General features: G+C 33.5%; 4 protein-coding genes across 4 annotated transcripts; all 4 read right to left on the bottom strand.

The window, feature by feature from the left end:
* Positions 1-19,789: 19,789 nt before the first annotated feature.
* LOC132611557 (uncharacterized) lies at positions 19,790-20,785 on the bottom strand. The gene has a single exon (XM_060325975.1). It carries the CDS (start codon positions 20,783-20,785, stop codon positions 19,790-19,792), a length of 996 nt encoding a protein of 331 aa, XP_060181958.1.
* Positions 20,786-27,537: 6,752 nt separating this feature from the next.
* LOC132611556 (cytosolic sulfotransferase 6-like) lies at positions 27,538-28,226 on the bottom strand. The gene is made up of 2 exons (XM_060325974.1): positions 28,212-28,226; positions 27,538-28,053 (listed from the first exon to the last, which is right to left on the bottom strand). Exons 1-2 carry the CDS (start codon positions 28,224-28,226, stop codon positions 27,538-27,540), a joined length of 531 nt encoding a protein of 176 aa, XP_060181957.1.
* Positions 28,227-29,650: 1,424 nt separating this feature from the next.
* On the bottom strand, positions 29,651-39,133 carry LOC132610301 (E3 ubiquitin-protein ligase PRT1-like). The gene is made up of 8 exons (XM_060324609.1): positions 38,905-39,133; positions 38,786-38,814; positions 38,518-38,697; positions 36,953-37,182; positions 36,000-36,063; positions 35,001-35,195; positions 31,815-31,927; positions 29,651-30,260 (listed from the first exon to the last, which is right to left on the bottom strand). Exons 1-8 carry the CDS (start codon positions 38,979-38,981, stop codon positions 29,889-29,891), a joined length of 1,260 nt encoding a protein of 419 aa, XP_060180592.1. The 5' UTR covers positions 38,982-39,133; the 3' UTR covers positions 29,651-29,888.
* Positions 39,134-42,555: 3,422 nt separating this feature from the next.
* Positions 42,556-52,455, bottom strand: LOC132609069 (E3 ubiquitin-protein ligase PRT1-like). The gene is made up of 7 exons (XM_060322901.1): positions 52,279-52,455; positions 52,142-52,170; positions 51,884-52,063; positions 50,679-50,972; positions 49,657-49,851; positions 43,632-43,744; positions 42,556-43,156 (listed from the first exon to the last, which is right to left on the bottom strand). Exons 1-7 carry the CDS (start codon positions 52,353-52,355, stop codon positions 42,785-42,787), a joined length of 1,260 nt encoding a protein of 419 aa, XP_060178884.1. The 5' UTR covers positions 52,356-52,455; the 3' UTR covers positions 42,556-42,784.
* Positions 52,456-64,704: the final 12,249 nt, after the last annotated feature.

Here is a 64,704-nt window from a genome sequence, read left to right as displayed (position 1 = left end):
TAAAATCCATAAATGACTCAACTGATATCACTTTGTCGACATCTCGACAAACATACCACAGGACACTGTCTGCAGAAGTCTCTAAGAAGTAAACTGAACATTATGAGTCAGGACATGGCCCTGACATACCCGTAATCATACATATCTATACATGACTCAGCACAGCTCCAGAATGAGGTGGAACTTGCCAATCCCAGTTGACGTCCAAGCATCCTAGCTATACACTTAACTTGCCAAACAATCTGGGGCTGCGGGCATGAACGCAGCGTCCCCAGGCAAAAGGACGTCAGTACGGACAATGTACTGAGTATGTAAGGTGGTAACAAATCATAATCATAATTTGATTTAGGAGAGAAGAAATCACAATCTAACTCAATACCTGCAGCCTTCGCTGGAAGAAACATAAATATATACACGAAGTCTCAAAACTATCTTTAAGTAAATAATGCAATCCAACACACATTCTTTAAGTAAATAATGCAATCTCACACACATGCCGCTTCCGACATGTTAACAAAATGGTCCCTTCAGACAGCCGCTTCCGGCTAGTATCACAATAGTCCCTTCGGACGGCCGCTTCCGGCATAATAATGATGGCCTCTTCGGGCAGCCGCTTCCGGCTTAATAATGATGGCCCCTTCGGGCAGCCGCTTCCGGCTTAATAATAATGATGGCCCCTTCGGGCAGCCGCTTCCGGCTTAATAATGATGCTATGGAATGTAAACATAAGTCGTAAATGAAATGAAGTAGTAAAACCTCGCACCCCCTTCGGAGTGGTTTTGAAAATCTAAATAGTAAAATCTCGCACCCCCTTCGGAGTGGTTTTGAAAGTCTAACTTTATGTTTCCTTTAGTATAAAATTAATTTCCTCGAAATCATTGTTGACACCCAATTTTGTCCCGCCTCTCCTCCGAAATACCTATTTACGCTTCTAATATTTTTGAAAAATTAAACAATATATATTTATACCTTACTATAATTATTATCTCCTTATTAATACCGGCATTTGCATTATCCTGTCATTATCTTTTATTACTGTTTCTACTACTACTATTATTATTATTATTATTATTATTATAATTCGCATTTATTTTTTATTTTATCATTTCAGCATTTTTTACCCTCATATGTGCAGACATCGCATTTGTTTTCACACCGTTAAATAATATTTTTCATTTGCTGTTGAACTTTTAAAAATATATATATATATATATTGCACGACTATTACCATGTCATATAATTTTATTATCCGAGCACTAATAATTATATATTTTATATTTTAGTCCGTATTAATTCAGTCCATAATTAAATCCTAAAAACTATTTTGGGCTAAAGCCTAATTTGTGAAACCAACCCAATTTTTGGACCAATCCACATTTTTAATACCCAGCCCAACATTTTCAGCCCAACTCAATTCACCCCAGCCCAAATCGATTAGCCCACGTTTATTTCCAGCCCACATCTTCAAACCACCAGCCCATTTTTATTTAAACCAGCCCATACCCATTACCCATCCGGATCGGCCCAACTTCCTCTTCAACAAAAGAAACCCTAGGTTTCTTTTCCCTCATTTCATCCGCCGCTTCCCCTCCCTGCTCCCTTCTCTGTTTTCCTCCCCCCTTTTTCGCCCATCTTCCCTCCACTACACCTCTGCCGCCCCACTTCACCTTGTCGCCCACCCCACGCGTCTGACACCCCCCACGCCACTGCCACCCCCACTCCTTCCTGTTCCCCACGCGTATTTTTTCTTCTATTTTCAACAAAAACCATATAAATAGTGGCGGTTTGAATCGATCTAGGGAGGATTTTTTGATTGTTGAAACCCCCCAAGAACCTGGAGGATTTTCTGGTTCATGAAATTACCCCAAGAACCGATTTTTTTTTTAGTCAGGAAATTCCCCAAAACCCGAGAGGTTTTCGATTCAAAAATCCCTCAAGGAAGCTGAGTTTCTTTTCGTTTCGCTGCACAAAATCCCCAAAATATTGAGCTTGTAGTAGTTGTGATAATCCAAAATATCGAGTCAAAATATTAGAATATTTGTTTTCCCGTTTTCGTCTGTCTTGTTTGTGGCTGGGAATTCAAGCATCGCAACCTCTGATTTAGTAGTCTTCGAGGTAGATATCGAAACCTTCGCCCCACTTCCCTGCACTCGAAGAAGGTAATTCTCTATTCTTTTTTTTATTTTTTTATTTTTTTTATTCGTTGTTTGCTCTGTGCTATTTGGTTTTGTCATTCTGGGATTAAAACATGTTAGTTTAGTTAATGGTTATTTAGGGTGATAGATGAGTCGGTTTGCATGTTTTCTGTGTTAATCTGTTGTATGTTTAGGTATGTTTATGTATGATAATTTAGTTTAGTTTGATTAAACATGTGAACAACTTTTCTGTAGTCAATTGATTTCAGTCTGGTAGCTCAGTAGTTGTTATGTATTCATTCATGATTGTTGCCGCAGTTGGTTTATTTTCAGTTTAGTAGCATAGTAGCCTTATGCATGTTCTTATTTAGTTGGTTTAGTTTCCAGGTTAGTAGTTAGCAGAATCTACCTATGTATGCCTTAATTTCAGCTATTTTAGTTTCATTAGCCTGCTCGTGTCCGTGTGCGGTTCATGTGGGTATGTTAAATGTTCATGCCTCTGTATAAATGAACATTTGTGCATCGTAGCATTTCTGTTCTCCTTTAATCTGGTTGATTGGGTATCTGAAAACCGCGACATCTTGTTATAACATTGTATGATGTATGAAAGAGTTTGAATGAGTTTCATTCAAGGAATCAAATAACGCTGGAAATCTAGCTCAATGGACCCTTTCTAAAATGACTGATTTTTAGTATTCTGAATGTCATGCATGTCTTTGTAGATCTTTTATTTCTGCCTAGGTTCATCAACAACTAGTATGCGTGCATACCTGTTTTCAGCCCTTTGTCTTTCCCCCTGATAAGAAATGTAACTATGATGGTTGAATATTTTGTTGGAAATCCTAAATGAATGGAGAATTTGATAATAGCTTGAGCATGTTCCACTTAAGAATAAGAAATACCTTTGCCTCGTGGTAATTCACTTATATATGGCTGAAACTGTCCATTTAAGAGTATGTATTTGTTTTCTTAGTTTTACATCTGCTCATCTAGTCTTCTGCAAGTTGTGCAATAGATGTGAATTGGAAATGATCTCAGCCTTAATGTGTTGCTACTAAGTCTCTCCAGAGGCATGTCAAGTGTTATCAATGTCCTTTAGTTTAGTGTATCTGTTTTAATTTTCCATATGTCGGGTTACCTTGTATGATCACCTCTAATTCAAAAATTAAGCATGCATGTTAATGGGTCTACTTCAACCATGTCAAAATATCTGGGAATTCCTTCTGATCATACTCGTAACTGTTCATTATGTTTGCTTGGTATATCTGTTCTGATGTGAAACATGCGAGGGGGCCCTGAATTTTGTTTCCTCTTTTCTTTGCGTTTTCGAATCTGATCCATGCCTGCTTATGTCGCTGTGTGATGTTGTGCCAGATCGTTTGAACTTAATAGTTTTCAGTTATGGTTCCTTGTTGCCTATGCGACAAAATTCTATACATGCCAAATATGGTGAATATCAAACTCGTGTGTCTCTATACTTCGTTATTCTGCTTCCACTTCAAAATCTATGTTCTGCAGTTTGCTCTAATTTGAAATTTGTTATATTATCATTAGGTTTAGTTGGATAGATGATCGCTGGGTTTAAAGTTATAAACTGTATTTAGCTGAAAAGACTTAAAACACACCTGATTTCTTTTCTCAAGTCATCTATGTCCTTTTATAGTTTCATTACACTAAAATTGCATATTGGTATTCTAGTCTCTAATATCTAAGTTCCTGCTTCAATTTACTTTGCTTCTCTGCAACTATTAGCGCCTAATCCTACTATATTCAACTTTTAGCCTCTGAATTTTCCCAAAAGCTTTACTTTTGATGTTGACCACATACTAATCCTTTTCCTTTCATTTTTTTTTTTTTTTGCATGACCATCGCATATGAGTCCTAGGGACTCGTTCTTCTTCCGCATTCGGCGTTGGGCTAAAAGCCCAACATGACTCCTCTCGTGTCCAGCCCCATAGCAGCCATTAAAATCGTTATTGGGCCGAAGCCCAACAACAGTCCTTGAACGTAGCATTAAAAAAAGTGGGCTGAGCCTACTTCCACTAGCAACACAATCAGCAGTCCGAAAGTGGGCTGAGCCCATTTTTGATATCATCTGCTCCCTTATTTCATTTTTTATGCATTTGATTTGTATTTGTGCAACTAACATTTTACTTGTTTGTTTCCTTAGCTAAATGAACCTTAGTAGATTAGTATAGAATTTAGTTTTAGTTAAAGGGTAGTTAATTTGAGAAAGACTAATTAATTCCATAAGCTTCATTTTTCTTTTATGTCAAAACTATTTATAGCATCTAACATTTATTTTATTTATTAATTCGCAAATAGCGTAATTATGTATTTTGAGTTAATGGAATCATATTTTATTCTTACTATTATATACATTTCAAAACGTCACTAATACACAGATATAAATTCAAATATATTTTATAAACATTGTTTTCAAGATTCATCCGATTATAGATATATATTTTTTAGCCAAGTATAGTTAATATAAAAGAAAGAAAACTCATACCCTTTGCATCACATTTTAAAAGAAAACAAGTCTAGGTATTTCTACATCACCATATTGATATAATACAAAGTTTGTATGAAGTTCACATTTTGCTAAAAGGCTATAGGCGAGTTGTTATATTTTTGCAAATCTTATTTTCGAGGACATTACTACATTTTCATTAAGGCTTAGCATGTACAAGTTTATTTTAAATAGTATTTAAAATCTTCCTTTTATGCAATACATCATATTTTCTACAATTATTATTTCAAATGACATCATTATACTTTCATTTAAAGTCTTAGCGACATTTATAAGTCCTATTTTAAAAATGGCATTCAAAGTTTTCTTTTATATTATAATTTCTGTAAATCTTATTAATATTATTTTCCTTTTAAAACTTTAGCAACATTTGTGAACCATTTTTTAAGCATTATATTACTCTTAGTTAATTAATCTAAGTTTGGCCGGATAACCGTAGTTAACGGATTCTGAAGGATGCCTAACCCCTTCCCTTTAGGATAATATAGAGCCCTTACCTGGAATCACATTGGTTAAGCAGACTATTAACGGAGGTTCAGTTTTAACTTTACCTTAGTTAACATTTAGGTGTCCTAATTCACCGTTAAATTAATTAGGTGGCGACTCCTTTAAAAACAAACAAAATAGGAATCACCAAAATGTTGTACTCCTAAATCAACCCGGTTAAAATGGGGTATAACAATCATTAATAAAACCATATACACAACTCAACTGGCACCTTATGGGTGTTCCCTTCGGAACAGAATAGGAGTACAATATCAATAAACCATCACAAGAAACATTTAGACCTTACTCGTCTAAGAATGGAATCATATGGAGAACATATAAAATGAATAGCACAAGAATCATGAATCACATTCGGAACCTATGAGTAGAGTTACCCCAAAGTTCATATCATTCATCACTTACATCTAAGACATGCCAAAAGAAAGAAGGGTTAGCCTTACATACCTTGTCGCTTCTCAAGTTAACCATAACTTAGGTCTCGGGTTTCACCAATCTACAAACAATACCAAATATGCCAATCATCAAATTAGGATACTCTTTCAAACAAATCCTTAGTTACTTAGAAATCTAACGATATTCGGGTGGCATCTTCCTTAAAAACTTAATAATCCTTATGATTCCAATTTATCCAAAATATCAATCACAATACCAATAACGATATCAACAAACACATATCCAAATAGAATCAAATCCATTCTTAAATCACCTCCAAAACAGCCCATATGATGACAACAACAATTTATCCGATTTCCGATATAATTTTCGTAATTCTTTCGTCTAGCAACGTAGATATGACCTCAAAATCCTGGGTCCGCCTCTGTATTAACTCTATTTGAAATCATTCCATTTTAATATTTATTCATCAGTTTCAATTATCTATCTTAATTTTAATCGACACGAAGTTTAAGAAAATAAAGAAAACTTTTGAATCTTGTGGTCTTAGCAAGATTACAGTGAATTCTATTAAACGTCGAACTTAATGTGAGCGCGTCAAGATGGCTAAGACTTAACGCCAGGTAGTTGGTATTATCCATGTAATTTTTTTCTTTTTGCTTTTTACTAAGTCTGCATTGGTTCCAAGAGATTATGGGTCTTTCGAGATAAATTTTATTTCATATGATTTTATATTTAACTCGTGCTCTTCTAAAAGTTTTTGTCATCGCAATTTCACACCTATAGAATGATTATTACAGGGCTAGCTTTTTTTGAGTTCACCACTGCACGACAGTCGCACAGCACAACTCAACCTACTCGCACACACAACATTTAGGGACTTAGAATTATTTCAAAACAGTAATGAACAAACATGCAACACAAATTTTTGGGTCAATACCCATCTTTATTAATCTATCAGATTTTCTTTTAAAGTCACATGAATTGGTACTGGGGTTATAAGCGTTGGATGTTCAAAGTTTAAGACTTTTGGGTCTTGTGGTCTTAAACTAAAGATATGTATCAGAATGTCTTTTGAATCTTATGGTCTTAAATATTTTTCATGTAGGATGTTGAGTGCAAAAAATTGCTAAATATATAAAGTGTCATTCCTTTCGAAACAGATTAAAACGGAAAGTAAAACAAACAAATTGAAACAAAGAGAGTAATAGTTTCAATTCTTTGACATTAAAAAAAAAAAAAAAAAAAATCTTATAAGCCGCACATTTATTTTCTGCTGACCTGTAAGTATTTAGCAAGATTAAAATGAATCCAATTAAACGTCGAATTTAATGCAAGCGCGTCAAGATGGCTAAAACTTTAAAGGTAACTTGTTCATATTATCATGTTTTTTTCTTCTTCCAAACCCCCCCCCCCCCCACCCACCCCTCTCCTTTTTCTAAGTCTACATTGATTCCAAGAGATTGTAGGTCTTTTGAGATAAATTTCTATTTCATGTGATTTTCTGTTTAACTCATCCTCTTCTAAAACCTTTTGTCATCATGATTTCACACATATACAATGATTATTATATGGGTGATTTTTTTCGAGTTCACTCCTGCACACAGTCGCACGACTCTGCCTACTCGCACACACAACGTTTAGGGACTTAGAATTATTTTAAAGCGGTAAAGAACAACCAAGCAACAAAGATTTATGAGTCAATACTTAATCTTTATTAATCTCTCAGATTATCTTCAAAGTCACACAAATTGGGACTAGAGTTGTAAGCGTTGGATCTTCAAAGTTTTAGACTTTTGGATCTTGTGGTCAACTAACAATGTGTACCAAAATGTCATTTAAATCTCGTGGTCTTAAATATTTTTCATGTTGGATGTTGGGTACAAAAATTTACCAAATATATAAAGTGATGTTCTTTTCGAAACAGACAAAAACGGAAAGTAAGACAAATTGACATTAAAAAAAAAATCTTTTTTCTTCTCATCGGAATTATTGTACATTTATTTTCAGCTGACCTGCAAGTCTTAGCAAGATTACAACGAATCCCATTAAACGTCAAACCTAAGGCAAGCGGATCAAGAGGGCTAAGACTTTATCGCCACCTACTTGGTATTACCTATATAATTTTTTTTATGTTTTCTTTTTACTATATCTACATTGGTTCCAAGATATTGTAGGTTTTTTGATATAAGTTTTATTTCATGTGATGTGTTTAACTCGTCCTCTGCCCCTTTCACTCAACCTTTCTTCGCTATGTGAATAAAGTCTTAGTCTGTATGGGCATTTTGACAGGTCCAATAAGTTGATAGTCGAAGGTTTAGACCAATCATAATTCATCACCATCTTGCCCTCCTCAAATTTATGACTGGCTATTATATAAGTATGGACCTGTGCCCTTCGAAGGGACTGGGCTCCCGAACAGTGCACGAGTTGTCTCGTACTACTCTTCCTAAAAACTTGAAGCCCTCTCTCTCTCCCTAAATAGAAAAAAAAAATCATTTACAAGATAAAAAAGAAAAAAGACTTTTCCAGAAAGCCTTTGCCTGCCTAGCAACTTTGACAAAAAAAACTTTTGTCGTCATGATTTCACACTGATACACCGATGTATTTGGATATTTAAATTGGATGAAACTTAAGCATTGAACGATATTTTTTCTATTTTATTTTATAGATGTACTACTTGCATCTTATATCGGATATGCTCATCATAACCTTAATTAATTTTTATGCTCACACATCTATCTTTAAAAATAACATTTATGCGATACTCATCCTATAGATTGATCATAAATGCCTAAAATATGCTCCCACATAACATTTTAGCTTTACGACTAATTTTTCCATCTTTGTAAGTAGCCTTCTAGAGCATGACCTCTGGTACTACTGCTTAATAAACAACCATATTCAACTTATATGTGTTATATTTATCATATTATTCATTTGAAATACCAAATCTAAATGCTAAATTATTGCATCTAGGTCCAGCAATCATGCATAACCTAACTCCACTTTACTCTTTTTTATGTTGGTTAAATTTTCAATGCATATATATTGTGTTACTTCTACTATTTCCTATAACTTATTTTTTCCTAAAGCGTTTCTCTAAAATTTAAACTTTTTGTTCACACTTTTATTAGTATTCTTATAAATAACTAGTTGGTATTATCTATATTTTTTTATCTTTTTCCTTTTTACTAACTCCACATTGGTTCTAAGAGATTGTAGGTATTTCGAGATAAATTTTATTTCATGTTATTTTTGTGTTGAACTCGTCCTCTTCTAAAATATTTTGTCATCGTGATTTCACACCGTAATTATCACAAGGGTAGTTTTTTCGAGTTCATCATTGCACGACAGTCGCACAAAACAGCACGACCCAGCCTACTCGCACACACAACGTTTAGGGAATTAAAATTATTTTGAAACAGTAATGAACAAACAAGCAACAAGACTTACGGGTCAATACCCAATCTTTATTAATCTCTCATATTATCTTCAAAGTCATACAAATTGGTACTAGGGTCGTAAGCGTTGGATCTTCAAAAACAAGAATTAGCGACAAAGCTAAACAACAAAATCAGCGGCTAATCTTAGCGACGAAGTTCATAGCTAATTCCAGTTTTTAGTTATAAGAAAAATTTCATACAGCTATCCAACTTTTACCACATGGCGAGTAAACTGTAATAGGGTCCAACAAGATATACACGACAGAAGAAGGCATCTATAAGACAAATACGACAACATTTTTTCTAAAACTTCAAATACGATAACATATACTTCTTCCGTTAACGATCAGCAATACATTTTGGGTCAACAAGATAACAATTATTCAATTGGAACCATACGACATCTCTAAGACAAATACGACAACATTTACTTCTTCAGATAATGATCATCAACACATTTTGGGTCAACAGGGTAATAATTATTCAATTGGAACCATACGACATCTTTAAGACAAATACGAAACCATTTACTTCTTCATATAACAATCAGCAATACATTTTGGGTCAACGAGGTTATAACTGATACACCGATGTATTTGGATATTTATATTGGATGTGACTTAACCATCAAATGGTATTTTTTCTATTTTAGTTTATAGATGTACTACTTGCACCTTATATCGGATATGCTCATCGTAACCTTAATTAATTTTTATGCTCACACATCTATCTCTAAAAATAACATTTATGCGATACTCATCCTATAGATGATCATAAATGCCTAATATATGCTCCCACATAACATTTTAGCTTTACGACTATTTTTTCATCTTTGTAAGTATCCTTCTAGAGCACGAGTTGTGATACTACTGCTTAATAAACAACCATATTGGACTTATATCTATTATATTTGTCATATTATTCTTCTAAAATACCGAATCTAAATGCTAAATCATTGCATCTAGGTCCCGCAATCATGCATAACCTAACTCCACTTTACTCTTTTTATGCTGGTTAAATTTTCAATGCATATATTTTGTGTTACTTCTACTATTTCCTATAACTCATTTTTTCCTAAAGCGGTTCTCTATAATTTAAACTTTTTGTTCACACTTTTATTAGTTTTTAATAAATAACTAGTAGGTATTATCTGTTTTTTTTTTAATCTTTTTCCTTTTTACTAACTCCACATTGGTTTCAAGAGATTGTAGGTATTTCGAGATAACTTTTATTTCATGTATTTTTATGTTCAACTCGTCCTCTTCTGAAATTTTTTGTCATCGTGATTTCACACCTATACAATAATTATCAAGGGTGATGTTTTCGAGTTCACCCCTGCACGACAGTCGCACAACACGGCACGACCCAACCTACACGCACACACAACATGTAGGGACTTAGAATTATTTAGAAGTAGTAATGAACATACAAGCAACATGACTTACGGGTCAATACCCAATCTTTATTAATCTCTCAGATTATCTTCAAAGTCACATGAATTGGTACTAGAGTTGTAAGCATTGGATCTTCAAAGTTTCAGACTTTTGATCATGTGGTCTTTAATTAAAGATCTATATGCATACTCAAGTCCAACGGGTTTTGCGCATGACTTCTGATCCACTCGCTATGATGTGTTAAATGAACCAATAAGACTTCAACACATATGCTACGCGTGTCTTATTTTTAAAAAAACAATTTAAGAAAAAAATTGAAAAGGAGCATTCATTTCTCCAAAACCAATCATTATAAAAAGATACAAACTAATATTGTAGGAACTTTAAGGGGGAAAAAGTGCATTACCCTGCCTATGGATAGCAAAAATGTACAAGTACATGCAAATTGCAAATGCAATGTTTCTTTGATCAAATTAACAAAAAGACTTTTAAAAATAATTATCCGCACCCAGTGTTGATAACAAACAAGTTAAATGTATGATATTGGTGTTTGCTTTTATCAGAAAAATACGAACTAAATAATTTATGTCTCGCCTGATCATTAGTTACTAAAAGGTTAAAAGTATATCTTCACTTACCAGAAAGAGATTCGCATTCATTTGATCATGATTCTTGAGGATGGAAAGGTAAACTAAACTGGACCCGCACATCCGCTCCTAATAATATCCATAAATGACTTGTTTTTGGTAATAGATGAACGTTAACATATGTATGCATCATAGACATTTGTACTCCAGCGCATATCTCCGTCTAAATTAGAAATAAGAGAAATGTTCCTTTTTAGTTGTTTAAATAGAAATATACTTTAGTAGCTAAGAAGATATTTGAATTGTCTTTTGTTTACTTGTTTATCTTATTTACAATGTTATATTTATTAAGAAACTAACAAAAGCGTGGACAAATAGTTTAAATTATAGATAAACACTTTAGAAGAAAATGAGTTATAGGATATAGTAGAAGTAACACAATAGGTGTGCATTGAAAATTTAACCAACAAAAAAAATAAAAAAATAAGTTAGGTTATGCATGATTGTGGGACCTAGATGCAATAATTTAGGGCCCGTTTGGCCATAAATACCAAAAACTTTTTCACTTTTTTTGGAACTTTTGAAGTTGGAGTTGGAGTTAGAGTTGTGTTTGGCCATAATTTTTAAAATTGTAGTTTTTGGTGAAATGTAGTGTAAAAAAGTGAAAAAAGTTGATTTTTTTAAAAAAACAAGTTTTTCTTGTTTTTAGTATTCCGGAATACAACTCCGAAAAAAAGTGAATAAATTTTATGGCCAAACGCTAAAAGTAAAAAAAGTGAAAAAAAAATCCGGAAAAAAGTGAATAATTTTTATGGCCAAACGTCCACTTAGTATTAGACTCAGTATTTCAGTGGAATAGTATGATGAATATAACACACAATTCAAATATGATTGTTTATTAAGCACATGTTATGCTCTAGAAGGATACTTGCAAAGGTGAAAAATATCATAAAGCTAAAATGTTATATGGGAGCATATTTTAAGTATCTATGATCATCTGTAGGATGAATGTCTCATAATTGTTATTTTTGAAGATAGATGTGTGAGCATAAAAATTAATTAAGGTTACGATGAGCATATCCGATATAAGGTGCAAGTAATACATCTATAAAACAAAATAGAAAAAATATCGTTCGATTGTTAAGTCACATACAATATAAATCTCCAAATACATCGGCGTATAGGTCTGAAGCGTGACGACAAAAGGTTCTTTGTCAAGGAACTAGGTCAAGTTCTTATGAAGATCCCTGCGAGACAACTAAGGTACAGTTCAGGAGCCGAGTCCCTGCGCAGGGGCTTAGGTCAGCACTTAAATTAATAGTCAGTCATAAATTAGAAGGGGCAAGATGGTGATGAATTACGACTGGTCTAAACCTTTGACTAGCGATTTATTGCGGCTTGCCAGAATATCCTTATAGAATAAAATTTATCTTAGAAAAACTACAATCTCTTGAAATCAATGTAAATATTGTTGGGAAGAAACAAGCAATAACCAAATTGTACGACGAGGTAACAGCGGAAGAAATACCCAAGTCGAAACTTCCCACACTATTTGAACCAAGAGAAGACAATAAACACTAGCACAAATGAAAATTCAGGTAGCAGCTATACCAACAATAAAATAGCAAAGCAAGCAAAAATAAATCGAATGGAAGAGACACCAAATTTACGTGGTAAAGCCCCTTCAAGGTGAAGAGGAAACATCCACGAGACCTCCGGCCCACAAAAGCTCCACTATAAACAACAAGAGTTACAACAATGTTCTCCAAATGGCTACAACAACAAAGCCAAACACGGAGGAACAATACATAAAAGATAGCACTAAAACTAGTAAAGAAAGGAGAGAGATCACCCCAAAAATGAGGTACTGTTCGTACTCGAAAACTAGAGCTACAGACCACAAAATCAGATCTCCACCGTTGAAATCGAAGAACCAGATGTTGAGAACTCCTAGTTCAAATTTCAGCACGATCCAACGGTTAACGAATAGGGAAACGTAATTTAAAGCCGACTGCTGTAGCAGAAAATTTGTGGACGAAAATATATTTTTTTCTCTCACGTTTTTCTCTCTATATGGATGCTATAAATTCACTCTTGTGTTCTCAAAATAAGACCTAAATTGATCCCATATATAGAGGAATTTTTGGGCAAAATTGGATTGGGTTTTATTAATCCAATTCTACACAGGAAAGGAAAACCCAAAAACCTAATTGGATTGAGTTTTATTAATCCAATTCCACATAGGAAGGGAAAACCCAAAAACCTAACAGATATATACAATAAAAGGGGGGGGGGGGGGGGGGGAATATAGATAGATAATACCAACTAGTTGGCGTTAAAGTCTTAGCCATCTTGACACGCTTGCATTAAGTTCGACGTTTAATGGGATTCATTGTAATCTTTCTAAAGACTTGCAGGTCAGCAGAAAATAAATGTGCAATAATTCCGATGAGAAGAAAAAAAATTTTTTTTAATGTCAAATAATCAAAATGATTACTCTCTTCATTTTAATTTATTTGTCTTACTTTCTGTTTTAATCTGTTTCGAAAAGAATCTCATTTTATATATTTAGTAAATTGTTGCACCTAACATCCAACATGAAATATTTAAGATTATAAGATTCAAATGACATTTTAGGAAGACATGATTCCTAATTATTCAGATGGTAGATGATAGATAATGAATTTTGCTTCTTGAAAATAAAAACACATTATAACTAATTATTACTATATAAAATTTACAAAGGTATCCTTAACTGTGGAAATAAAAATTTCAAATTTACGGTAAATCAAAAACCAGATATGAATTCATTCATATTCATATTACTATTATTTAAAGGAACACCTGACTAATTGTCACCATTAACTCGTGAGACGATATGAGTTGTAGCCGACATTTAAAGATTCGCAAAACAGTGAAACATTGGATTCCTTCTTTCACTGTCCACGTGGAAATGCATTTTCTAACATTTTTCTTTACTACAAAGTTTTTCATTTCTACGCGCCATCGTACGGAGTATCCACGCGCCTCTCCATTTCATAAGAAGCAATAATATGCATTTCACTCCCCCAAAGTTCTTTATTTTCTTTTCACCGCCCCTCTTCTTATTTTATTGTACTAGAAACAACAATAACATACTCAATGTAAACTCACAAATGGGTTCTGAAAAGGATAGAGTGTACACAAACCTTACCCTTACCTTGGAAGGTAGAATGGCTTTTCCGATAGACCCTCGGCTCAAGGAAGAAAATAGTATAAAATTAGTGTTAAAGCCACGGAAAAGAAGTTAGTGTTAAGCGTTTTAGTTATGCTATAAGCTATAATAGTATAAGTTTCTAACCCTTTACATGGAGTCAGAGGCGGATCCAGGATTTAAACTCTATAGGTTCAACTTTAAGATTCTTGGTGTAAACCTGTCGTATTTTAAAAGTTATGGGTTCATGTCTACTATTTATTGCAATTTTAATAAATTTTTACACATAAATTTATGATCCGCATCAAAAGTTGGAGATTCAATGAAACCCCCAGCTAGCAAGCTAGATCCGCCACTGCATAAAGTGTTATCTTTTGGCGAAGGAGTGAGCCTCCTTCTAACCCTCTAGCTCCGGTCCGTAAAGGTCATTCCACATGTAAATCTCTATGATTAGCATCAAACATATAATATAGTAAAAGCGATAATCGAAATGTTATCACACATTAATCCTATACTAAATGTGAACTAGATGGGAGTTTAAGTGTAGATTTACATTAAACGTGAACAAATAAATCCCAAAGGGGCAAGTAAAGTTGCAAATCTAACTAGGACATACGTTTAAATATTTGAACTATCAATAAATTGCTTCTACACAATCTTTTAGGGACCAAATATGAAAACTATTTTTTTAACAAAAATCACGACACATGCTTAAAATACTCTATTTGGAACATTATTGGACGAACCAAGTGCTTCTTTACAATATTTCAGTGGCCAAAGTGACAATATAAAAGATTTCTTTTGAATGCCAATCATATTAATTAACTAAATGAGAATCCAATGTTTCAACATACGTTGATATTAAAAATAAACCCTATCTAAATAATATTTATAACAATAAGATAGAAATATTTCCATATGTGTAGGGACTCAATGTGTCACTGTTAAGTCATTAAATAGAAGTGTAACTTTTGAAGAAACAAAAAGAGTATGAAAGAAGGCTGCAGTTCTATAAATGGCTTGATCTACTGAAGCAGAAATAGTCCCTTATTATATTATATGCTTGCTTCACAAGTCATTCTCCATATTTACCAATGTTCAGGATTTTCTGGATTCTCTGCCATTCATCAGTTTGTTTTTGCGGCAATTTTTTTTTTTTTTTAAAAGTGTTCCAGATTTAATATATGTTAGAAGTGTGGATGATCACGCGCTTCGCGTGGTATTTATTGAGATTAAGATTGACAAAAGCCGCTTATTTTGAGACAGCTCAGCCCGGATCATCATTTTTATCGTCAACAAAGAGAGCTGCTCGATAAAGGAAGTCAACTTTGGGAAAGCTGCTCGACAAAGGAAGTCAACTTTGAGAAAAAAAATTCCTTTGTCAATGTCAGGCTCTAGTCAACATAGTAAAAAAAAGACAACAGGGAGGTTTATCACCGCATCATTACAAAATTGGAGCTCGCTCGACTCGCAAATTAGTCCAACTAGTAATTCACTTCTGACCCCACACGTGTTTGATAACCTGACCGTAGTGATATGTTAATTGTGGCTACATTCGTAAGTAGTTTGGTCCATCTTTATTCCATTTCATATATGTTTGAGGATCCACATAGCCCTAGATTGATAAGGTAACTGTCTATATATATATATATATATATATATATATATATATATATATAAGGTAATATTAAATACATAAATAAAATATAACTTCCGTCTCATATTGTAGTTGTCAAGGTTACTAAAAGGCATAATACATAAACAAGTCCTCAAACTTGGCCTCAGCTGGCAAGTGTGCCCTCCAACTTTTGGTGTGCACAAGTAGACACCTCAACTTGTCTTTGTTAGTTGAACACTCCAACTTACAAAATGATCATCTAGACACCTCCAAACTTATGTGTCACGTCAGTGCAATGTTAGTGCCATATCATTGCCACGTCAGCATTTGTGTTTGTTTGTTCAATTTTATATAGTTGAGGTGCCTATTTGTGCACATCCAAAATTGGAGGGCATGCTTGCCAGATGAGGCCAAGTTTGAGGGTCTGTTTATGTATTATGCCTTACTAAAAAAATACTCGTCTCAAAATACTTGTCATTTACAAAACCTAGATAAAATTAACTATTTTTATCCCACTTTACCCTTAATATTAAGTGTTGAAAATAATTGATATTAATTAGAGTGCAATTTATTGGAGAGAGATAAGAGTAAGGTAGTATATATACACTTTTTATTTATGATTTATTAAGGGGCGTGCAAAAAAGAAATGTAACAACTAATATGAGACAAAGGGGGTAATATATAGTGATCGACACCGAGAAGAGTGATACAATGATAAAAAATATTCTTTCTTAATTAAAGATTTCGAGTTTGAGTCTTAAACGCTAAACCCCTTATAGTGAACTTTTTACAACGTGAATCTGAATTAAGCGGATCCGTGCATTGAATGGTTAAAAAATATATAGTAGTTCAAGTTTTCTTTAAAGTGGGACAGCGTCAGGACTGAGCTATAGCACAACGCCTAGGCGATGTGAAAGACCAAATAGCAAGCTACCTAAAGAGCCTCCCACTTAGAAAAATCAGAAAAGGCTCAAATATACCATCGAACTATCGAAAATGACTCATTTATGCCTCATCAATAGTTTGGCTCATTTATGCCATCGAACTATCGGAAATGGTTCATTTATGTCACTCATCAATAATTTGGATCATTTACGCCATCGCCCATTACCAAAATAACTCATCCAAGTCATTTTTTATTAACGCCGGTTTTATAATATCATATATGACATATAGTGAATCGATGACCCACTTATCATACAGTAACAAATAAACTATAGTAATAACACTACAAATGAGATTTCATGTTCAAAATGCATATATAGTTTTACGTCGGGGATAATACAAAGCATGTGGGTATTTAAACTGAACACCACCTTGTGACTATGTAACTTGAAATAAAAAGTTTGGCAAATTCAAATTTTTATATTTAGTTTATCAATTTTCCTTAAATATTGGTATTCTAGATTGATTGATGTATAAGGAATTCCAGCGCAAATTAAGATTCCTCAAATAAAAGGTTTAGCAAATATCATTTTTTTTTAGGTAATTAACTTTTTTTATTAATCACCTGAATATGAAATACAAAACAGCCAACAACCTCTGTCAGCTTAGTCTTAACAAACACCACATTCCTCCTATATCTACTTTACCATCCGCTGCTATCTACTACTCCCTAGTTACAATATAAAGTACTTAAATCATCCATGATTGAACTAGATATTTGGATCCACCAGGAGCTTTAATATTACACACGTTGGCCACATTCCTTGCAAGAACATCAGCTTCCTTTGCCTTCTGCTCAAATATCCTCTGGTTCCTTTCATGCCATATAGCATAGACTGTTTCTGCATAAACCATTTTGAAAATTTGGGCCCTTTGAGCCTTCCCTTTTGCCCTTTGAATCATCCACAGGATGATCTTCCCAGTTATTGCTGTTGAAACTATGCCTCTGCATCCAGTTTAAAATTTTAGTCCATAAGTGTTGCGTGAACTCACAATGCACAAACAAATGGTCCCTGGATTCTAGTGCGTTTTGACACATGACACAATCCGCATTCACATCGATTCCCCAGTTCATCAGCCTGTCTTTAGTGAGGAGTCTCTCTTGTAGTTGCAACCACATTATGAATATAGCTTTATTTCGTGCAGCATTTCCAAACATCATACATTTCCATGGCACCCTATCTCCATCACCAAGCATCTTCAAATAAATTTGTCTGATGAGTCCTGCATTATTGGTAGCCGTATATTGCGACTGCATCCAGAACTGCCTAGCTTCTAGAATCTTCCTCGTTATCCAGCTTGCCTGTTTTGGAACAACCATTGTATGAGGGTCCAAATCTTTGATATAAAATGCATGAATCCACTTGATCCACAGCCTGTCCTGCTTATGAGTGAGGTCCCAATACATCTTTGAGATAGCTGCTTTGTTCCAGATTTATAAGTTGATAATATTGAGACCCCCAACAGACTTTGGCGTGCACATTTTTTCCCAAGCCACTAATGCCCTCTTAGTAATTGTGTTAGTTCCCGACCATACATAACTTCTACAATATGCTTCTATGGTCTTCACTACCTTGCTAGGAAGTAGAAACATTTGTGACCAGTAAGATTGGACTCCAAACAGAACAGTTTGCACCAATTGAATCCTCCCTGCATATGAAAGGTTTTTTGCAGTCCATGAAGAGATTCTTTTTACTATCTTATCAATAAGAGGCTGCCACTGGAGAAACGTTAATATCTTAGTTGATAATGGGATCCCTAAATATTTGAAAGGCAGTTCACCTGTTACAAACCCAAGTTGCTGTAATATGCTCTCTTTAACAGTCTGCTTCACACCCCCAAAATAGACACAACTTTTGTCTAGATTTGCTTTCAACCCTGATGCTTCCGAAAACTGAGTAAAGTAGCTATTTAGAGCAATGAGAGAATTCAAGTCTCCTCTTGCAAACATCAACAGATCATCTGCAAAACTCAGATGAGTTATTCCTAGTTTAGCACACTTAGGATGAAATTTATATTTCTTGTCATGTTTCAGACCACATAAACAACTACTTAGGTACTCCATAGCTATAGCAAAAAGGTAGGGAGACATAGGATCTCCCTGCCTCAAACCTCTGGCTACATCAAACGGATTTGTGTATTCACCATTTATACCAATTGAGTAGCTAACTGTCTGCACACATTCCAGTACCCAGTTGGTAAATTTATCAGGGAACCTCAGGTACTCCATGACCTGTCTCAAGTAAATCCATTCCACACTATAATAGGCCTTTTGAAGATCAATTTTTAGCATGCACCTGGGAGACAATTGCTCCCTGCTATAAGCTTGCACTAATTCATGAGCTAGAATTATATTATCAGAGATTCTTCTCCCTGGGATAAATCCAGACTGAGCTTCACTTATGACACAAGCAATGACCTTCTGAATTCTTGCAGCTAACACCTTAGAGATTAGTTTGTAAAGCACTGTGCAACAGGCAATTGGCCTATATTCTTTCACATTTTTAGGGCAAGCAGTTTTAGATAGTAAGGTGACTGCAGTACCGTTAATTGGTTTATACATTTTACCTATGTAGAAGAATTCTTTCACAGCAGCAACCAAGTCACTTTTGATCACTGTAATGGCAGTTTTGAAGAAGGTGGAATTGTATCCATCTACTCCTGGGGCCTTGTCTGAGCCTATAGAATCGAGTCCTTCTATGATTTCTAATTCAGATATTTCTGCACAAAGAGCCAACTGTTGATCATGAGTTAAGACTGATCCTTGCTTCATGATATTTATATTCACTGCAGGTAATGTAGTTGCAGCTGTGCCCATCAATCTTTTATAAAACTGGATAATTTCATTCTTTATAGCATCAGGTTCAGTCAGACCCTGTCCAGTCAACGAAGTGAGTGTCAAAATCTGTTTTCTTTGTTGTTTTTCTTTCATGACTGCAGAGAAGTACTTTGTGTTGGCACTCCTAAATTTATCCAATTCACCCTTGATTTCTGCCTCATTACACTCTCTTCTATGAGTGACCATTTTTCAAGCTTAATTAGTATCTCTCCTTTTGAATTAACCTATCTGTAGTGTTTGTTCTCATTGCATTCTGGACAGCTCGTAATTCTTCTCTATGAATAGCTACTTTCTGATTGATGCATTTGAATTCTTCATTATTTAGTTTCCTAAAATCAGCCTTTAGAAGTTTCAAAGTCTGCCAAACATGCTTCATTCTACCACCTTGAGTCCACTTTGTCCAGCCCCTATTCACAGTAGCCACATAATCAGCATGTTCTGTCCAGATATTGAAGAATTTGAATGGTAGCTTAGGTGACCAGGTTATTTGATATATATGGAGCAGCATTGGTGAATGATCCGATATATTAGGCAAATCATATTCAGTAGTGATATGCCCCCATTTCCACATCCATTCATCATTGCCAAAAAACCTATCTATTCTGCTATATATTCTGTCACTGGCAGGTTGTTTATTAGTCCAAGTATAAAAATCACCTCTCCATGGTAACTCCGTGAGGGTTGCATTAGTAACACATTCAGCAAAGCCTTTAATCTCGTAAGCAGTTACAGGATGACCATATAGCCTATCTTGAACAGTGAGGATAGCATTGAAGTCACCTCCAATTATCCAGGGCATAGATGTAGCCTGGGCAAATGTTTGGACATCAGCCCATAAACTTCTTCTCTGTTCAATTGTATTGAACCCATACACCACTGTTAGAGCACACTCCATCCCATCAGTTCTACTTTTGATATGGCAGTGAATATACTGGGCAACAGCTTTAATAAAACTCACCTCTAAATTCTTCTCATCCCACAAAACCCATACTCTTCCATTCTCTGCAAATAGATAACTATTATAGCTTTTCCAACCAGGTGCAATATGCTGCATAATCTTCTCTGCTTTAGGTTCCTTCACTCTGGTCTCAACAAACCCTGCTAACTGTATGTGCTTAGATTTCAAATAATTTTTCAGCTCTTTTTGCTTATACCACTTATTAGTTCCCCTCACATTCCATATGACCCAATTCATTGAGGAGTTATTATCCCACCTTTGTCAGTGGGAATAGGTCCACCACAGATTCACCTATTTTTAGAGCCCCATAGCTATTACTAGTTGGTGTAGGATTCAATGCTGGAAAATCTTGCAAAGTAATGACTCCATCCGGCTCTTTTGCTTTCCCCTTATCATTTGCCTCTTTATCATTCACTATCACAATCTCTCCTACCTCAGAGGTCTGTGTAGTGTCCCTTGTGCTTCTTGTTATTCCAGCATCTACCATCTTATCACTATCCACTACTAGTCCCTTATATATCCATTGTTGAACTGGTTTACGTGGTCTTCTCCTTCTTCGCGGTTGAACATAAGCCTGTTCCGGTTGGGCAGCAGGGTTAGGTTACTCATTTGGAGTTGGAGGTGCACAAGGTGGAGGGCATTCATGTCCTATTTTTAAACATTTCCTACAGTACTCTGGCTTCCAATCAAATACCACATCTTGTTGGAATTTTATACCATTAGGGTCCATTAAATTTACCATATATGGCCAATGGTTTAGTAACATTAACTTCTATCAGCATACGTGCAAATGAGATTCTAGTCTGTTTTGTTGTACATTCATCTTCAAACATTGGGTGACCTACTGCACTTACAACCCTACTAAGTGAATCACTACCCCAACAACTCATTGGTGGATTGGGGAAGGTGACCCAAAGTGGTATCTCAGTGAGAAACTCAGCTTCAAAATCTAGGTGTGCTGACCACTACTTCAGAATAATGGGTTTGTTGTTTATTGTGTGAGGGCCAGAGTATAGTACTTTTTTCATATCCCCCATATCTTGGAACTTAACAACATAATACCCTTTTTCATGTAAAAATAGCTCTGGTTCAGCTACATCTACCCACGTTCTATCAATATATCTCCTCATGTAGTTGTACCCTGGTACTTCCCCTATCACATACGCAATCAACGCACACCTCCATTTCGCATTTTCTTTTTCGACTTCCGATTTGTCTAATTCCACAACAATTTCACCATCCACTATACTAGGCGGTATATATTTAAGAGGCATACCGTGTGACGCTAGTCTATTTTGTTTGAACAGGTTCACCCATGGATTCTCTTGTTTCTTTGGGCCTTCCATATAGCCATCGGCTTCCTCCATTACTTTATGTAGTTGTTGCTGCATGGTCTATCCATCTACTATTGATACTTTAGATGTTCCAGCCCTCTCTGATTGCACACTTTGAGCCGTTGGTGTAGCGCCACTAAGTAGTTGCGGAATTAGATTTGGATTTTTATTCGTATTTTTAGGGTTTTTTCTAGCATCCGCCTCCTCTGTCAATTTCGCAAGTGGATGCTCTGTCAAACCCTTCCCCTGCCCTGAATTTTGCATTTGTGGGTGCACCGCATTTTGATCTTGCGAACTCTCTGCTCCATTTGTGTTTGTCGTCTTGCCTCCAGCTATGGTGCTTACTGAGCTCCCAAGCATAGCTAACACTGTTTTTGGTGGCCTTCCTCGACCTCGCTTCTTTCCCATGGCAGATGCACGACGGCGTATGTTATACTAACTTACGCCGAGAGCATGAGAGAGAATTTTTTTTTGTTTTATTTATATAAAAATTTAACAATTTTTTATCAAATTTTTGTTTTATTCATTTTTGAAAAAGTGAATATCGTTATTTTGAGGGCATCTCCTAGTAGAGAGTAAAATTGTATTTCCTTATTCTAAAATAAGTGTTGCTTTAACTTATTTCACGCCCATTAAGAAAAATAATAAATTCTATTCATTAAGTTTTTTGAGAATTAAAATACTATTAAGAAGAAGTAGGTCTTTAATATAAGGGCATTTTTGTAAATAATTGCTATTTTTGTGTCTTGAATTTTTAGAGTTACACTTATATTGGGACAATTTTTTTTTGCTTGTTAAAGTGACACTTATTTTAAAACGGAGGAAAGTATTTGTGATCAATTTCAAACGAGGTAAATTTATTCGGTGTTACCATAGTTGAGGGGCATTTATATTCCCCCCCACTCCATCCCTAGAAAAAGGAGTGGCACACAAAACGTAACATAAGAATTAGTAGTTCTTAATTAAATTTTAGTGTTACGAGTTCGTATTTGGGTAACCTTCTAGTCATGGATGCAGAGTTGGGGTGGGTTTATTTTGCAAGTGGTAGCTAATTTGATAGATTTAAATTGGGGGAAAAGTAATATTCACGTAGGTGCCACGCAGGATAATAAGGTGAGGATAAAACAATTTAACTGTTCAGGAGTAAATATGAGCCCAAAGTAGGATGGTAAGGACAAATACATCAAAAAAGTATAATGGAGAACAAATATAACCTTTTTTGAAGAGTACAGGGGCAAATATGGCCCCTTTCCATTAGTAACTCTCTAAAACCAAAAAACTATAGATGTCAAATATTACAATTCAAATTCTCTACTCTCTTTTTTTCTCCGTTGCTTTTCCGTTAATCCAATAAGAAAAAGGAGGACATTCTTAAATCTTGATCAACAATAATAATGATAAAAGAAAACTAATTAATATTAATCTGAATTTTAGATCAAGATAAGATGAAATCCAGCCATAATTAATCAACTCCAAATATTAAATGTAAAATCTTAGAACAAAGATTAGGAAATCTAAAAGTTCCAAAACCTCATAAATGATAAATTAGAAGTCAAAAAATTGGCGTGAATATCTTAAAGGAATATTCCTCATTTCAAAGAATTCCCGCCAATTACCAGACAAAAGCCTTTTCCTCCACGCGCCGGTGGTCGTGATCACGTTTGTTGTACACGCACTGGTGTCACCTCAATTTATGCTTTCCCTAAATATTAGTGAAATTCTTTTTGGATCCCCATACCTTCTACACTAATCAATTTACATTCCCTACATTTTTGAAACTACTACTTTTCACCCACTTTGTTTTTGAAAAAGGTTAAAAATTACCCATCTACTAACCGAAGTATCTTTTAGTGTTTTATCCACCATTATACTTTGGAGCCACTAACATTTTTGACATTAGCAAACCATCTCATATTCGGCTTTAATGGAGCCCAACGTTAATTGGGAGCTTTGAACCAAATCTAAAATTTGACACGATTCATTTTAATTGTCAAAATATCAAGATCCGAACTTACCATCGTTTTAGGCTTAGTTCAACAATTTATCTAATAACACGCTATCCATTAAAAACGGACATAATGGTAATGAACTGCCATTAGTCTAAACCTTCAATTAACAACTTATTGCGGTCTGCATAAATATGAGACTTTATCTCGAAGTATGTTGATCTGTAAAATCATTCATATTAAGATTTTGACCGGTTTGGAAGTTCCATGCTACATGTTGGAGCTCCGATAAAATGAAAAGAAGTATAAGATAATTTGCTAACCTCAAGCGGGTAAAATTAAGGTAACTTGTATAGTAAAGATAATTTTGGATCTTTTTATAGTACTTGCTATTACATTGGAAGACTTTGTAAAGGGAATAGGAAGGAGAAAAGGACCAAAATCATCCATAATGTTTGGGTTTGGATCAAAATCATACATATTCTTTCACATGGTGCACTAATAGTACATTATGTTTGCATAAGTGGTGCACTTTTAGTCACAATCCCAAATAAATTTAACGGAAAAGAACAAAAATGCCCCTGAACTTTTAGAAAAGGTATAAAAATACCCTTTATTCATCTATTTTGCTAAAACTACCCCTCAATTCAACTTTTTGAGAATTTATTCCCCTTGACTAACGGACAACACTAATTTTTTTTTTTTTTTTAAAATTAAATTGCACATGACATTTTATTACTGAAAAATTGATTTATTCTTTTAAAAAGAAATCTGAAAAATCGTTATTTGTAGAATAAGGAAAAATAAATTTTCAACATCCATTTCTTTAAAAAAACAAATGTAGTAAGCCTTTTATATATATATATATATATATATATATATATAAAAAAAAAACAGAATTGGATTTTCATTAAAACATGTGAAATTTTTTTGAAGTTTGGAAAAAAAAAATTAACGGGTGGAAACCCCATTTTTTTTTTAGAAAATTCAATTTTTAAATATGAAAAACTGATTGTTTTTTTAAGTAAAATGTGCAAAACTAATACTCCATAATTTTCTTCTAGATTTAAAAAAAGATAGTTTTCTGGTTTTTTTTTAAACACAGTTTTTCCATAAAAAATTTAATTTTTTCAGATTTTTATAAAAATCCAATTTTTCACATTTTGAAAAGAAAAAAAATTAGTGTTGTCCGTTAGTCAAGGTTTTACTCGTTAAAAAAAAGTTTTCCAAATTTAAAAAAATTCCAAGGTTTCAGATTTCTTTTTAAAAGAATAAATCAATTTTTCAGTAATAAAATGTCATGTGCAATTTAATTTTTTTTTTTTAAAAAAAAAATAGTGTTGTCCGTTAGTCAAGGGGAATAAATGAGCCAAAAAGTTGAATTGAGGGGTAGTTTTAGCAAAATAGATGAATAAAGGGTATTTTTATACCTTTTCTAAAAGTTCAGGGGCATTTTTGTTCTTTTCCGTTAAATTTATTTGGGATTGTGACTAAAAGTGCACCACTTATGCAAACATAATGTACTATTAGTGCACCATGTGAAAGAATATGTATGATTTTAATCCAAACTCAAACATTATGAATGATTTTGGTCCTTTTCTCGAATAGGAAGTGCAGAGAGTAAAAATTGTGTTCACACTTGTTGTTGTGTTATAAACTTCTATTTGTACTTCTAAACCATAAACTTCTATTTGTACTTCTAAACCATAAACTTCGATGGGAAACTATTTATATTATGTCCTGATGTAACGTACGACCTAAATTTCATAAAAAGGGAGAGGATCCGCATATTTTTCTTCTTCAAGTATTTGAATTTTTTCACTAAACCAAATTCACATAATAGTTGATGCTAAATCAAATGTCTAAAAACCATTCTAGCCCTACCTTCTACTCCCTCCGTCCCATTTTAGTTGTCACTTTAACTTAAAAGGTTGTCCCAAAATAATGTCACTTTAGGAATTTAAGACTAAATTTGGCTATCTGTTTCCAACTATATCTTTAATTTTAAAGAGAATAAACGATATTAAGTGGAAACAATAAATTAACTTTTATCAAACAAAGGTGACGTTAGTAAAATATACCTTATATTTATTATTTTTTAATAGGTGTGAAATGAGCTAAACCGATAATTAAAATGAAACGGAAGGAGGAGTATACAATATAATAAGTGGGTGGCGCTTAACACAAAGAAAACACAAATTATGAATTAGTGATAATGAATAGCCGTACCAAAAGGGGACACCACTCGTGTGTTAAAGCAAGTTGAGACTATTTTTCTTATAGGTTTTGGTGATATTTAGGTAATTAGGAAAATCACACTATTCTCGAAGCCCCACGCACTTGCTACCTTGTTTGTTTATTCATGTCATTAAGCCCTTTAACTATTTTCGAGGATTAGCTTTTTGTCTCCTTCCTTTTAGTGATTAGTAGTAACCTTAATCTTAATGATTAGGCCAACCCCTTTTAATATGATATCATTTGGCTAAACGTTCAAGCAAGTGTGTAAAGGGTAAAACATCACTCTCCCCCTTCCCCACAACATTCACTTTTCTCGTGTTTGATTATCAATCACTTACACTTTTTATTTGCGGTGTGTAATGACGGATTTATATTAGATACGCTATATTTGATAGAATTCACTGCATTCCGTTCGAGATTATATATTTGTGTCTGGAAAGATTAGTGCATAGATAAATTGAAGAATCCACCAGCTCAATATCTTAGATGGTGGAGGAAAATGGATTTGAGGGACAAATAAGATAGGGAGACGACGACGACGACAACAACAGCCCAGTATAATCTCATCATGTGGGGTCTGGGGAGAGTATAGTGTACGTAGACCTAACTCCTACCTTGGAAGGTAGGGCGGTTGTTTCCGAAAGAAATAAGATAGGGAGACAATTTGTAATTATTTCATTCGTCCTTTTAATAAATAATTAGTTGTATAGTGTGCCATTTATGTTTAAAAAAATTATAATCACGGTGTCCGAATCAATTTGTGCGTACCCCGTTAATTCAACAGATTATCTGCTACCTCTCACCAGTATAAGTAACGAATAAATTTGTCCATCATCAAAACTTAAACACATGGAAAAAAAATCATCCATTATTTTTGCCTTAGCCGAGATTTAAATTTAAGACCCAATAATACTCAACTTACTTTGTTGAGCACTAGCCCATACTTTGTTGACGGGTCACACTTTTGAGTGGGTCTTGTAAAATTTTATGTAGATTTTTGTCAAATTAAAGAAACAAGGAATTTTATATAGGACTAATATTAATAGTTCAGCGTGCTATCAGTTTATGCCCCCTGTATTGGTCGCCCGTTCTACAAAAATGGATAGAAGGTTCAAGAGGAAGCTATTTTAACAGTTCAACGTGACTAACTTTTGTTTTACCAAAATTCAGCAATAACAACATGCAACGAGACGATCCAAAAATTACATATTAAGTCGACCTTCTTTTTAGCATTCAGTATTTAGCTAGCTCGACTAATTCAAAATTCACGATAGATAAACAACCTAAGAGGTGATGAGACATTTTGTATTAAACCTAGTATACTCTGTTATGACACAAAAACTAAAAATATAGCTCCCTGTTTTAAACAAAGATTTGACATATCTTATTTTAAATTTTTTCTCATAATAATTATTCCAAATCAAACACACATGCATTTTTCTATAATGTATTCCTTCCTTCACATTTTGTATTAATCGGAGAATGTGAGACCCAAAGATTGAAATTTCTCTTGCGTTATTTGATCAATCGCTTTTGCCATATCCTCAGTCAAAAGATTCTTCCAATCGCCAATTTCTCCTTTTCGAAAAAATGCACTGTTGGTGATTCCGGGAGTAAATCCATGATGTCTACCACTCTTATTCACCTCGAAACTGCTCAAACTTTTGAAATGACAGCGAGCCACTATTTCTTCGGGCACACCTTGTGCTTCTTCCTCCATAGAAAAAGATTTCTCCGTGAATTCCGCCAATTTCTTCACATAGTACAACGTGTCCTTCTTTAAGTCTTCGTACTTGAAGAAGAACACTTTGTGGGGTCTATCAAGACTCGCTTTCCAATATCCCAACACGTGATCCCAATAAGGTCCAAGGCCGGATTGGCCTTGGCAAAACCACTTGAATTCTTGTTCGAGTGTGACACTGACATCATTATTGATGAAGTAGTTTTGTGAAAAATGCCACATCGAAACAAATCTATCTTTAGGTTCCTACATATGTAAATGATCTTGCAATCAGATTCTAATACAGAATTTGGTAAGAGAGTGTAAGGAAGATGTGTGGACAACAAGGGCAACTCTGTATTTCATTCTTTGTATTTCATGCTAATCATCTCCTTAGATTCATTTTTTGCAGATAAACGACTTACTTTGGAGGCATCCATTGAAGAATAGGATAGGATAGGAGACAACTGATCCTACATTTATGAATATAGAATAGAAGATAGTCTAAGAACCAAACAAGTTGATATATTTTTTAATCTATTCTTGAACAATTATTAGCAATATAGTATTTCACTACTTTATTCATGTGATTGAATTGTTATAATTGCATTGTTTAGTTTTATTCATACTCTACTCCCTTGGGCTTTTCAAACGTAAACAATGACGTGGGGTTAGATAATTAAAGCAAAACAAAGTATTACTGGAAATCATTTTGCTAATACATGGGCCCTCATCAGTGTTTTAAAAGGCGGGGGCGTAAGGCGAGGCGTTTTATGTCTGCCTCAGCGAGGCGTAAGCCCCGAGGCACGAGGCGTAAGCCTCATGGGACTTTAATTTTTAGTATTTTATAAAATGATATAATTATAATAAATACTTTTAAATTGGTTAAATAACGTAAAAATTTGAAGAAAACAATAAATAAGTGATATATATATACACATATACATACTCCACCCCCACAAAAAAACTAATTAAAACAATCTATTATACGTACTTACAAGTATAAGTGACTGCTCGTTACTTTTTTGAGATAGTAGAAGGCAAGATAAATAATTGGAAAAGAACATATATTAGGCATTCTAGCAATAAAAAAAGGTCTTGACTTTTAAATTTAATGTTTCAGTTCCTTTTTAAAATATTTGAGTAATTACATGTTGACTTTTGAAAATTTGGGCATTATACTAAGGACTTATTTAACAAATTTCGTTTTAGTTTGAAGAAGTTTTCTGGGCTTACGCCCCAATAAAAAAAAACTCGCCCCAAACGCCTAGGCTTACGCCCCAACAAAAAAAAAACTCGCCCCAAACGCCTGGGCGTACGCCCCAAATTGCTGGGCGTACGCCTTTGGGGACTTGCGCCCCGACCCATCGCCCCAAGGCATTTTTGGTACGCCCCGTCCCGGGGCTCGCCCCGAGGCTCGCCTCAAAAACGCCTTTTAAAACACTGGCCCTCATTAAAGCATCAACCATCCAACAACACTAGTGCTTTTGCCCGTTGTAAAAATAATTCTCTTACAAATACAGAAATCATTGATTAAAGGAAGAAAACGGAAAATGCAAAAAAAACAAAATGACGTAGAGAACTAGAGGTATGGATATCAATCCGCACATATAGTCTAAAATATTCCCCAGTTTCATTTTATGTGAAGGTATTACTGTTTAGGAAGTTCAGAAAAAAATTCTACTATAATTTTCACAAACTTATTAACATATTGTGAATCCTTAGCTATGCTGACAGTACCTTCGAAGTAATTTCAAGATTGGGTCAGAAAATGATTTTACGAGTAAGTTGTTGACAACCATTCACTTGCTAAACATGAAAACGGGAAAAAAGAGGGCGAAAAACAGAATGCAAGTTTCCGATAAGAAGATTGCATGAAGCATAACTTTCTTTTCGATAATGATATGAATCCAGGTAGGTCCAACCGAACGGTAACTTTAATACTCCTTATAAAGCTGTACAGTATGATACATTAAAAACCATATGCGAAAGAGGTAGAACTAGAAAAGCAATTCCCATATGTGCTGTGCTGTTAGGGCCTGAATTCCTAATTCAACGAGTACGATTAAGATAATGACTCACAATTGACCAAGGAACTTTAACTAATTCCTCTCTGCAGATTCTCTCCCTCCTTGATCTTCTCCAGTGCCACTTGAGGAAATGTTCCCCGCTCCTCGAGGTGAGTTGGTCTCTGAGGAATCTTCTTCCAGGTGTTGTTGCTCAACGGAACTATCCTCGAGATATTCAAGTGGATCAATGGTGCCGTCCTCTTCAAGTCGTTCAGGTTGAAGCCTTAGTACTACATCTCTCACTTGAAGTGGCTGTACCAACTCAAATTGGTGTTCCGGTGTATGTTGCTGATTAAATCTTCCAGGGAGCTTTGACGAGCTTTTATAACAACCTTCACAAAGGTCAAAGCCTATTTTCTCCTTGCAGTCTTTGCATTTGTATCGTTCCCCAACAATAGGACACATCTGCATAGAGATTGTTATTATCTCTCTTTAAGAAAAGAGTGCATACCTTCTATGCTATAGATTTCAAAGTCAGGTATATCTAGTTTGCAAAAAAGGCTCCACAAAATAGCATGTTATGAAGAGCAAGAAACTTCATATTCTCATTTTTTTTTGACATAGAGCCTGTTTGGCTGGGCTTAAAAAAAGCAACTTATAAGCCCAAAAAAAAAGGGAAAAGGACACTGTGTCCAATGACCCAAAGTAATGTCACATTTGGCCAATATTTGGGCCTAATACCCCTAGGAGTCCGCTCGGCCCAAAATAATGTCAAAAAATGACCGGTCGACCCAAAATAATGCCAAGGCTGGCCGGCCCAACAGCCCAGACTGCTACAACATATATACATATGTTAGAATTATATATACACTTTATATACAAGAATTATACGTTTTATATACATATGTTGGAATTAATCATACATTTATTTTTCATAAATTATACGTTAATTATACATTTATTACACACATAATATGCAACAATGATATGATATTTTTTTTACATATACAATAGTGATACATATTATATACCACAATGATACGGTTTCTATTATACATTTTTTATACATATGGTACACTTTCTATACAAGACTGATACAGTTTATATACACATGCTGGAATTATATATACACTTTCTATACATTATATACACAAATAATATAATTTTCTATTCTATACAGGGGAGTTGCACTGTGCTGATACACATTATATACACAAATGATACATATTATATATAAAAATGATACATACCTTAGTGATTCATATTTTATATAGTTTCTATACATTACAGATAGATACTGATACATATTTTATACACAAATGACACATATTATATATAAAAATCGCTTCAAACATTTTTGTGTTTGGATTTTTATTTTAAAATTGTCTTATTTAAGTTTTGGCTAATGAATGGGATTAATTTAGTGGGTATAATTTGGATTTGGAAAAAATTGAGTTAGAGGGTGGGATTATTTATGGCCGACCGGCCATATATGTCCTTTTCCCAAAAAAAAATAGTTGAGGTAGCCCAACTTATTTTTTTGACTTATAAGCTGCTTTAGATAAACTAAGCCAAGCGAGCCCAATTATTTTTTTAGGATTATTTTAAGCACAAAATGACTTTAAGCTAGCCGGCCAAACACTCAAAAAAACTGAAAACAGCTTATAAGCAACTTATAAGCCAATCCAAACGGGCTCATATTTAATATCCACTTCTAGGCAAATAATCATTACTACTGTACAAAATTGATGCCTCTTGTGCAACAAAAATTCAGTAACTACAAGACGCAGTGCTTTAATATATCGTCCTCTCAAATTTACCGTATTTGAAACAAGTTCAAGGAGGCACCAAGAAAACCATCATCAAATTTACGGTCAAGCTGCAAAATCAACTAAATATTCTAATTCCGAAAACAATCCCGCAGCATCTCTTAGGCCCGCCTGACTTGTTCATGTACAAAGATAGAAGCAGGCACGAGTAGGACAACTGGAGACAAATGAAAAGAGCAATCAATCTTACCCCACAATAATCACAACCTACTTCAAAATGAATCTGCGGTCCTCCACCCGTCAGCCATGCTGAAAGATCAATTCTAGGTAGTGATTTGCAGCCAGCAGCTTCGTCCTGATCTCCTGTCATACCAGATAGGAGCTTGTGATAGAAGGCCCATGAAAGCTGAATCAAGGCAATATGACGAAACGTTCTAATTCCAAAGGATACTAATGACAATAAATCTTTAATGAGGAATCACCATTATAACTTTCCATAGCCATTTTAAATAATAAAGTCCACACAATATTCTTAAAACTTTTTCTCAGCATTCTTCCCTCGTATGTATAGATTTCTTTTGTGCAGGTCATGTTAATTTTATAGCAATTGCCTAAGCCTAGTCAATTTAGTCTAAAGAGAACACTGAACTATGTTACATAAACTTGGTGCAGACATCCAACAGAAGTTTGGATCTAAGAGTCAGATCATCATCACCACAATATTAGGATTGAAAATATGGATAGAAGCATGAGTGGGTGTGTTAGTGTAGTATTTAAATTATGTCTAAATGTTAGGCTACATTTTAAAATTATGACTAATACCTATATATGAGGTTTAGAATCGATAAGGCCTAGATGGTATCCTTAAAAGTTGTAAGTGCTTTCAAAATGTTGGAATAGTATGACTAATCAAATTATTGGAAAGATGCCAATGGACACTACTCCCCCGTCCCAATTGATGTGGCACACTTTCCTTTCTAATCTGTCCCAAAAAGAATATCACCTTCCTATAATTAGAACCAACTTAACTTTAAAATTGCCCCTTTACCCTAAATGAGATGATTTATAGCTACACAAATATCTAAGGTTTGTTCTAAACCACAAATTTCAAAAGTCTTCCTTTCTTTCTTAAACTTTGTGCTTAGTCAAACAGTGTCAATACATTGCGACACAGGGAGTATATAAGAACACGAGAGATACTCAAAATTGTGCAAGTTATCATTTTATTGAACTTATGAGTTGATACAACTACATTTTGAAAAAGCATGATTGAACATGGATTTAGGACATTACAAGGGTGACAGAAAAAACATGTGGTTATGAATGGTAGATCTACAACAGAGACTACATTTTTGTCATAAAATTGATAGAAACTTATAAGCAATGAAAGAAGGATCACTACAATATGTCACTTGACCTATAAAAAGGCATATGGAAAACAGCACCAAGAAAAGTTTTCTGTTAGGTGCTTGAGAAGAATATGATTCATATCTCACACATAAATACCATAAAATATATGAAGGAATGAGCAGTCACATGTGTGAGAATTACAAGAGGAGATGCAAAGGAGTTTCTTGTAGTCATAGGTTTACACCAGATATTTTTCTCGAGCTTCATACTTATCTTCCTTAATTGTAATTGAACTAACGAATAATATAAATGACAAAGTTCCCTGAAGCAGAGTCAAAACAAGCTGAAACGTGGAGAAGTACTTTCGAGAGTAAGGGTTTTCATTGAACTAATCAACATTTTGGGCGTTTGTTTGGGGAGTAAGCCCCGAGAACTTTTTTAAATTTGAGCAAAAATTGCTCAATAAATCTTTTTTTTTTTTTAAAGTTAAATATCCAAAAGCTAGCTCATACTAAATTCTCAAACTAAAAATCTCAAAAAGTCAAAATAAAATTTAAATTGTTTATCCTAATTTTATAACCTTTTCTGTTTATTGTTTACGGAGTAACGGATACACGTTAGACCTTTGTATGCAAAGTGCAAACTACAAAACAGAGAATTTTATCCTCCAATTCTTACTATGCTTCCATGCTTGCATTTTCCATCTTTATGCTTTATTTTCTTCAAAATCTTTTTAGCATTATGTTCATTTTTCAAAAAAGTGAATGAGTATTACGTCATTCACTTTTGCAATGCATCATTATTTATATTATAATGAGTATTAATTTGTTATTTCGTTTTAGGTTTTAAAACAATAGCTTTATATTATTGTCATTTTTATCTTTGAATTATTAGGATAAAGCATCATTTTTCCAACTCTAAAATTGTTTTATCATAATCATGTTATTGGTGCAATGCATCTTTACGTCATTCACTTTTTCAAGATTTTTTTAAATGGTTCGTGCATATGTTAGCATGTTAATAATAGATATATACATTTTTTATTAATTTTATTATTTTTAAAAATAATTTTAATGTATTTTTTATTTATATGTTTATTTTATTAATTTATACAATTTTAAAAATAAAATACCTGTGGGGCTTACGCCCCATGCCTCGGGGCTTATGCGCTGCCGAGGCATATGTAAAACGCCTCGCCTTACGCTCACGCCTTTTAAAACACTACTCTCAAGTTAAATGATTCTATATGACAATAATCCAAGGAAAACTTGGTGCTTATATAGCTCGTAATTCCTACATTCTAATCTCTTTAGTTGGCTGGAAAGTATTCACTACTAAAAAGGAACACTTAGGGGAACAATTAAAAGCTCGTTAATAATAAAATTGAAGCTTCATGGACAAAATTTCCCAAGTGTGCTTCATCCCTGTTTTAAAATGAGAAAATGATCACAAGAGTATATCTTATCATATATCCTCAATCTCAAACTAGTGGTATAGGCTACATAAATCCTCTGTATATTCTGCTCTATTCGGACCCATTTCATTCCAATATTGCTAAACAATTTGCCTTAAAAAATTTTAGGGGTCCTCTAAAATTAGAGGTTTTCTAACTCTCACACAAGCATACCATCAACAACCAAGTTTTACTTCATAAAAAGAAAAAAACAACTAAATTAATCCAACTAGTTGGTGCCATCTATGGATTCTTAGCGTATAATAAACAAACCCTAGATTTAGTTCAATTAAGCTGCCAATAGCAAATGCTCCTAAATACTGTTCTTTCTCTATTACAAAACCAGGTTTGACCAGTTGAGTAGGTAAGTTGACACATCATAGTCCAGTATATTAACTTTTCTTTAGCTACTTAAAGAAGTCAACCCGAACTCGTAAACAATGCGGTTTACAAAAATGCACAAGAGATTGCAGCCTTTAAATTTTGAATGATTATTGAAACTTGAGATGGATTGTATGTCGATTATGTATTTAAATAAATGAAGAGCATAAAGTTGTGCATGTGCCAAATCTATATCATATAACAATATAAGATAACATGGTTTTATATATGTAGAAAGAAGTTTCTACATACGTGTTGATGGAGTCTGACGATCAGATCTTTCCACTGATGCCCTTTTCCTTTCTGCATACAACTCAGGAAATTGCTCTTCCAGGTAGTGCTCAAGAACCAAGCAAATGTTGGGGTATCCATTTGGATGCTCCAGTTCCCAAACTGGACATCTACATAGCTTGTCGCTAGGATTGATCACACAATTTTCACAGTAAACTACACTCGGAAAAGGAGCATGGTAAGAAATGGAATATGGAAGCTTAGGTGCCGTTTGGACATGCAATTTCAAATCATGATTTCAAGTTTTGATTTCAAATCTTGTGTTTGTTTATCACATTTTAAATAAGACCTCAACTTCAACTTGAAATTATGATTTCAAATCCCAAATTCACCTCAAAGGTAGAATTTCAACTTCAAATTTGATTTAAAATTTTAAATTTGGTCCATAATTTTAGATTTTGCAGAAAAATACTCGTCTTTTGTTACAAAAGTAATTACCCAACTCCTACTATGCCAACCCAATTTCCCCCTTCCAGAAAACACACCTAAAAATCAGTTGGTGCTACTGCAAGGAATCCTTTATTGATCGTTAATTTAGGCAGGTTTGCTTATATTGGTAAGAGTGTATAAGAGTTGGGCAAGTTTTTGATAGTTTTACCAATTGTGGGTTTTCATGGTTATGAGGAAAAGTACAATTTGGGTATGTCTATCGGAAACAGCCTCTCTACCCTGCAAAAGTCTGCGTACATCCTACCCACCCCACTTGTGGGATTACACTGGGTATGTTGTTGTTGAGGAAAAGTAGAATTTGATCTCAAATCTTTTTTTTTTTTTTTTTTTTTTTTTTTTGAGAAGGTAACAACGATTTCAAATCTTTGTTTGAAATTTTTTTTGTCCAAGCACAATTTCAACTTCAAATCAACCTTCACCCAAATTAATAATTTCAAATCATGACTTCATGTTCATGTCCAAACGGCTACTTAAGCGATCAACATATTAGCTGGAGAAAGTTGAACTGACCATGGCCACAATTAAGAACTACAGGTCGACATAACAATAGCTTGCAGATACCACAAAGAAAATCAATGTTTAAAAAAGCAGGGGCGTAAGGCAGGGCGTTTTACATATGCATCAGTGAGGCGTAAGCCCCGAGGCATGGGGCGTAAGCCTCATGGGTATTTAATTTTTTGTATTTCATAAAATAATATAATTATAATAAATATTTTTAAATAGGTAAAATTACATAAAAAATAAAAGAAAAGTATATATATATATATATATATATATATATATATATATATATAGTATAAACAATACAATGAAATAAAAGCTATTATGAAATGCAAATCAACTCTAACATCTTAACTTTCAAACAATGAAAAAATCACAATTTGTTAAAACAATATTACTATCTTACTATTCATTGTATCTCCCTATAAACAACTTTATCAGTATTATAATTGAAACGTAACTCCTTCATGAATAAAAATAAAATTACTTTCAAATAGAGAAATAATAAAATATGATAATTTTGATATATAGGACAAAAGACCAATGACAAGTGAAAATTCACAATTCGGTTATGTATTCTTAAAAGAAATATTAAGTGATATTCACCCTCACGATGTTCTCATATAGTAAATATGCAATACTACGACTTGTTATTTGAGTTATACCCAATCTTCTTATTTCGGTAAATGAAAAATTATTAAGTATCGATCATTTGTTAAAGAATTATGAGGGTCAACGGTTTTAATTAAGGAATTTAACATATAATTGTGTAAGAACTGTTAGGCGAGCCCCGAGCGTTGGGCGTTAGGCGTGTTTAGGGCGTACAATCGAGCGCTTAGGGTGTAAGCCTCGCAGGAATTAAGCCCTGCACGTGAGCCCTGGGGCATTTTGCTAGTGCCCCGCTCCGGGGCGAGCCCCGAGGCGAGTCTCAGAACTGCCTTTTAAAACACTGTTAGAAAATCTGTCACAAGCACCCGCTTTTCACTTGCACTTTCAGAGCTCGATGTTGCAGGAACAACTGTATCTAATGAAACATCTACAGAGGAATGCTCTCCTTCCCCCGCTGAACCACATTTCTGCGAAGGGACAGAGTGAGATGAAGCAGTGTCCAGAACAAGATCTGTCTTGCAACTGGATTCTGATAAATAATCACCAAACTCAGGTGAATAAGTTTCTAATTTCTTCTCCTCCTCTGTAATAAGGAAAAAGAAAGGTATCAGTAAACTTTATAGGAACTCATGTACTGCCCTCCAAAAGCACAATTTCTAGTACAATAGTCAAGCATCAAGCTCTCAGGTTGATAGTGGACATCTACTCATTGACTTTTACGGGGGAAAAAACATACTTCTTCCGTCCCAATTTATATGAAGGTGTTTGACTGCGCACGAAGTTTAAGAATGAAAGGAAGACTTTTAGAACTTGTGGTCTAAAAATAAGTCATAGATACTTGTGTGGCTATATCATCTCATTAAGGGTAAAAAGCGAAGTTTAAAGTTAAATTGTTATTAAATATAGAAAGGTTTTAAATTGTTATTAAATATAGAAATGTGTCATTCTTTTTGGGGACTGACTAAAAAGGAAAGAGTGTCCCATAAACTGGGACGAAGGGAGTAGTATATACAGAATCTATATAAGAAAATACAGAAAAAAATGTTTGACCCTCCACATATCAAACGGGAGAGAGGGAACATTGCCAAATGTAGAGAAACTGAAAAATCTGTATAGGATTATTTTCATCCTCAGAAGTGGGCAAGGATGCATCAATTATGGGACTTGATAGTAAAACATTTATGCTAGATTGCTAATTCTACCATACACAATGTTAACAATGGTATCAAATGCACCAAAATTTTGACTAGACTACGCAGGTTAATAAAGCCCAAAACTTTCAAAAATCATAAAACAGCAAACGTATTAATTTCGAGAGTTCAACAAAAGCCAAAGATGATTAACTCATAACAGGTTAAGTATGCATTGGGAAATGCATTAAACAAACAAGAAGACAATTTGCTATGCTAAATTTTCCTTCATATTTCCGTGCATCACACGGATTCTATACTAGTGTAAATAAAGCTCAAAACTTTCAAATATCATAAAACAGTACATGTATTAAGTTTGAGAGTTCAACAAGAGCCAAAGATGATCAACTCATAACAGGTTAAGTATCCATAGGGAAATGCATTAAACAAACAAGAGAACAATGTACTCTGATAAACTTTCCTTCACATTTCCGTGTATCGCATAGGTTCTATACTAGTGTAAATAAAGCTCAAAACTTTCAAATATCATAAAACAGTATATGTATCATAAAAGCTGATTTAACTCATATGAGGTAGTATCCATTGCGAAATGCATCAACAAACAAGAAGACGATTCGCAATCATTAATTATTGTTAATCTTTCAGCGCATCGACGGGTTTAATACTATCGTAAATAAAGCTCGAAACTTTCAAATATCATAAAACAGTAATGTATTAAGTTATGCAAATACTCATTAACTTGGTAATGCATAATTAGAATTACTAACCTGCCACATGTTTTGCCCTTCTTGCACTGGCTAAAGGGTACAACTTTACAAGCAAAGAGTGCATCAGTTTACAAACACCAGGAAAATGATGATACGGGTTTTGACAAATCGGGCAGTGTGATTCCCTCCAAGTATTCATAGCTTTAAATATACACCAGAAACAAGCAATGTGTCCACACCCTAAATCAAGAAATTAAATAAATCTCAGTGCCCAATAAATTAAAATTCCATTAAAATCAAAGTTACATATAATTCAATAAGCACTTACCTAGCACAACTGGTTTATACAAAAGTTCCCTACAAACATAAGAAATCAATTACATATACAAGAATTAATTCCAAAGGGGAAAAATATATTAAAAAGGAATTATTGAGGGGATTGATTACAGGCAAACACAGCACTGAAATTCATCTGGGATTTCCTCAATTTGAATGCCATCATGATTTTCTTGGCCAGTTTCCATGTTGAAGCTGCTAAAAAGAAGGATCAAAGTTAATCGAAGATGTTCTTGATCAGCTTGATTGAAAGAAGGATCAGCTTGCACTTTTGTCTGTCAAGGAAAATAACTTTTTCGTGGGTCATCAGTTTATATTTCCGCGTCACGATATCACAAGTTATTTCCCGAACCATTAAAATTTTATACATCGCTAGACATAAGTTTGATTTTGAAAGATAAAAATTAAATAACAACTCATTTGAAGGACAAAATTTAAAACCAGCCCATTTAAAGGGAAAACTACGCAATATTTGGTAAATTTGCGCGATTTCCCTTCAAAGGCACTGATCTTTAATTTTTGCCCCTCAAATGGTGGTCTTTAATTTTTGTCCTTCCCTAAAAATCTTTTGGTGTCCGAATCCCTGGAAAAAATTGTGCATAGATAAATTGAAGAATCCACCAGCTCCATATCTTAGATGGTGGAGGAAAATGGATATGAGGGACAAATAAGATAGGGAGACAAATTGTAATTATTCCATTCGTCCTTTTAAAAAATAATTAGTTGTATAGTTTGCCATTTGTGGTAAAAAAAATTATAATCATGGTGTCCGAATCGATTTGCGCATACTCTGTTAATTTAACAAATTATTTGCTACCTCTCACCAATACAAGTTATAAATAACTTTGTCCATCAAAACTTACACATATGGAAAAAATCATCCATTGTTTTCGCCTTAGCCGAGATTTAAACTTGAAACCCAATGCTACTCACACTTTGTTGAGCACTAGGCCATACTTTGTTGACCGGTCACACTTTTGAGTGTGTGTTGTAAAATTTTATATAGATTTTTGTCAAATTAATGAAAAGGGAAATTTTATATAGGACTAATATTAATAGTTCAGCGTGCTATCAGTTTATGCCCCCTATATTGGATGTCAGTTCTACAAAAATGGATAGAAGATTCAAGAGGAAGCTATTTTAAAAGTTCAACTTGACTAACTTTTTGTTTTACCAAAATTCAGCAATAACAACATGCAATGAGACAATCCAAAATTTACTCATTAAGTCTACCTTCTTTTTAGCATTCAGTATTTAAATCCGCTAGCTCGACTAATTCAAAATTCACGATAGATAAACAACCTAAGAGGTGATGAGACATTTTGTATTAAACCTAGTATACTCTGTTATGACACAAAAGCTAAAAATATAGCTTCCCGTTCTAAACAAAGGTTTGACATATCTTATTTTAAATTTTTTCTCATAATAATTATTCCAAATCAAACACACATGCATTTTTCTATAATGTATTCCTTCCTTCACATTTTGTATTAATCGGAGAATGTGAGACCCAAAGATTGAAATTTCTCTTGCGTTATTTGATCAATCGCTTTTGCCATATCCTCAGTCAAAAGATTCTTCCAATCGCCAATTTCTCCTTTTCGAAAGAATGTACTGTTGGTGATTACTGGAGTAAATCCACGATGTCTACCACTCTTATTCACCTCGAAACTGCTCAAACTTTTAAAATGACAGCGAGCCACTATTTCTTCAGGCACACCTTGTGCTTCTTCCTCCATAGAAAAAGGTTTCTCCGTGAATTCCGTCAATTTCTTCACATAGTACTACGTGTCCTTCTTTAAGTCTTCGTACTTGAAGAAGAACACTTTGTGGGGTCTATCAAGACTCGCTTTCCAATATCCCAATAAGGTCTAAGGCCGGATTGACCTTGGGAAAACCACTCGAATTCTTGTTCGAGTGTGACACTGACATGATTATTAATGTAGTAGTTTTGTGAAAAATATCACATCGAAACGAATCTATCTTTAGGTTCCCTACATATGTAAATGATCTTGCAATCAGATTCTAATAAAGAATTTGGTAAGAGAGTTTAAGGAAGATGTGTGGACAACAAGGGCAACTCTGCATTATCTAAAAACTTAGGATCGTTGAGATAATCAAGTTCCAAAAAGGGTAGGCAATCATGGGGCAACTTGGTGAGTAAAGAGTTATTTTGGGAAGAGTATTGATCTCTTGTCATAATGGAAAAGGCCAAAGATTTAAGCCAAGTTGTACCCGTTTTTGGAGAAGAGCAAAGATAAATATCAGAGGGTTGAGCTTTGAAGTTGTGTTGCATAGATAAAGTTGCTTCTAAGAGGGGTAAAGGACACCAAAAGCCTTTGTATTGGTAGAATTCATAATAAGGATTGGGAGGCTCTCTTTTGGGGAGGCTTGATATTAATTCTTTGTATTTCATGCTAATCATCTCCTTAGATTCATATTTTGCAGATAAGCGACTAACTTTGGATGCCTCCATTGAAGAATAGGATAGGATAGGAGACAACTCATTCTACATTTATAAATATAGAATAGAAGATAGTCTAAGAACCAAACAAGTTGAAATTTATTTTTAAACCTATTCTTGAACAATTATTAGCAATATAGTATTTCACTACTTTATTCATGTGATTGAATTGGTATAATTGCATTGTTTAGTTTTATTCATACTTTACTCCCTTAGGCTTTTCAAATGTAAACAATGAGGTGGGGTTAGAAAAAGAAAAAGAAAGTATTACTGGAAATCATTTTCCTAGTACATGGGCCCTCATTAAAGCATCAACCTTCCAATAACACTAGTGCTTTTGCCCGTTGTAAAAAATAATTCTCTTACAAATACAGAAATCATTGATTTAATGGAAGAAAGCGGAAAATGCAAAAAGACAAAATGACGTAGATAAGTAAACTAGAGGTTTAGATATCAATCCGCACATATAGTCTAAAATATTCCCTCATTTCATTTTGCGTGAAGGTATTACTGTTTTCTCAAACTTTTTAACATATTGTGAATCCTTAGTTATGTTGACTTGTCGTACTTTTCATATAGTTTTGAATTTTAAATATGTAAAATTATTTTTGAAGAATTTATACCCAAATTCATAATAAAAATTGAACGTTTTATACCCGAACCCCTTCATATAAATTAAAGCTCAAAAGTTTCGAGGTACTTTTCCCCACAAAACAGACAAATGATAAATGGACAACAAATTCAACAAGGGAAGACAGCTTTCTTGTTCTGTCTATTGCCTTGATACTGAGCCTTTTTGCCCCTCAAAGAAGACCAAATGGAAGTCTTCTTGCAAGTCCTCGACCTTACTATTAAAAAGGACCAAAACACAACAAAGGTCCTTCATTCTACCATTCTTGAAATACCCAACAATATTCTTGATTTTTCACTACCAAATGAGTAGTCAAGCTACTAAGCTAAGCTGTTGTTGGAGAACTCGGTTGGATGCTTATGCGGATATGGCTTTGGTAAAGATCTACCTAGCACATCCTATTCTAAGTGCTACTCAGAAGAAAAATAGTCACAGGTTGTAACTTGAGAATATGATACAAGAACAATCTAATTGACTCGACTGGCTCTCGATGTGGTCTGGCATGGTAAGCAACACAACAGAGGTTCCGGGCAGTACCTTCGAAGTAATTTCAAGATTGGATCAGAAAATGATTTTACGAGTAAGTTGTTGACAACCATTCACTTGCTAAACATGAAAACGGGAAAAAAGAGGGTGAAAAACAGAATGCAAGTTTCCGATAAGAAGATTGCATGAAGCATCACTTTCTTTTCGATAATTATATGAATCCATGTAGGTCCAACCGAACGGTAACTTTAATACTCCATATAAAGCTGTACAGTATGATACATTAAAAACCATATGCGAAAGAGGTAGAACTAGAAAAGCAATTCCCATATGTGTTGTTAGGGCCTGAATTCCTAATTCAACGAGTACACGATTAAGATAATGACTCACAATTGACCAAGGAACTTTAACTAATTCCTCTCTGCAGATTCTCTCCCTCCTTGATCTTCTCCAGTGCCACTTGAGGAAATGTTCCCCGCTCCTCGAGGTGAGTTGGTCTCTGAGGAATCTTCTTCCGGGTGTTGTTGCTCAACGGAACTATCCTCGAGATATTCAAGTGGATCAATGGTGCCGTCCTCTTCAAGTCGTTCAGGTTGAAGCCTTAGTACTACATTTCTCACTTGAAGTGGCTGTACCAACTCAAATTGGTGTTCTGGAGTATGTTGCTGATTAAATCTTCCAGGGAGCTTTGACGAGCTTTTATAACAACCTTCACAAAGGTCAAAGCCTATTTTCTCCTTGCAGTCTTTGCATTTGTATCGTTCCCCAACAATAGGACACATCTGCATAGAGATTGTTATTATCTCTCTTTAAGAAAAGAGTGTATACCTTCTATGCTATAGATTTCAAAGTCAGGTATATCTAGTTTGCAAAAAGGCTCCACAAAATAACATGTTATGAAGAGCAAGAAACTTCATATTCTCATTTTTTTTTTTTGACATACTTCATATCCACTTCTAGGCAAATAATCATTACTACTGTACAAAATTGATGCCTCTTGTGCAACAAAAATTCAGTAACTACAAGAAGCAGTGCTTTAATATATCGTCCTCTCAAATTTACAGTCCTTGAGACAAGTTCAAGGAGGCACCAAGAAAACCATTATCAACTTTACGGCCAAGCTGCAAAATCAACTAAATATTCTAATTCTGAAAACAATCCAACAGCCTCTCTTAGGCCCGCCTGACTTGTTCATGTACAAAGAAGCAGGCACGAGTAGGACAACCGGAGACAAATGAAAAGAGCAATCAATCTTACCCCACAATAATCACAACCTACTCCAAAATGAATCTGCGGTCCTCCACCCGTCAGCCATGCTGAAAGATCAAATCTAGGTAGTGATTTGCAGCCAGCAGCTTCGTCCTGATCTCCTGTCATACCAGATAAGAGCTTGTGATAGAAGGCCAATGAAAGCTAAATCAAGGCAATCTGATGAAACGTTCTAATTCCAAAGGATACTAATTACAATAAATCTTTAATGAGGTGAGTCACCATTATAACTTTCCATAGCCATTTTAAATAATAAAGTCCACACAATATTCTTAAACTTTTTCTCAGCATTTTTCCCTCGTATGTATAGATTTCTTTTGTGCAGGTCATGTTAATTTATAGCAATTGCCTAAGCCTAGCCAATTTAGTCTAAAGAGAACACTGAACTATGTTACATAAACTTGGTGCAGACATCCAACAGAAGTTTGGATCTAAGAGTCAGATCCTCATCACCATAATATTAGGATTGAAAAATGCATAGAAGTATGAGTGGGTGTGTTAGTGTACTGTTTAAATTATGTCTAAATGTTAGGCTACTATTTAAAATTATGAGTAATACCTATATATGAGGGTTAGAAACGATAAGGCCTAGATAGTATCCTTAGAAGTTGTAAGTGCTTTCAAAATGTGGGAATAGTACGACTAACCAAATTATTGGAAAGATGCCAATGGTTAATACTCCCCCGTCCCAATTGATGTGGCACACTTTCCTTTCTAAGCTGTCCCAAAAAGAATGTCACCTTCCTATAATAAGAATCAACTTAACTTTAAAATTGCCCTTTTACCCTAAATGAAATAATTTATAGCCACACAAATATCAAAGGTTTGTTCTAAACCATAAATTTCAAAAGTCTTCCTTTCTTTCTTAAACTTTGTGCTTAGTCAAACAGTGCCACATACATTACAACCCGAGGAGTATATAAGAACACGAGAGATACTCAAAATTGTGCAAATTATCATTTTATTGAACTTATGAGTTGATACAACTACATTTTGAAAAAGCATGATTGAACATGGATTTAGGACATTACAAGGGTGACAGAAAAAACTTGTGGTTATGAACAGTGTTTTAAAAGGCGTTTTCGGGATGAGCCCTGGGGCGGGGCGTACCAAAAATGCCTCGGGGCAATGGGTCGGAGCGAAAGTCTCCAAAGGCATACGCCCAGCAATTCGGGGCGTACGCCCGGGCGTTTGGGGCGAGTTTTTTTTGTTGGGGCGTAAGCCCAGAAAACTTCTTCAAACTAAAACGAAATTTATTAAATAAGTCCTTAATATAATGCCCAAATTCTCAAAAGTCAACATGTAATTACTTAAATGTTCTAAAAAGGAATTGAAACATTAAATTTAAAAGTCAAGACCTTTTTTTATTGCTAGAATGCCTAATATATATTCTTTTTCAATTATTTATCTTGTCTTCTACTATCTTAAAAAAGTAATGAGCAGTCACTTGTACTTGTAAGTATCGTATAATAGATTGTTCTAATTAGTTTTTTTGTGGGGGTGGAGCATATATATATATATCACTTATTTATAGTTTTCTTTAATTTTTTATGCTATTTCATCTATTTAAAAGTATTTATTATAATTATATCATTTTATAAAATACTAAAAATTAAAACCCCATGGGGCTTACACCCAGTGCCTCGGGGCTTACGCCTCACTGAGGCAGACGTAAAACGCCCCGCCTTATGGCCTCGCCTTTTAAAACACTGGTTATGAATGGTAGATCTACAACAGAGACTACATTTTTGTCATAAAATTGATAGAAACTTATAAGCAATGAAAGAAGGATCACTACAATATGTCACTTGACCTATAAAAAGGCATATGGAAAGCAGCACCAAGAAAAGTTTTCTGTTAGGTGCTTGAGAAGAATATGATTCATATCTTACACATAAATACCATAAAATATATGAAGGAATGAGCAGTCACATGTGTGAGAATTACAAGAGGAGATGCAAAGGAGTTTCTTCTAATCATAGGTTTACACCAGATATTTGTCTTGAGCTTCATACTTATTTTCCTTAATTGTAATTGAACTAACCAATAATATAAATGACAAAGTTCCCTGAAGCAATGAGGAAGTCAACAAAAGCTGAAACGTGGAGAAGTACTTTCGAGAGGAAGGGTTTTCATCGAAGTAACATAGAATTAATACACTGCAAGTTGAGCCCCTATTAGGACGAATGAAGGTGAAATGACATTCGACAATCTTGTGGGGCCTAAATGCATACATATTTTGGCTTGGTCTTTTATGAGAATATCATGCTAGATGAAGATGTAATATATAGAGAATTAGAAAAGGATTGTTAAAATTGAGGAGTGCTACAAGAGGAGTTTCTTAATCCACTTGTCCGGTTGTCCCTCCTCGTAAGGAGCTATTCAATCATTCGTAGAGGTTTACCCATTTTCAATCTTTAGCTTTTCTCTCTTCTTGATTTCACCAAATTGGCCTCCTTTTTTTAAAATAACAGAAATGTAAACTTTAATTAACAAAGCAAAAAAAAAAAAAAAAACGGAAAAGGGCTAAAATTACCCCTGAACTTTGGGAAATAGTTCATTCATACCCTTCGTTATACTATAGGGCCAATTATATCCTTACCGTTATACTATAGGGCCAATTATATCCTTATCTTAAACTGCCTGCCACGTGGCATCATCCTAGACGCCCAACCCATTTTCCCCCCACATAATTTTTTACCCACCAACTTAACTCAACCCGACCCGGATATAATTTTTTCACCCAAAATTATGCGGACCCAACCCATTTTCTTCTCTTTTCACCTTGCCAACATTACGTTGACCCATGACGCATGAAACTGAAAAAATCACGAATAACAGAAGACATCCTAAAATAGTTTCTTACACCAGCTTCACCATCTACCAGAAGATTAATCGTCTCCACAAGTCTATAAATAGAGAACAAAACACCAGCTCCTTAAAGTAGGAAAAGAGGAATGAACAGAACGGGAATCGAGATGAGCCTAGCACTTGGTGGCGTCCCCTGTAATCATAATGCGTTAGTAGCAAATGTGATGACAAAATGACAAAAATGGTCTCTTATGTACAACATAAGGGACCACTATATATCTATTTTTGATTTTGGATAGATAATCACTTAATCCTCCTATACCCACCACCATTGTTTCCGACGATTTTCAATATTCCGGCAAGCTCTCATTTTTTCTGATCTTCTTCATTTTTCGGTCATCAAATCCGCATCTAATCTACCTATAAAATAGATTTTATCATTTTTTATTATGTGTAATATTAAACTCATCAAGATATTTTTAAAGAAACAAAAAAACAAAAAAGAGAATGACATGGAGGAGCTGGGGTGAGGGATCGGAGATGGTGGACATGGAGGAGTTGGGCATGGAGGAGAAGAAGAGAGTAAGAAAGACAAAAGAAAATGGGTTGGGCGTCTAGGATGATGCCACGTGGCAAGCAGTTTAAGATAAGGGTATACTTGGCCCTATAGTATAACAGTAAGGGTATAATTGACCCTATAGTATAACGAAGGATATGGATGAACTATTTCTCAAAGTTCAGGGGTACTTTTGGCCCTTTTCCGAAAAAAAAAGAGCAGTGAGCATGTCTTCATTCTTTTTCCTCTTTTTCTTGTCATCCTCCTTTCTTGAAAAGATAAGATTACATTAATAACTGGACAACATTAAGAAAGTGAAGGGGAGTCTTGAAGCAATAGTAAGAAGGTAAATTGTCTTTGTATGATCTATAAGTCACGGATTTGAGCCCTGGAGCCTGGAGGCAGTCACTGGTGCTTGCTTCAAGTTAGGCTGCCTATATCACATACCCTTGGAGTGCGGCTCTTTCTCGGATCCTGCATGAACGCGGAATGTTTCGTGCACTACTGCCCTTTTTACAATTGTGCCGGTCACTTAGCATGTCTAATATAACATTTGGATATTTACAAAAAATCTGCCTGCAAAATGTTCTAAGGCAAGTTATGTTCTCTTTTTTACCTTAAAAAAATCAAAGATTTCTTTCTAACCAAACAGTCCACTAGAAGGCAGCAGGAATAGTGTTCCATGTATTGCATTATCTCAGGAGTTAACAGATGAATCTCCTGATTTTTTATTTTATTATTATTATTATTATTATTATTTTTAATCTGCTTTCACCCCTTACTCTTGCTACAGAAAATGCGGAATGCATCGGACATGCTCTCAAGCAGTGTTTTAAAAGGCGTTTTTGGGGCGAGCCCCGGGGCGAGGCGTCCGTGCGGGGCATAAGTCTCGTGGGGCGTACGCCCTAACCTTCCGGGCGTTCGCCGAGGCGTAAGCCCCAACATTTTGGGCGTTTGTTTGGGGCGCAATCCCCGAGAACTTTTTCAAATTTGAGCCAAAATTGCTCAATAAATCTTTTTTTTTTTAAGTTAAATATCCAAAAGCTAACTCATAGTAAATTCTCAAACAAAAAATCTCAAAAAGTCAAAATAAAATTTTAATTGTTTATCCTAATTTTATAACCTTTTCTCTTTATTGTTTACGGAGTAACGGATACATGTTAGACCTTTGTATGCAAAGTGCAAACTACAAAGCAGAGAATTTTGTCCTCCATTTCTTACTATGCTTCCATGCTTGCATTTTCCATCTTTATGCTTTATTTTCTTCAAAATCTTTTTAGCATTTTGTTCATTTTTCAAAAAAGTGAATGAGTATTACGTCATTCACTTTTGCAATGCATTATTATTTGTATTATAATGAGTATTAATTTGTTATTTAGTTTTAGGTTTTAAAACAATAGCTTTATATTATTGTCATTTTTATCTTTGAATTATTAGGATAGAGCATCATTTTTCCAACTCTAAAATTGTTTCATCATAGTCATGTTATTGGTGCAATGCATCTTTATGCCATTCACTTTTTCAAGATTTTTTTAAATGGTTCGTGCATATGTTAGCATGTTAATAATGGATATATGCATTTTTTATTAATTTTATTATTTTTTAAAATAATTTTAATGTATTTTTTATTTATAAGTTTATTTTATTAATTTATACAATATTAAAAATAAAATACCTGTGGAGCTTAAGCCCCGTGGCACGGGGCTTACGCCCTGCCGAGGCATATGTAAAATGCCTCACCTTGCGCCCACGCCTTTTAAAACACTGCTCTCAAGTTAAATGATTCTATATGACAATAATCCAAGGGAAACTTGGTGCCTATATAGCTCCTAATTCCTACAATCTAATCTCTTTAGTTGGCTGGAAAGTATTCACTACTAAAAAGGAACACTTACGGGAACAATTAAAAGCTCGTTAATAATAAAATTGAAGCTTAATGGACAAAATTTCCCAAGTGTGCTTCATCCCTGTTTTAAAATGAGAAAATGATCACAAGAGTATATCTTATCATATATCCTCAATCTCAAACTAGTGGTATAGGCTATATAAATCCTCTGTATATTCTGCTCTATTTGGACCCATTTCATTCCAATATTGCTAAACAATTTGCCTTAAAAAATTTTAGGGGTCCTATAAAATTAGAGGTTTTCTAACTCTCACACAAGCATACCAGCAACAACTAAGTTTTACTTCATAAAAAGAAAAAACAACTAAATTAATCCAACTAGTTGGTGCCGTCTATGGATTCTTAGCCTATAATAAACAAACCCTATATTTTCCACATACAAAATTTAGTTCAATTAAGCTGCCAATAGCAAATGCTCCTAAATACTGTTCTTTCTCTATTACAAAACCAGGTTTGACCAGCTGAGTAGGTAATTTGACACATCATAGTCCAGTATATTAAGTTTTCTTTAGCTACTTAAAGAAGCCAACCCGAACTCGTAAACAATGCGGGTTACAAAAATGCACAAGAGATTGCAGCCTCTAAATTTTGAATGATCATTGAAACTTGACATGGATTGTATGTCGATTATGTATTCAAATAAATGACGAGCATAAAGTTGTCCATGTGCCAAATCTATATCATATAACAATATATAAGATAAAATGGTTTTATATATGCAGAAAGAAGTTTCTACATACGTGCTGATGGAATCTGACGATCAGGTCTTTCCACTGATGCCCTTTTCCTTTCTGCATACAAATCGGGAAATTGCTCTTCCAGGTAGTGCTCAAGAACCAAACAAATGTTGGGGTATCCGTTTGGATGCTCCAGTTCGCAAACTGGACATCTACATAGCTTGTCGCTAGGATTGATCACACAATTTTCACAGTAAACTACACAAGCAAAAGCAGCATGGTAAGAAATGGAATATGGAAACTTAGGTGCCGTTTGGACATGCAATTTCAAATCATGATTTCAAGTTTTGATTTCAAATCTTGTGTTTGTTTATCACATTTTAAATAAAACTTCAACTTCAACTTGAAATTCTGATTTCAAATCCCAAATTCACCTCAAAGGTAGAATTTCAACTTCAAATTTGATTTAAAATTTAAAATTTGGTCCATAATTTTAGATTTTGCAGAAAAAAACTCATCTTTTGTTACAAAAGTAATTATCCAACTCCTACTTTGCCAACCCAATTTCCCCCTTCCAGAAAACACACCCAAAAATCAGTTGGTGCTACTGCGAAGAATTCTTTATTAATCGTTAATTTAGGTAGGTTTGCTTATATTGGTAAGATTGTATAAGAGTTAGGAAATTTTTGATAGTTTTACCAATTGTGGGTTTTCATGGTTATGAGGAAAAGTACAATTTGATTACACTGGGTATGTCTATCGGAAACAGCCTCTCTACCCCGCAAAGGTAGAGGTAAGGTCTGCGTATATCCTACCCTCCCCAGTCCCCACTTGTGGGATTACACTGGGTATGTTGTTGTTGAGGAAAAGTACAATTTGATTTCAAATCTTTTTTTTTTCTTTTTCTTTTTTTGAGAAGGTAACAACGATTTCAAATCTATGTTTGTAAAACTTATGTCCAAACACAATTTCAGCTTCAAATCAACCTTCACCCAAATCAATAATTTCAAATCATGATTTCATGTTCATGTCCAAACGGCTACTTAAGCAATATCAACATATTAGCTGGAGGAAGTTGAACTGACCATGGCCACAATTAAGAACTACAGGTCGACATAACAATAGCTTGCAGATACCACAAAGCAAATCAGTCATAAGCACCTGCTTTTCACTTGCACTTTCAGAACTCGATGTTGCAGGAACAACTGTATCTAATGAAACATCTACAGAGGAATGCTCTCCTTCCCCCGCTGAACCACATTTCTGCGAAGGGACAGAGTGAGATGAAGCAGTGTCCAGAACAAGATCTGTCTTGCAACTGGATTCTGATAAATAATCATCAAACTCAGGTGAATAAGTTTCTAATTTCTTCTCCTCCTCTGTAATAAGGAAAAAGAAAGGCATCAGTAAACTTTATAGTTACTCATGTACTGCCCTCCAAAAGCACAATTTCTAGTGGACATCTACTCATTGACTTTTATGGGGGAAAAACATACTCCTTCCGGCCCAATTTATGTGAAGTTTAAGAATGAAAGGAAGACTTTTGGAACTTGTGGTCTAAAATAAGTCATAGATACTTGTGTGGCTATATCATCTCATTAAAGGTAAAAAAGCGAAGTTTAAAGTTAAATTGTTATTAAATATAGAAAGGTGTCATTCTTTTTGGGACTGATTACAAAGGAAAGAGTGTCACATAAACTGGGACGGAGGGAGTAGTATATACAGAATCTATATAAGAAAATACAGAAAAAAGATGTTTGACCCTCCAGATATCAAATGGGAGAGAGGGAACATTGCCAAATCTAGAGAAACTGAAAAATCTGTATAGGATTATTTTCATCCTCAGAAATGAGCAAGGATAGGTAACACATTTATGCTAGATTGCTAATTCTAAGATATACGGTGTTAACAATCGTATCAAATGCACCAAAATTATGACTCTAATACTCATGTAAATAAAGCTCAAAACTTTCAACCATCATAAAACAGTAAACGTATTAAATTTGAGAGTTCAACAAAAGCCAAAGATGATTAACTCATAACAGGTTAAGTATCCATTGGGAAATGAACTAAACAAACAAGAAGACAATTTGCTATGATTAATTCTCGTTAACATTTCCGCACATAGCACGGATTCTATACTAATATACATATATCTCAAAACATTCAGATATCATAAACAGTAAATTGCATTAATCTTGAGAGTTCAACAAAAAAACGAAGATTATTAACTCATAACAGGTTAAACATTAACTTGCTAATGCATAATTAGAATTCAGCAAAGACTAACCTTCCACCTGTTTTACCCTTCTTGCACTGGCTAAAGGGTACAACTTTACAAGCAAAGAGTGCATCAATCTACATACACTAGGAAAATGATGATACGGGTTTCGACAAATCGGACAGCGTGATTCCCTCCAAGTATTCATAGCTTTAAATATACACCAGAAACAGGCAATGTGTCCACACCCTAAATCAAGAAATCAATCTCAGTGCTCAATAAATAATATCAAAGTTATATATATATAATTCTATCATACACACTTACCTAGCACAACTGGTTTATACAAAAGTTCCCTACAAACAAACAAAATCAAGACACAAAAGAAATCAACTACATATACAAGAATTAATTCCAAAGGGGAAAAAAATATTTAAAATGAATTTTTTGAGGGGATTGATTACAGGCAAACACAGCACTGAAATTCATCTGGGATTTCCTCAATTTGAATGCCATCATGATTTTCTTGGCCATTTTCCATTTTGAAGCTGCAAATTTAGTAAAAAGAAGGATTTGTTAATCGAAGATATTCTTGATCAGCTTGATTGAAAGAGTTTGTCTAGAAATGAAATGAGAGGGTTTTGACATACAGAGATGCTGCACTGGCCCATAAATGTGGTCAGCTCAATGAGATGGGCTTTTGGCCCAAATATAAGTTGGGCCTTAGAATGAGATGGTACTTGCTTGGGTGGGTCATTTATTTTTGCTGGTCTTTAATTTTTTTTTCCCTCAAGGACAACAACTTTTTCGGAGAGCATAAGTTTATATTTGGGACAATTACATATATATACATCTTAAGGAAAAATATTTACGAAAAGTGACGATAGTATTATATTTACAAAACATAACATTCAAACCCTATCCAAAACATATTTAGTTTTAAAATATTTTTTTCGCTCAAAAACTTATGTATGAAAGTTGTATGAAATGTGTATATCTCGCTCAAGGCTTAAAAAGTTTGCTCAAAATTTAGTGTATGAAAAAAGTATGAAATGTGTATATCTCGTTGAAGGCTTAAAAAATCCGCTCAAAATTTGTTTGTACAAAAACAGTATGAAATTTGTATCTCGCTCAAGTCTTAAAATTTCGCTCACATTTTTGTGTATAAATTTCATGTTAGATTTCTATAAAACTAATACAACTACAATAACATTATATACAACTTTGATATAACATTCAAGACTTAAAATAATCGCTCAAATTTTTGTGTATGAAATGTGTATATCTTGCTCAAGGCTTAAAAAGTTCGTTCAAATTTTATGTATGAAGAACATATGAAATGTGTATATCTCGATCAAGGCTTAAACACTACGCTCAAAATTTTATGTTTGAGAATGGTATGAAATGTGTATATCTCGCTCAAGACTTAGAATTTCATTCACATTTTTCGTATATAAAGTTCATATTAGGTTTCTGAAAAATTAATACAATTACAACAACATTGTAATTATGACGAAATTAGTAAAACATAACCTATTGGAATCTTAAATATTTGGGGTCCAGTTTTAGGTGAAATAGTGACAAATATTGAATAAACTGCAACCCTGAAAATTGAAGTGTCATAAGTCATAAATGTCCTCTCTCTTTTTTTTTTTTTTTTTAATTTGGAGTACAGTTGTAGGTGGCTGAATTAAAGATAGAACTAAATACAGAGTACTATGCACAATCTAAGTTATTGTCAGTGTAAATTGCTTTGGACCACCATTTTCTTGAATGATATAGGGAAGAATACCTCCAAAAATTAAACTTTACTTTACCAATTTTCATAATTTATATTGGACTCTACTCATGTAACCTAGTAAAAGTTTTAACGTTGAATACATCAACAACTCCTTAAATTGTCAGCGTAAATTTCATCCAGACACTCGTATTACGGCTTATTTCGATTGAGCACCTGAATACATGATAAAGTATTGTTATTAGATACTTTCGATTCAAATACTGAAATACCTTTTGTGTGTGTTCTCAAACTCCCATACTCGGATAAATTAATCACTTAAAATATGTCATTTCCCTTAATTAAACGCATTAGCCTCAATAATCATAAAACTTTAGACATATTCTAATTGAGGTTGATGTCTATAATTAAAGGAGGTTACACATTTTATGTGGTTAACTTGTCTATGTAATAGGCGTTTTAAAACATGTGTAAAAAAATTCAAAATTTGAACCAGAAGTATTTAATAGAAATAATTTACCATGTATTCAAGTACTCAATCAAAACATATTGTAATTTGAGTGTCCACATAAAATATATGAAAATTCGCATCATTCCTATAAATAATTATAAGAAACTGAAGAGAAAAAACAATAATTGAATGACCTCATAAACAACTTTCATACAATATTCGAGGCTTAAAGTTTTCGCTCACAATTTTGTGTATGAAAATTATATTAAAAATTTCGCACACACACATTTCATACACAAAAATTTGAGGTAATTTTTAAAGCCTTTGAGAAAAAAAAAACAATTTAAAAAAAAATATAAAAAATTATTTTTTTTAAGAAAAAAAATATTTTTTCTTTAAAAATATATATATATATTCTGGAGGAAAAAAATGAAAAGTATATGAAAATCTATCATGTTTCGTAATATATCGTTATGTTTTGTAAATAAGAAAAACTATCTACATATTTTGTAATAGAGAGTCTTAAGTAGGTACTCTATGTAATTTTCTCTTTATATTTTGCATCATAATATACTACTAGTTATGCCCCTCAGCCTTAAAGAACTTATGACGAAGTGTAAAAATTAAAGACCAACCCCTTCGAGGGGAACACCGTGCAATTAAATGAAGGGAAAATAACCTAATAATACTAGTTAAGACTCTTAATTACAAAACCTAAGGATATTTTTCTTACTTACAAAATATAACAACTTAATTACAAAACATACCAAATTTGAAAAAATTAAAAGCCCACCCTTTCCCCCTTTTTCCTGTTCTCTATTTCATACAGATCTGGGAACAAATCTGCCCACCCTTCCTTTCTCTTCTCTTCGTTCTGTGTTTCCTCCGAAAACTCCACCGATGTAACGAATTTGGATTGCAGCAAGCCATTTTTGTTGTTTGTCCCTTTTCTTTTCTTTGTCACCCCTTTCCCTTTTCCAACGAATCTCTTAGAATCATAAATTCAAAAAAAAAAAAAAAAAAAAAAAACGAATCTCACAACTGCCACCACTACCATTGCATTAACCGCAGCTCAACCTTTCATATACATACAACCCATAAATATATGATATGTTTAAATTTTATTTTCTGCATGCTAAGTACATAAACAATATTAAATTTGTATTAACATTGTATAATAGTTGTATCCAATGTTATTGTAGTTGTTTTAAATTTTCGAAAAGCTAACATGAACCTTGTACAATATTTATACAGTTATATACATATTGCATACCGTCTTTATACAATCATATACGAAAAATGTGAGAATTCTAATCTTTGTGCGAGATATAAATATTTCATACACAAAATTTTGAGCAAAATTTAAGCCTTGAGCCAGATACACATATTTCATACAGTTTCCATATACAAAATTTTGAACGAAATTTTTAAGCTTTGAGCGAGATAGACACATTTCATACAGTTTTCATACACAAAATTTTAAGCCTTGAGCGTAAATTTTCGTATATGTTTTGTAAGAAATCCATCGTTATATTTTGTAAACTGAAAAGTATCGTTATATTTTGTAAATATACCCTATTCTTATGTATATATACATCATTCTCCCTTTGTTTTTTGATTTTAGGGTGCATGATTAACGAGTAAAATTTCACAAATAGCCATTTTTCAGCTTTGTAGTTAAAATATAATCATTGTTATGGAGATTCAAATTTCAGAGGTAAAACTCCTTCGAAACTCCACGATTGTTATGAATATTTACATGTAAAATTTGAAGCTCTACAACTCTAGCTATTTTTTAATGTGATAAGTGAATTCCATTTCTACTTGAACTTAACACTGTCAAAGCGGGTTGGATTGGCCCATAATGAGATGGGCTTTTGGACAATGAGAAAGGGGTCATTTGCACGATTTTCCTTTAAAGGCACAGATCTTTAATTTATGTCCCTCAAAGTGGTGGACTTTAATTATTATACTTTGCTTAATATCCCGAGGTCCTGGGTTCAAATCCCGGCTCAATAAAAAAAATCAGAAGACAGAGTTTTGTAGCAAAATTAGGCCTATCCGGGCAAAAGTTAAGGCAAAGTTTTGCAAAATTTCAACTGAATTAGAAAAAAAAATTCACTTAATGCAAAACTCTACCTGATCTGGTAGAGTTTGCGGTCAAACTTTTTGATTGATCAGGTAAAGTTTCAAACTTTGCCTGCAGTCCTCAAACTCTGCCTAAAGATAGCAAAATTCTGCCTGATCATGTAGAGTTTGAGGCAATAGTCTGCCCAGCGACTCAAAACTCAACCTTGCAATTTTTTTTAAATTTTTTTTGACTAAGCGGGGGTTCAAACCCGAAACCAAAGAGTTTTTAGTGAAGGACAAAAATTAAAGACAACCAATTTGAGGGGTAAAAATTAAAGAACAGTGCCTTTGAAGGGCGTTCCGCACAAAAAATGTTGAGGAATTGACATCGGAAGAGAATGGGCTTTTGCTTCTTTAATTTAAGTGAAATGACCTAATAATACTACTTAAGACTCTATATTACTATATTACAAAACATAAGGATATTTTTTCTTATTTACTATACCCACGATTTTAGGCTTTTTTTAAGGAAAAGTATCTGATTTTTAAATGTGGGCTTAATTTTAGGATAGTTACCAATCAGTGTCTTCTTCTTTTCAAAAATATTTGGGGAAAGATCACGCATGTCCCCTCAAACAAAAATAATTACCCACCCATACCCCCATTACTTTCGTATCCCTAGAAAAAATCAGAAGTGTTTACCCGAGATGCCCCCAGTTATAAACATGGTATTAAATATACTAAGATGCTGTCATGAAAGATGTTTCAGTCCTTCTCTTAGTCCTTCATAATACCATCATGGTATACAAATATACTGAGATGGTATCATAGAATTTACTTCAGTCATTCTCGTAGTCCTCCATGATACCATCATGGTATATAAATATACTGAGACTGTATTATGAATGATTATGTTTATTTATTAAAAATAACACACTTTTCTAAAAAAAAAACCTTTGTGATACCATCGTCTTATATACATATATTGTGATGGTATCATGGAGGACTGCTTCAGTCCTTCAATGAGACACTCCTCAGGACCATGGTACCATCGTGGTATATAAATATACTGAGACGGTATCATAGAGGACTGCTTCAGTCCTTCTATTAGTCTGTCATGATACCATCATGATATATAAATATACTGGGATGATATCATTGAGGAAAGGGTTTGGACGAAGGGGGTATGTCTGGTAATTAGTTTGGGCAGGCTGGCATAAATGAAAATAGTTTGGGACGGGGCATGGGCGGGTAATTAGTTTGTGTTGGGCGGGCAATTAGTGATGTTTTCCCAAAAGATTTCTCTCCCTCTTTTCAAAAAGATTTCTCTCCCTATCTCAATACAGTTATTCATAGACACCATTTTCGGACCTAAAATTCATCTTCGCTCCTAATATGATACGATTTTAGATTCATCGGCGAACAATTCTCCGTCAATTTTAATGTTTCTTGCCTGATAACAACTCTCTATCTAATCTAAATTGTTGATTTTTTATTTCTCTTTATTGTTTGAAACAATGAGTGAAAAAGTTTCAATGAAGACTCCTCTCAGAATGTCATTAAAGAAACCCATCCGAAATTGTTGTGTTACCAGTAAAGAAGAACCAATTTGGACCAAGTTTGTAGAACTGGAGGCTACTTGGCTGATTGGAACAACCAATCTTCCTTTAGAATCAACTGTAGTCTGTATATGTTGAATTGGTCATCGGTACTGTCACTCCTCTCAGATTCTTCTCTGGAATCAATAGCTACTATTTTTCTGATTTACTGACTCTCTTTGTACATTTAACAAGAATAAAAAATTATATTAATCTTGTATGAAAGTTGTATACAATGTTGTTGTAGTTGTTTTAAATTTACCCGAATTTCAAAGCGAGATTCAAAATTGTATTAAATTTGTATGAATATTGTATGAAAGTTGTATATGACCTTGTTGTAGTTGTATTAGATTTCCAAAAACCCAACATGAACTTTATACAAGTTGTATACAATTATATACATATTTCATATCCTTTTCATACAGTTTTCATACACGAAAAATGTGAGAATTCTACACTTTGAGCGAGATACACATACTTCATACAGTTTTCATAAACAAAATTTGAGCCAAATTTTTAAGCCTTGGCGAGATATACACTTTCATACACAAAAATTTGAGCGAATTTTCCAAGCCTCGAGCTAAAATTTTCGTATATGTTTTGTAAGAAATCTATTAATATGTTTTGTAAACTGACAAGTATCGTCATATTTTGTAAATGTATCATATTCTTATGTATATATATGTCATTCTCCCTTAATTTAAGGGTAACGGGCTAGTCTAGCCCAAATTCGATCTTAGGGGGCTCTAGAATTTAACATTTGAAATGTCTTTTAAAATGTTTGCTCACATGTCTCGGGTTGGACATTTGGAGCTTGTATAACATAACATTGAGAGTTTAATATTAGGTAATCCAAGAATAGAGACGGTCAGACTCAACTATGTCAGAAATATAAGCTTTGGGTCTAACTCAAACCCAAACCTAATTCATATGGTAAGCATCATCTAAAACTGAAAACCCCATATAAGAAGACAACAACTCGTTGCTTCAATCGCTACGAAACAATCGACATGCTAGACATATCAAGCTCTAGCTTAATTTTAGAAAGTTAACTCTCATAAGAACTTTAAGGAGAGCATTACTAGAAGATAAACCTAGTTAAGTTATGAAACTCATTACTTAGTTAATAGCCAAAATATATGAAGGAATTGAAGAACTAGATGTTTGTAAACATCGAAATTTTACCAGATTTAACTTAGGACTTAACATGACGAGTCCAATTCATTTTCAAACTCGTAGATCCGTTAGGATTTCTTGGAGGCTACTCTACCCTAAATCGTAGCTCAAGCCTATATAAAGGGGCACATATTCCCTTAGAAAGGCATCTTGAAAATCTCATAAATTACTGGGATATGCACAAAAAGATCAAGGCATCATATACCGTCTTTCTCAAACTGGCCGACGTTCTTAAGGGCCCAATACTTTTGTAACCCAAAAATAAATTTTTGGAACCAAAATAACCCATTAAAAAAAAAGAAACCAAAATAGGCTTCACGCACAGAATATGTGCATAAAAGGACCAAAGTGTACATTTACACTTAAGTTCTTTTACGCACAGATTATGTGCGTAAAAGCACTAAAATCCAGCCTTTGTTCTTTGAAAATCACTCAAAATTAAATTTTTTTCGGTACTTTGACCGAAGATTAGTCACGTTTCTAAACTCCAGAATATAAATATTTATATAGAATTTAATATCTTTTTTAGCGACCAATAATGTCGGCTCATTACATCAGGTATACATATATGTTTGGATCGTCGTTTTAGGGGTTGTAAAGTGCCTCAAAGTAAGTTTGGAAAGTTGTTATCTTTAATTTTTTTTCGTACTTTGACCGAAGATATATAAATATTTTATATAGAACTTAATATTTTTTTAGCGTACAATGTGGGCTCATTACATCAGGTATACATATATGTTTGGATCGTCATTTTAGGGGTTGTAAAGTGCTCCGAAGTAAGTTTGGAAACTTGTTATCTTTAAGTTTTTTTTCGTACTTTGACCGAAGATTAGTCACGTTTCAAAACGTCGGAATAAAAATATTTTATATAGAACTTAATATCTTTTTTAGCGTACAATAATATCGGCTCATTACATCAGGTATACATATATGTTTGGATCGTCGTTTTAGGGGTTGTAAAGTGCTCCGAAGTAAGTTTGGAAACTTGTTATCTTTAGTTTTTTTTTTTGTATTGAACCAGAAATAACATATAAACAATTTAATTTAGATTTATCATAAACTGAATAATGAGGGTGGTGGGGTTGGCCTTAGGCCTTAGGAGATTGTGTATTTGTGAATAACATGTACATTTTATGTTAATATTATATATGTTTTTGGGTATTATTTTTTAATGATAATTAGTTATTTTAGTATTTATTGTCGATTAATAATAACTAGTGCGACATCCTAGATTAATTAAAACCCTATAAAATACGATTTTTTTTTTTTAAAGATAACAAGTTTCCAAACTTACTTCGGAGCACTTTACAACTCCTAAAATGACGATCCAAACATATATGTATACCTGATGTAATGAGCCGACATTATCATACGCTAAAAAAGATATTAAGTTCTATATAAAATATATATATTCCGACGTTTTGAAACATGACTAATCTTCGATCAAAGTACGAAAAAAAAATTTAAAGATAACAAGTTTCCAAACTTACTTCGAAGCACTTTACAACCCCTAAAAGGACGATCCAAACATATATGTATACCTGATGTAATGAGCCGACATTATTGTACGCTAAAAAATATATTAAGTTCTACATAAAATATTTATATTCTGACGTTTTGAAACGTAACTAATCTTCGGTCAAAGTACGAAAAAAAACTTAAAGATAACAAGTTTCCAAACTTACTTCGAAGCACTTTACAACTCCTAAAACGATGATCCAAACATATATGTATACCTGATGTAATGAACCGACATTATTGAACGCTAAAATATTATTAAGTTCTATATAAAATATTTAGTATATATCTTCAGTCAAAGTACGAAAAAAAAACTTAAAGATAATAAGTTTCCAAACTTACTTCGAGTCACTTTACAACCCCTAAAACGACGATCCAAACATATATGTATACCTGATGTAATGAGCCGACATTATTGTACGCTAAAAAAGATATTAAGTTCTATATAAAATATTTATATTCTGGAGTTTAGAAACATGACTAATCTTCAGTCAAAGTACCGAAAAAAACTTAATTTTGAGTGATTTTCAAAGAACAAAGGCTGGATTTCAGTGCTTTTACGCACAGAATCTGTGCGTAAAAAAACTTAAGTGTAAATGTACACTTTGGTCCTTTTATGCACATATTTTGTGCGTGAAGCCTATTTTGGTTTTTTTTTTTTCCTTTTAATGGGTTATTTTGGTTCCAAAAATTTATTTTTGGGTTACAAAAGTCTTGGGCTCCGTTCTTAGAGATCAAATATATCACAGGGAGCTCATCATATGTTTGAGAAATACGCTACTAACGGCCTTCGAATTACGGAGAAAAATTAGGAGAGAAAAATTAAGGGAACAAACAGAATTATACCCACACTATTCTTTAATAAAATATTCATATTTCTTCATATTTTGTTTGTGGTTGCAGTTTACTTTCCACGTATCAAAAATTTATTGCAAACAAATTGGCACACCCAAGTCTGCTCTTCATCTCTTTTCTCACAAATCAGATATGTCAAATCCGGAGCCACAAAACTACAGGGATGAAAGCTCCATTTTTATGGATACTTCAAATCTCGTCTTTGAGTTTCGGTAAGTCTACACTCCGACAAACCTTGAAGTAAGGGGTATTTGTAGACATCGAAATTTTACGAGATGTAAAATAGGACTTTACAAGACGAGTCCAATCCATCTTCAAATTCTTAGGTCCTTTAGTGTTTCTTGAAGGTTGCCTTAAACCCTAGCTTACGCCTATATAAGAGACACATACTCCCTTGAAAAGACATCTCATAAAATCTCATAAATTCCCGGGTATACACAAAGAGATCAAGACATCAAAAACTGTCTTTATCAAACTGTCCGACATTCTTGGAGATCAAATAAATCATAAGGAGGTCAGTCTAGTTCGAAAAATATGCTACTAACGACCCTTGAATTATGGGGAAAAATTGAAGAGAGAAGAATAAAGGGAATAAATAGAATTATACCCGTACTATTTATTAATAAAATATTCATATTTCTTCATATTTTATTTGTGGTTGCAGTTTACTTTCCACCACTTTCTGTATTTCACCAATTCATCTTGAACCTCGCATAATTTTGTAAAATTAACAGCGTATAACTTTCATGAACTACTACTTTGTTTTCTTGGAAGCGTTCATTTTTTGCCAACAAATTTAGACATTTTAGTTCAATGCTATTAGTAACAAAAAATTGTACTGGTGGTCTCTTATAATGGTACATTTCAATTAAAATTAAAGTCCCTGTAGCTTTTTTAATTAGACTACCTTGAGTTTTTGCAGTATAGCTGGGGAGGAATATAGTGTTATTGACCCAACTTTTGTCATTGTATATAGAGCTATATGGTACATTGCTTATTTGAACTCGGCGATTATATCTTATTACTTATTAATTAATCATAGTTAGGCAATAGCAATTTATGATAATATTGAGTGAAAATAAATTCTTACATAATTTTATTATATGCAAAAAGGACCCTTCAAATACAAAAAGTGAAAAAGGACACTTCATCTATTTTAGTCTTTTGATAACTATACTAAATTTTTACATGCATAACGTAAGTTGTTACATATGGATAACCTTATGTATAAATATTTCTTACATCGTTGGTCCATAAAAATAAACTCAATGTTGATGCTGCTAATAATAGCTTACCATACTCTCTGGATTGGTAATTCCTTCTTTCCCTCCATCCCACGAGTATAAAAAAGAAAGAAAAAAAAAAAAGAGAAGAGAAACAATACGTAAATTCTTCCTATCCATCTACCTTTTGGTACATATATAAAAATAAATATTTGGTGAATTTATTAAAGTGCTTTGAAAAAAACACCTAAAGTATGATTAATATAGCCATACCAAGACCTATGGCTAGGTTTGCATCTATATTTGCATTATTTCTTCTTGTTTACGCCCCCATCAATAACATTACTCTTGTGAACATTAATTCGATAAAAGAAAGTCTCTTTTTATTTATTTTAATATCTTTCTAGCTGGAGAAACTTGTAAATAAAACTACAGATCTAGAATTGGGGATGCACCCAAGATAAATGTGAATAGATTCAAAATTATTTGGGTTTAATTATTTCACGTCCCTATACTTGTTATTTTTTACTTTATTATTAAAATATAATTATTTAGTACTCAGATTAATTGTTTATTTCACTACCAATTGTTCAAACACTTGTTAAGTGTTCTGTACTGTAAAAAATTGTGATTTATGTTTCTTTTATGTATGAATTCGTAAATACGTAATCTACTTTAAGAAATAGAGGAACCAAATGTTCAAATTCACATAACAATAGTACATTCTTTGAGAGTCCGGAGCCAAAATGGCATATTTTTACAGCAATTAGACCAAAATAGGTTGTCTTTTTTTTTTTATACCCAAATGGGTATTTCGTTGATCATTCAACGAAATACCCCAGTTACTGTTCATAGCAGCAACTCTTTTTTTTTTTTTTTTACATATCATGACACAATCCACGAAATAGATGTTTTTTTATTTTATTTCGTGAATAAAAAAAGAAATAGGAAATTATAAATTTTTTTTTGTTTTTGCATTTCGTGTATTAAAAAACGAAATAGGATAATTTTTTTTCTAATTTCGTTCGTATAAAAAGGAAATTGGAAAATATATATATATATATATATATATATATATATATATATATATATATATATATATATATATATATATATATATTATTTCGTGTATTAATGAAGGAAATTGATTTGTTTTTTTATTTTTTTTGCATTTCGTAATCTAATGAACGAAATAGGTTTTTTTTTTTTTTTTTTTTTTGTATTTAGTGAATAAAAAAACGAAATAGGAAATTATATAGATATATATATATATATATTTTGCATTTCGTGTATTAAAAAACGAAATAGGAAAATAATTTTATTTTCATTTCGTTTATATAAAAATGAAATAGGAATATATATATATATATATATATATATATATATATATATATATATATATATATATTTCATTCATGTACCAATGAAATATTTCGCAAAATTAAAAATAAAATAAAAACATATTTCGTGGATTGTTCCACGAAATGCAAAAAAAAAAAAAACAGTTTTATTTATATTAACGAAACTGTTTTATTTTTTAATTTAAAACTGTTTTTTTTATTTTTTATTTTGCATTTCGTGGAACAATCCACGAAATATAAAAAAAAAACAGTTTTTTTTTTATATATTTTTGAAATTGATCTTATATATATATATATATATATTCCAAATTGATTAAAAGCCATTTTTTATTTTTTTTAAAATATATTTTTCAAAAAACTTAGTGTTTAACTGTAAGGTTATTTTAGTCAACTTTATATATCGAGAAAATTAGTCAGCTTTATTTTCAAAAATTGAAACCGCAGAAGTGAAATTGACATTCACAGATACATTATCCCTGGATTTTTACGTTGAAATCTATTGCGCATCATCATCTTATAAGTAAATAAAACTGAAAATTTCATGCCAATTTGGGGAAAAATTGAAATTGAATGTGATAAAAGGCGTTTTTTTAAAAATCGGCTCGGCCAAACTGCCTTGTGGCAGTTTGTGTGCATAGATCTCGGAAAAATACCCAAAATCAAAAAAAAGATTGCGTAAATCGGACGTCCGAGCGCAAAGTTATGACCATCTAAAGTTTGACGACTTTACAACTAGTTTTTCTCCCTATATTTTTTAGAATTATATTTATATTTAAAATAAAGTTATGTCTTGACTTTACAACTATTTTTTTTTTCGTTTATTAAAAAACGAAATAAGATTTTTTTTTATTTCGTGAATATATAAATGTTTTTATAAATGAAACACAAATATATATATAT

This window comes from Lycium barbarum, chromosome 9 (assembly GCF_019175385.1).
Source record: "Lycium barbarum isolate Lr01 chromosome 9, ASM1917538v2, whole genome shotgun sequence".
Classification (NCBI taxonomy): domain Eukaryota; kingdom Viridiplantae; phylum Streptophyta; class Magnoliopsida; order Solanales; family Solanaceae; genus Lycium; species Lycium barbarum.
This window is presented reverse-complemented; position numbering and strand designations above follow the sequence as displayed.

Coding starts and splice junctions, on each gene's coding strand:
- LOC132611557 (XM_060325975.1), bottom strand. CDS start 20,785: ATGAATTGGGTCATATGGAATGTGAGGGGAACTAATAAGTGGTATAAG.
- LOC132610301 (XM_060324609.1), bottom strand. CDS start 38,981: ATGGAAACTGGCCAAGAAAATCATGATGGCATTCAAATTGAGGAAATC. Junction 38,815..38,904: donor TTTCAGTGCTGTGTTTGCCT/GTAATCAATCCC, acceptor TTATGTTTGTAG/GGAACTTTTGTATAAACCAG. Junction 38,698..38,785: donor GTATAAACCAGTTGTGCTAG/GTAAGTGCTTAT, acceptor TTCTTGATTTAG/GGTGTGGACACATTGCTTGT.
- LOC132609069 (XM_060322901.1), bottom strand. CDS start 52,355: ATGGAAAATGGCCAAGAAAATCATGATGGCATTCAAATTGAGGAAATC. Junction 52,064..52,141: donor GTATAAACCAGTTGTGCTAG/GTAAGTGTGTAT, acceptor TTCTTGATTTAG/GGTGTGGACACATTGCCTGT. Junction 43,745..49,656: donor TCGTCAGATTCCATCAGCAC/GTATGTAGAAAC, acceptor CTGGTATGACAG/GAGATCAGGACGAAGCTGCT.